This window comes from Pelobates fuscus, chromosome 3 (assembly GCF_036172605.1).
Source record: "Pelobates fuscus isolate aPelFus1 chromosome 3, aPelFus1.pri, whole genome shotgun sequence".
Classification (NCBI taxonomy): Eukaryota; Metazoa; Chordata; class Amphibia; order Anura; family Pelobatidae; genus Pelobates; species Pelobates fuscus.
The window spans coordinates 118,207,265-118,279,353 of record NC_086319.1 but is presented as its reverse complement, the minus strand read 5'-3'; positions in this window follow the sequence as shown (position 1 = coordinate 118,279,353).

Here is a 72,089-nt window from a genome sequence, read left to right as displayed (position 1 = left end):
TGACCGCTCATGAAGACGGACGTGTGAGCGATCGGCTCTGGGAGAGAGTACCCTAACACAGCGATTAAAGTAGCGATTATTGAGAAACCTACCTGCCTCTTACTGTCCAGCCGCATTGGAACACCGTCTGGACGCAATGGCACAACGCTCCATTAAAAAGAATAAGGCGAAAGAAACACTTTCACTACAAGTCGCGGCTATGGCCTCGCCGCCACGCCGCGCACAAGATGGTGCTGACGGAACAGTCTTGCCGGCTTAAAGTTCCGACAGAAGTGATTTCACCTCTATATCCCATAAAGAACTTCCAGCAACGGAATCCGCAATACAGAAAATGCTGAATGGATTACAGACCTCCTTACAGGCAGATTTTGCCAAACTGGCGAGAGAAATACGAGCGGATGTCAAAGCGCTGGGTGAGAGGACGGACTACCTCGAAAATAAAACTGAGGAACTTATTAAAGCACACAACAACGTGGCTGCGGCCTACAAGGAGATAGAAACCAAACTATCATCTATTGTTACAAAACTTGCAGATCACGAAGATCGAGACCACCGGAATAATGTACGCATACGAGGCATTCCGGAGGATAGAGGCCCCATTAAACTGGGAAAGTATGTTACTACACTTTTCCATCTACTGGCACCTGATCTTCCAGAGTCAGCACTACTGCTGGATCGAACCCATAGACTACCAAGACCCAGACACCTCCCACCTTCGACACCAAGGAACACCATAACTAGAATGCATTATTATACCTCCAAGGACACTATAATGTCAGCTTCCAGGAAACGGCCTGCACTGCCTGAAGCTTATAAAAGAATCCAATTGTATACAGACCTTTCAGCAACCACGCTTAATGCACGTAGAAGCTTTCTACATATAACTAAAGCTTTGAGAGCGGCAGAGATTCCCTACAAATGGGGCTTTCCAACTTGTCTCATAATTAGAAGGAATGGAGCTGAAAAACATCTTCTCAACCCAGAGGAAGGACAAACGGTCTTGGCGGAATGGAACATCCCAATGCCAGATATGGCGAACAGTGCAAATTCACGGGAGATGGCACCCACGCCAATGAAAGTGACCTCCGACTGGGAATCGCAGGCTACAGATAAGTGACTTTCTCAAACTGGGCAGGTTGAGCCCATGGTGCATCCGTGTATGCCCTTTGCTCAATATGGGGTACCGCAGATGTGGTCAACCCCTATCCCACATGGTTTTATATGTTCTTTTTCCATACTTTTATAGTTACCTGTTATAATGTCTCTATACTATGTTAGTCCCTATTTGGTGCCGTACAAATGCTGAGAGAAGCCTGGGTACCTCCCAGTGCGCTGTAATGAGGGTAAACTTCCTGAACAGTGACGGGGTCTACCTGCTTGGTTACATGCGGATATCTGTCAGATACCATAGGCAACTCGCTATCAGATGCGGTTCATGCCACACAACCTTAATGTCCAGCAACAACAGATGTGAAGCATAGGGTCACACCACCCACCCACTGACTTTACATACCCACAACACATCATACCAACTGACGAACCGCGAACGCTAAGCGTTACTGCCGTTCCTGAACCAATATAACACCACCAATACAAAAGTACATAAAAGCAGCCACTATATTAAGGTTCTGGTAATACCCCTCACCTCCCAATCCCCTTGCCCTAGCCCATAAGTTGGAGATGAGTACACGGATCTGGTCTATGCCTCCATATTAGAGACAATGGGGTTACCCGGTCCATATCAGACTTTACAGGTTAACATAACGTGTTCTCATTTTGTTCCATCGTTTTATGGCTCAACACTAACTTCCTAAACCAAGATTACAATAGAACCCATTAGGAACCATAGATTGGGGACAGACACTTGGGGGTTATCTCTGAATGCCTCAACAAGAGGGTAATATACAAATAAAAAACAAAAACAACAACAAAAAAAACATATATATATTAAAAAAGGTGTTTTTTTTAATTATAGGTGCATATGACATTAACAAATAAGTTATCATTAATGTTACATGGGAAAGACACATGTTTACACCAGTCTACATTGAGAGTGTGTAATAAATTAAAAAAAAAAAAATTCAGTGTTAGCCCTTCAATGATAGATCTCACCCGAAGGTAAAGGGACTCTCCATCCCCCGAGAGGGCTTCCGTGCCCAATAAGCACTAAGACAATTAGGTCTCATGTTAGAGACCTTTTTTTGTATATAGTTGGTTACACTTCTTTAGTTACCCCATCCTACCCTTCCCCCTTCTTCTCACAGCGACGCAACACCACCAGATAGTGTTTTTGCACACCTTACCTACACAGGAGGTTAAAATCAAGTGCCACATCATCCAGACCCAATACCGTACATCACCATTGTATAGGACTATCCCACTAGGGATGCAAATCAATGGGCCTGATCCACCACAATACCTAGATAGGGTTAAAATACTCTTCCAACATCTAATTAGCACCCACACCTCAAGACTCAAATGACGCTGAACATCCTCTCAATCAACGCTAAGGGACTTAATTCACCCCATAAGCGTCGAATGGCCTTACAAGAAGTGAAAAAAACATAAGGCCCATATAGCCTTTTATCAGGAAACCCATTTTCAGACTGACAACCACCCAAGATTCTCCTCTAAGTCATACCCGTTGGGTTATCACTGCACATATAAAAAAAAGAAGAGAGGAGTTACGATTCTGATAAGCAACACTGTCTCTTTCCAACTAATAAAACAAGTGAGCGATAAAAAAGGACGATACCTCCTTATACAATGCATAATCAACAATGCCCAATATACATTAGTAAACGTATATGGCCCACAAAGTGGTCATCATGTATTCCTAGACCACATTCTCACCCTAACTAATGCCCACAAATTTGGAGAAATTCTCATTGGTGGCGACACTAATTTTATTTTAGACCCAACATCGGACACCACTTCTTCATCTATGATCTCACACAAGACAATAAAACAAAGGGTACGTGCTACTACCCGAATAGGAAACATCCTACAAACACATGGGTATACAGACATTTGGAGGGCCCTATACCCCCTAGACAAGGACTACACACACCAATCTCTGGTACACGACACATATTCCCGGATTGACCGATTTCTACTCCCTTCAGCCCATACAGTGAAAGTATCTTGCACAAATATAGGTATTATCACCTGGTCGGACCATGCTCCGATCACACTATCGCTGACGGCTCAACATCCGATAAGCGGGAATAATACATGGAGACTGAACGATTCCCTTTTAACAGACCACACATTAGTTCAACAAATAACTAAAGAAATAGAAACATACTTCTCGCTAAACGACACGGGAGATATTGGAATAGATACTTTATGGCAGGCCCACAAAGCGGTCCTTTGTGGACAATTTATTAAACACGCCAGCTTTAACAAAAAACAATGCATGTCAGCTTATATAGATATAAATAAGGAACTGGTCGCACTCACCCACACTAACAAACACACACCTTCACACGATACTACACAACGCATTTTCCACCTACAAACACAATTGAAAGAAATAGAAATGGCCAAAACCACATACTTACTGACCAAAATGAAACACAAATTCTTTCAAGAGGGGAATAGAGCAGGGAAAGTCTTGGCGGCACAATTAAAAGCAAAAACCGCATCTACTAAAATCGCTTCTATACACACGAAAGAGGGAGTCAAACTCACTAACCCACAAGAAATAGCAGATGAATTTGGCAATTATTACAGCGATCTATATAACCTGGCAAGAGACCCTGACTGCCATGTACCTGAGCAAAAAGACATAGATACATTCCTAACAGGTATTCCTTTACCCACTCTTACAGTGGAGGAAAGTCGAGGGTTGGTACAACCATTCACAATACAAGAAATTATAGACATCCTCAAACATCTCCCACAACACAAATCCCCAAGATCAGACGGGTTTACAAACCTATACTACTACACCTACAAAGATATACTAGCACCCTACCTGATGACATTGTTCAATCACTGCTTCAAAAAAGGAATTTTGCCCACAGGGATGCTACAGGCCCATATTACTACTCTACCGAAACCAGGGAAACCTCCAACCCATTGCCCCAACTTCCGACCGATTTCTCTATTAAATTGTGATACTAAAATTTATGCTAAACTCTTAGCGAATAGACTAAACCCTATATTAACTCGAATAATACATAACGACCAATCGGGATTTATTAAAGGCAGACAGGGCTCCGATAATACCAGAAAGATTCTCAATATATTGTCCCACATTGACACAGAAAAAACAGAAAGCCTACTACTGGCACTAGAGGCTGAAAAAGCATTCGATAGACTTAACTGGACATACATGACAACGGTCCTTGCTAAATATGGGCTCCCAAAGGAAATGATACAAGTCATAATGACATTGTGTACAAATCCTACGGCCCGAGTTTTTCAATCCGGGTTCCTTTCATCACCCTTTTATCTTACTAACGGCACTAGACAAGGGTGCCCCCTATCCCCACTTCTCTTTATACTTGCCTTAGAACCCCTGGCAATAAAAATTAGACAAGATCCACTAATCTCGGGCATACCGATAAAGCAGTCCAATTACAAATTATCGATGTTTGCGGACGATATCCTCCTAACCATATGCAATCCTGATACATCATTACCACGCCTTATGAACCTATTACAAGAGTATGGAAAAATATCATACTATAAACTCAATGCGGCTAAGACACAAGCTTTACCGCTTCACGTACCCACACAGCGAGTGGATAAATTACGCCAGACTTTTCTATTTGATTGGAGACAAAACCATATAACATACCTGCTAGTGAAACTTGCTTTACATGCAACCAAAACTGTGACTCTGAACTACGAACGTATATCACACACATGCACCACACTCTTTCAAGGTTGGGAACATGTCCGCTTATCGTGGCTCGGAATAATTCACACTATTAAAATGATAATATTACCCAAAATTATATATGTGATCCGAATGTTACCCCTACCTATCTCTCCGCGCATACTAAAAACACTACAGACGACTATATCCAGATTTATATGGCACAAGAAAAAACCTAGATTACCTATTCACTTACTCCAACAGACGCAATCCGCGGGGGGCATAGGGGTACCAAAAATTGCCGCCTATTATGAGGCAGCTATTCTCGAGTCCGCCATAAAGCTCCATGCCCCTAAACACACATTCCAATGGGTGGACATGGAAACGGACAAAGCACACCCCCATCCTATCTTACATATAATGTGGGCACCGAAAATACATCGTCCGCAAAAACTAACGTTGTATCCCTCCTCTTCAGTGACCCTCAAATACTGGGATAAACTTATTGCTACCTTAAAAGGGAAGTACTGCACACACGCTCCGCTAGAAGCACTAACAAGGATAACCCCATGGTTGTCATTACACACATGGATTACTTACGGAATTAAATATATTAAAGATATCTGCGAACAAACAGGGATTAAAGCATTCCCAAATCTACAAGCCCAGTTCAATCTTCCTAACTCCTTTGTCTTTCAATACCTACAGCTTAAAAGCATTATAAATACACATGTCTCTTTTCAAACACAAACTCCATCACAAAGCATCATACAGGCATTGAATGTTATCTCCAGATGCCACACAGCACCGGTTAAACCCAAATCTCTCTCTCTATGCTATAAAGCGACACTGAAACTAGTTCAACCCCACTCTTTTAAATATGTAGAATAATGGGAAAAAGAAGGTATCCCTAAGCTTACAGAAGAACAGTGGATCAAAGCACTGAACACACTGAAAGGCCTTAGTCCTGTTTCTCACACATCAAGGCACATAAAAAAATCATATATAGATGGTACCTTACTCCGCATAGGCTACACCAAATTTACCCCTCCACAACTCCAACTTGGTGGAGATGCGAGTTAGCAGAAGGCAACATGACCCACATATGGTGGGATTGCAATCTGATAAAACCACCGTGGAAACAGGTTCAACAAATACTGCTCCAAGCTCTGAATTACACATCTCCTATCACACCAACGTTGGCACTGCTAATGATTTTTCCAGATCGCTGGGACAAAAAATATAAGAAAATAGCCTCCCTAGTTATCCTGGCAGCGCGAAATTTAGTGGCCCAATACTGGAAGAGCACAAAATGTCCCTCTCGCAAGGAACTCATAACCAAAATTTTGCAGTACTATAAATATGAGATACACTCCGCAGAATCCCACATACAAAGGAGAGAGATAGAACAAATATGGAAACCATGGCTCACTCTGGTAGATAATAAATCTAGACCTGTTAGCCAGGAATCTGGACATTCTAGCTAAAACCCCCACCCCCACCCCGACACACCCCACTATTAAGACTTCATAATATCCCCACTTGGGAGACCTTACTTGGTGACACGGAGAACTGGGGGACTAGAACATGACCCAAACTAGGATAAGGTATGGGTTAAAAACTGAGTTGGTCTACATGCCTATAGCTAGCATACGGCGTACATCTACAATGGGGAACTACTGACCTACTGACCTTTGACATTGGGATGTACAGTGTGATGTATTTTGATATCTTGATGTATTGTGTCATTTTATCCTCCACCACTGTTAGAAATATTGTTAGAAATATTGTTAGACTTCTTGCTTGACTCAATTTGTCATATGTAATCAGATGTATCGTATTTATCTCCTTCTGTGTAAGGAAAAACACGACTTGTCGCCCCCTGTACCCCCCCCCTTTCTTTATTCTGTATCCCTCCATGTTTTACCTATTCTTGTCTTCTACTTTACTGAAAATAAAAATCTTAAATCTTAAAAAAAATATTATATTCATGGAAGCTTATCATTTTAAATTCAGCCAATATTTAATATAATTCCCCCCCACCTTCTTATTTCACTGACAAGATGTATTGAGGAGGAGTTTTAGGTTTGATTTTCACTCTATTTGTTCCTTACATAGTGCAGACAATTTACTCATTATCTTAGTCAGGTTACAATAAAAGTGTTTTTGTATATTTGTGTATACATTTGATTCAGGGGTCAAGTCCTGGGTAAAAAAGTGTGGGAACTCTCCCCCACCAAAAAAAACCCCACTCGTATGCATATATAAACACGTGCACACACATACACTCACATACACACACATGCACTCAGACACTCACAGACGCACATACATACTCAGGCACTCACACAGTGGTGTATTTTAATTTTGTGCTGCCCTAGGCATGACTATACCTGAGCACCCCCTAATCTAAATTTACCACCCCTTCCTGTCAAGGGCGCACCGCTTCCTGATTAAGAACCCACCCCTTCCTCTTTAGACTCCACCTTTTCCTGCTCCTTTTAAAGAAATACTATAGTGCCAGGAAAACAAAGCTGTTTTCCTGGCACTATAATTCCCTGTAGTGCTATGGGTATTTAGCAGATGCTGGATGTCCTCATGCACAGGGGTGAGGACGTCCAGCATCAGTTAGGCGACTTTTGGTCACCTAACCACCCGAAAGTCCCTCTAGTGTCTGATAGACAGCCACTAGAGGTGGAGTTACCCCTCAAGGTAATTATTGCAGTTTCTGAGAAACCGCAATAATTACACTTGCAGGTTTAAGGGGACTGGGACACTGCACCCAGACCACTTCAATGAGCTGAAATTGTCTGGGTGCCTATAGTGTCCCTCTAAGCACACTCTCTGACAGACACCCACACTGGCAGATACACACTGACAGTAACACACACACTATGTGACAAACACACAGACGTCACTGATTTGACACACACACACATTCACTGACACACACTCATTCATTGACAGAGAGACACACACAAACACACTGACAGACACACACTAATAGTCACACACACACTAAATGACAAACAGACTCTCACTGATTTGACAGACACTTACAAACATACACTAACAGAAGCACATACACGCAAACATGTGCATACACTAACAGAAGCACATACACTCATACGCACACACACATGCATACACTAACAGAAGCACATACACGCAAACATGCATACACTAACAGAAGCACATACACTCATACGCACACACGTAAATATGCTAACAGACGTAAATACACTCATACACACACACACACTGACACAAACACACACATACACCAACAGACATGAACTAACATACACACACATACATAGACTAACAGACATACACACACACACTAACAGACATACACACACACACTAACAGACATACACACACACACTAACAGACATACACACACATAAACAGACATACACACACATAAACAGACATAAACACACATAAACAGACATACACACACGCACACATACACACACACACTAACAGACATACACATACACTAACAGACATACACACACACATACACATACACTAACAGGCATACATACACATACACTAACAGACATACACACATACATACACTAACAGACATACACTAACAGACATACACACAGACATACACACAGACATACATACACACACATACACTAACAGACATATACACACAGACATACATATACACTAACAGACATACACACACACATATACATACACATACACTAACAGACATACACACAGACATACATACACTAACAGACATACATATATACAAATTATTCAAATAAACATTGCCCACCCACCCACCCAGCCTCCCTACCTTTTAGGAAAGCTGGCATGGATGGGTCCCTGGGGTCCACAGTGGGGCAGCAGTGAGGCTGGCATGGGGGGCCACCTGATTGCCTGCCGCCTGCCCCCCCCCCCCCCTCGGCGGGCGGCTCTCTCCCTGTCACACGCGGCGAGGGAGCTGTGTCCTCTCTGCTCCCTCTCGCCGCGCGCCGTTTTCTGATGCAGGGAGCCGGAATATGACGTCATATTCCGGCTCCCTGCATCAGCAGACAACCCACGCGGCGAGAGGGAGCAGAGAGGACACAGCTCCCTCGCCGCGTGTGACAGGGAGAGAGACGCCCGCCGGGGGGGGCAGGCAATCAGGTGGCCCCCCCATAACAGGGGGAACAGAGGGCATTTGGGGGCGGCATTTTTTGCCGCCCCCTGAGTGCCTGCAGGGGGAACGGCGTTCCTGCTGTGAAAAAAGTGCAGGAACGCCGTTCCCACGCGTTCCTGCAGGACTCGAGCCCTGATTTGATTATACAATTTTCTGATACGGCATTTTTAACAACCTTGTTGTCTCATTGTCAGGAAAAAAAATAGCATTTTGATTTAAAAATGAAAAATCTTAATGTGACATTATGTATGTGATAATAAAATATCCATATTTCTGTTATAATATGCCTGACAGTACCTATTAAATGACTAGCAAAACGATAATTAGTGTATAGCTGCTTTGTGAAAAGAGGAACAGACTAATGCTGCAGAAAGTTGCAAAACCTTTTTTTTTGTTTTGTTTTTTTATATAAATATCGTTAAAATCTATTAAGTGCACTTAAATTATGTGAGAACCCCAGTCATACTGTGGGTACTCGCATAATTTAAGTGCATTTGATAGATTTTTTAATTTTGTCCTGTTAACATTTTGTATCATCCTACCCATGTGTTATTGTGTAAGACACTACTGCCCGCTGCAGAGCCATGATTGAAATGTACTTGGCAAGAGGAGTCTTTTGGATGGGAACAAACAAAATCAATGCAATGTTATTCTAATAATATTCAGGAACAACTAATCTTGTGATTGTGCTTAAAGGGACAATCCAGGCACCCAGACCACTTCTGCCCATTGGAGTCGTCTGGGTGCCAACTCCCACTACCCTTAACCCTGCAGCTGTAATTATTGCAGTTTTTATAAACTGCAATAATTCATTGCAGGGTTAAGTCCTCCCCTAGTGGCTGTCTACTAGACAGCCACTAGAGGGCACTTCCTGCTTCATAGCATGCTGTGTGAGGACCTCCAGCGTCACTCAATTCCCCATAGGAAAGCAGTGAAAATAATTTTCAATGCTTTCCTATGGAGAGCTCTAAAGCGCATGCACGGCATTGTCTCCTCAGCGGGCGGGCGGGATCAGTCTCCTCCGCCGGCTGGCGTAATGAAGGCATGGAGCGGCGGCGACCTGAAACCACCGCCATGGGACATGGGCGGGGTCTCAGGTAAGTGACTGAAGGGGTGGGATGGGGGATGGGAGGTGGGAGGGAAAGGGGACCTGCAGTGCCAGGAAAACGGATTGTTTTCCTGGCACTGGAGAGTCCCTTTAAGGAATTGTTTCTAAAGTGGTTGTTAAATGCCAGGCAGAAGTCATTGTTATCAATAATAGCCAGTAGACATTTTAGGCCCAAAAATTCAGTGAAGTTACCAATCGCCAGGCCCATGTTTGCTGCCTTTTGCTACAAACCCCAAATATATATGCAGTCTACATCTTAGTAGAAGGCACTTTAATTCATGCTTTTTTCATTGCAACCATAGCTAGCACAACCATACAAAGCATACCCTCTTCAGGAACACCTCACCTGCAATCATCTAAGCAAACTTGTAGTGGATTGCTACAGACTTTAGAATATTAGAGAGTCATAGTGCACACTTCAAAGAGAAGAGAATGTAATGAATGGAATAGAAAAAGCTAACATTAACACCAATATGAAATATGTGATTTGTGGAAGGCATTGGAGGACTTCACCAGTGTGCCCCGTAGGATATCCTTTAAATTGCCCCTTTTACCTTCCCTGTTCCATTATTTATAGAGCTATTACATTGCCAAGACCATTGGTGACATCTGTGGCTGAGTTGATTGTTTCTGCACCAGCAGCCCACAGGACCACCAGGGATCCTTTTAGATCACCAGCAAATCCACCTAGTAGCTCACTTTACCACTAGGTGATACGCTAATGCCCCCTTACTGCTCAGGAGGTAAACAGGACAGGGGCAAATGCTATACATATTAGTTGGTGTGGGTAGAATGTGTTTGACACAGTCCCCCCACATACAATGTCTCCCCCTCTTGTCACACTGACCCACACCAGGCTCTCACACTCATATCCCTAACACTGTACCACTCACCACCCCTCACCCTGGCACACACCTTGTCCCACTCACCCACTTCACTATATAACACTGTCACCAACCCCATAATTCCATCACACTCACCCCCAAACTCTGCCACACTCACCCACCATTACCCTGTTACTCTTGCTCTTCACTCTGTCACAGTAGCCTCCATAATAACCCTATCACACTGACCACCTGAAGATAGTCACCTCCCACACATGAAACACAACCTGACCAAAAACACAACACACCCATAAGCAGCCACCCTTATACACAACACTATTGCTTTAGAAGCTGTGGTGCCAGCTGGAAAAGTCGGTGGGTGTATGCTTGGATGTCACTGATCAAAGTGTGCACTGGCTGAAAGGAAAAATAAGGGCCACTCAACTGAGTCTCTGCCCCGGTGAAAAAATGTCTAGATTTGCTACTGGCAACCACATCTACCTTTCTCCAATCTTCCAGTACAATTTCTGAAATAAAAAATCCTGAAAGAATAAAAACATTTTTAATGTTACCATTTTTATTTCACACATCAATTTATAAAAATATATATTTATTATAAATTATTATAATAGTGTAACAAGCATGACAATAATCAGTGAATATTCACAATAAAATAGGTAATAAAATATGGTAATATTATGGCAACAATAACAACAAAGATAACTTCTAGATCCCTTTGTTTTAGAGTGATGGGTTTGTAGTCCACCCAGAAAGTATCTACCAGTAGGGATGAGCATACTTAGCAAGTAACAGATTTTAGTACCATAAATAATCAGCTTGCTATTAGTATATCAGAATCCTGCAACATAAAGTTGAATTATATTGTTTTTAACTTTGATCAACAAAGACAAGTACAGGTATTACCAAATGCTAAGGGAATCAGCAGTATGCAACACATAGAAATACACAGGTACTGTCAGTTCAGATAAGATAAACACAGGCGATTTAACAAGCTCACTACTGGCTTTAATTCTCACTGAGTAAATACTTCATCGTTGCAAACAAAATACAATGTTGTGTTATGTTTTACATAATTAGTTGAAGTTCTTCTTTACCATCCAGTAATCACAAGAAAATCTTAAAGTTTTAACTACAGTATTTAAATAACTGATTTTACAATAACTTTCAATTTCTCAGTAGTCAGTAACAATCCTAAAACTTATCCTTTCCTGTTCCTCTCAGGTAATTATTAAGGATGTGTCTAATATTTATGGATTTAAAACTTGGTAAAACTTGATTTAAAACTTGGCAAATTACCAGTTAATTAATATAATTTATTAATTTGAGCTACAATCTGAAATCCTAAATTATATTATTGCCTTTAGCTAGATATGATTCCACAAATTTGAAATCACCAATGGAACCAGATGGGTGTGCACTATTATAATGAGTGTTGACCTCACCATAATGGTCAGTTTGACCAATAGATTGCGCAATTGTTTCATGATTATTTTCATCATCAAATCCAATAACTACCTTCTCTTAGGGAGTTAATTGATTGTGATAACGAAAATTACATGTCAAACAAGTACGTTTATGGCCTTTCACTCATGGAAACCTGCCAAAGGTCTGAAGCTTTTAGTAGACTTTGAGACGGTTTGGATGTAAATTCCCAATTCTGACATCTTTGCCCTTTGATTTAACTTAAGCCTTACAATAGGACCTTGTATAATTATCCATTAAGCATAGATTCTCTACTGGTTTAATTAATAATATACTCCCCATATTATTCATTTGTCATTAGTTTATCTGTGTCTGGATTTTAGTTTCTCAGACTATCTATTGTTTTAGAATATAGATGTATGTGCATTAGTAATAAATATATTTAATGGAAAAAAAAAAGTAATATCTTTAATGAAAAAAAAAAACACCACCTAAACAAGAAAGTGAAAGTGCAGCACTTAAAATATCTTACATAACCCTCAAATGTATATGTGATGTTAACATGCAAGAGTAAAAAACAGATATATAAAAATAGTGCAATATTGCATGAGGTATTTTTGTGCCCAAAAGGTGAGTATTAAACAAACTCACATTTTTTAGAGCCTTTTATCGATACAGGCTCTCAACACTGTGGACTGCAGGGCCTTTATTAGGTGGCTCTTGCGACTTTAATTACCATATACTTTAGATCAATTAGATCATTGCATGCGTGTAAGGTGTAGTTTGTTTTATTTTGACTCTCAAGGACCCTAATTTCCTCCAGCACGAGTTTAGTTTTGGCCCCTCAAATATTTTTGTGCGTAGATGCTATTTTGACCCCTTAACGTCGTTACTGCATGCTATGCCGTCCCACATTTAATGGGCTTTAAAGCATAGAACACCGTAGCTGCTTTCGCCCTGGCACCTTAGGAATACTTACCTTCTCGGTGCTCCACTTCAGGAGGACTACCTAATAGCTCAGGCAGTCCTCCCACAGCAAATCAGGCCCCAGAGGGCCATGTGATCACATGGTTGCAAAAGCTTCAAATGCTGTCAGGCATTCCCCCTACCGGTGGGAAAAGTAAAAAAACACACATTAAAATATATTACACGTTACACACATTAAAATATATTGTATATAGAGATATAAATCTCTTCAGATATTTTAATACTGATAGAATTACATAAATTAATATTAAAATACACTTATAATGAAGTTACATGTATATAAGATATGTATATATAAATATCTATATATATATATGTGTATATAGATATATATATATATATATATGTATTTGTGTGTATATATATATATGTGTATTTGTGTGTGTGTGTATATATATATATATATATATATATATATTTGTGTATATATATATATATGTTTTTGTGTGTGTGTTTATATATATATATTAATATTATTTATTATTAATTAGCCCGTTAATTAATTCATATTAATTAGCCTGTTCTGGCTTAATTAATCAAAGTCTAAATTTTTATTATAGATTATTTTATTCATTTCTCTTTAATCACTTTTTCATTTACACTATTGGGTTATTGTGTCTCATTCTCGCTTTAGATTTACAGTTGTTTCCATGGTGATGTGTACAAACGTTGCTGCGGCAACAACGTGTTTGTTACATCATCACGCATGGACCGCGGGTCAGCGTGAGGGCACTCAGTAGGGCGCGCATGCGCGGTGATCAGCAGTGAACGCCGGAGATTACACACTTCACCTGGGGTAAGTCACTTAATTATAATGTATTTTGCTATATATTGGAGGTAATTTGATGTTATTGTTGTATCACTTTATCCTGAGGAAGGTCCCTGTGCGGACCGAAACGTCGATTTTTTTCTACTTGTTTGATGGAATAAATACCATTTGAATTCAAAAGTCCATGAGTGCAGCCTGCATTTTTCTCTCTCTATATATATATATATATATGTATATGTATATATATATATACACACTGAACAAAATTATAAACGCAACACTTTAATTTTTCATGAGCTAAACTCAAAGATCTAAGACTTTTTCTATGTACACAAGAGGTCTATTTCTCTTAAATATTCACAAATCTTTCTAAATCTGTGTTAGTGAGCACTTCTCCTTTGCCGAGATAATCCATCCACCTTACAGGTGTGGCATATCAAGATGCTGATTAAACAGCATGATTATTGCAAAGGTGTGCCTTAGGCTGGCCACAATAAAAGGCCACTCTAAAATGTGTAGTTTTATCACAGCACAATGCCACAGATGTCGCAAGTTTTGAGGGAACATGCAATTGGCATGCTGACTGCAGGAATGTCCACCAGAGTTGTTGCCGTCAACTGAATGCTAATTTCTCTACCATAAGCTGTCTCCAAAGGTGTTTCAGAGAATTTGGCAGTACATCCAACCGGCCTCACAACCGCAGACCACGTGTAACCACACCAACCCAGGACCTCCACATTCAGCATCTTCACCTCCAAGATCGTCTGAGACCAGCCACCCGGACAGCTGTTGCAACAATCGGGTTTCATAACCAAATAATTTCTGCACAAACTGTCAGAAACCAGGGATGCTCTTCTGCATGCTCATCGCCCTCATCGGGGTCTCGACATCACTGCAATTCATCGTCGTAACCAACTTGAGTGGACAAATGCTCACATTTGATGGCATCTGGCACTTTGGAGAGATGTTCTCTTCATGGATGAATCCCAGTTTTCACTGTACAGGACAGATGGAAGACAGCGTGCATGGCGTCATGTCAGTGAGTGGTTTGCTGATCAACGTTGGTCAACGTTGTGGATCGATTAGCCCATGGTGGTGGTGGGGTTATGGTATGGGCAGGCATATGTTATGGACAACAAACACAGGTGCATTTTATTGATGGCATTTTGAATGCACAGAGATACTGTGACGAGATCCTGAGGCCCATTGTTGTGCCATTCATCCATGACCATCACCTCATGTTTCTTGTGCCTAATAATTAAATTCATTCACCAATTTCAAAAAGCAATACTCAATTACCCTAAGATTTTAAAAGATATTGGTGGGCACCAAAACCCTACTCGGGAAGAGTGAATTGAGTATTTGAGAAAGGGAAAGATACTGACATCAAGTACTTGTAAATAATCATTACAAACTTTATTGACTAACAAAATAATTAATAAGTAATTATCTAGCTTAAAGAAACAGTTTAATATTCAGCTAAAAGCTTTCTGCACTCGACTGAGAGAACCTCTGGCAGTAAGGCTTGAAGGGGACCCTCTCTTACTGGGAAATCAGCAGAACCAGCAATACGGGTCCATATTACAGGTGGGTAGTACTCCAAACGAGTGCCAAGTTTTTTCGAATTTTATAAGAAACTTAATCAATAAGGTGAATAGTCTGTACTTTTCCACCAAAATCTTCCTATCAGTTCAGCCCAGCAAAGACCTTTCCAACAATGCCATGCCAGATCTGTGCGGTTAATCTAAAAGCTAGCTACGTTCTCATAACGATCTCGGGAAGCTTTGCATGAGTCATTCTGGTGCTGTGTTTTGTGGTTATTAACATTTTCAGTACAGTGTACCGGCGCCATCCTGACTATCTATAATAGTTTGATTTGCTCAATAGTGATCAATCATTCTTTATTAACATGGAATATTATTATAACAATGTTGCAGCATGATAATGCACGACCCCATGTTGCAAGGATCTGTACACAATTCCTGAAAGCTGAAAATATCCCAGTTCTTGCATGGCCAGCATATTCACCGGACATGTCACCCATTGAGAATGTTTGGGATGCTATGGATCGACGTATACGATAGCGTGTTCCAGGTCCTGCCAATATCCAGCAACTTCGCACAGCCATTGAAGAGGAGTGGACCAACATTCCACAGGCCACAATCAACAACCTGATCAACTCTATGCAAAGGAGATGTGTTGACTGCGTGAGGCAAATGGTGGTCACCAGATACTGACTGATTTTGTTGTGTTTATAAATTTTGTTCAGTGTATTTATTTTATATATCTATATACATATAATTGCAATAATAAATAAATAAAATAATAAAATAAAAGAATTTTATAAAAATTAAATAAATTATACATACATATGCAATTTCATTTTAACAGTATTTTGATATTATATAAAAAAATATTGGTAACAAAATACACTTAGAAAGACAGTCTATATCTATTTATCTATATATAAATAAATACAAATAATTGCAAATATATATCTATATATATATGTTAATTCACCAGCTATATGGCAGAAAACAAAAATTACAATGCCCTAAGCAGTCCTTTTTCCAAGATCTTCAACAAGTCACATCCGAAACCAAAGCAATGGAAATAGAAATTGATTACTTCTACAGAAAGCAACAACAGAGTCTCATTAGGAAAAAGAATAAGAAACTGGCAGGCCTCACGCAGCACAAAGAAAACTCAATTGAAAGACTAACTGATTGCACCATTGAAAACCAACTAAGTCCCACCAGAGCCTGCTAACTATAATGAACACCGCATGGACAATACTGGGATTGTTAACCTCTCCAATAATCAGCTGTCAATAGCTGAGAAATCAGTCTTATCCAAGGGGCTAACATTCTGTCCAAGCACAAAATGGATCACATCCAGTTATATTCAGATTTGGAAGAACTTTTCAGATGAATTAGACTCAAGGAATTCTTTTATGACAAAAAAAAACCCACCACTTTCAACTAGGATAATAATGGTAGGAAAAAGAAAAAACATTTTGCACCGACAGCAGGACGTAACATCAAATTGGAAGGCTACATTGAAAGTTTTCACTTATTACCTTCCTTATTACCACACAAGAGAAACAAATCACATACAACCTCTCACCTATGGAAAGAAGTGCCTTGGATAACTTGATGAATAATAAAAACATCATCATAATTAAGCCGGCTTATGAGGCTGGATCAGTAGTTATCATGAACACCCAGGACTACATTACATTGGACAACTGTATGTTCCCTTCTGGAAAAAAACGATAAAAAACTGGACAAGAAACCCACCGAGGAATATACAGCTAAACTGGCAAAACTTATCAAATGATTTCCAAAACACCTAGAGCGAGAATAAGAAAATCGGATGCCTTCCATTCCTTAGATGGGAACCTTCTACATGCTGCCCCAAATCCACAAGCCAGGAAACTCAGGACGGCCCATTATTACAGGTATGGGAACACTCACTGAACAAATATATGGCCTAATAGAAAACATTCTTAAGGTTCTAGTTATTAAAACTGAGAGCTTTATACAGGACACTACAGAATTGCTCAATAAACTTAACCAGATAAATGAACTACCTGAAAACACTAAACTAGTAACAATGGATGTGGAATACAGTAACATCCCACATAAGGATGGTATTGAGGCCTGCATTAAAGTTTTCTCATCCCACAAAGCAACACACAAATATGATAGTGCAGTATTTTCCCAGCCTATAGAATTCATACCCACACATACCTATTTCAGTTTTAATAACAACTATCTACAAATGACAGGGACAGCGATGAGCACAAAAATGTCACCCTAATATGCTAATCTTTTCATGGCTGACCTAGAAAACAGATTTTTATGTACAAAGCCCCACAAACCATATACATATTATCGTTACATCGATGATATTCTCATAATATGGACAGAAGGAGAAGAAAGCCTTATAGACTTCCATAAATTATTCAATTAATTCCAACCATCAATAAACCTTAAAATTAATTTTTCAAATTATAGTGTGCGTTTCTTGGGCTGCACAATAACTGTCACCAATGACTTTCTTCATTTGTCTGTATTTAGAAAACCCAAAGACAGGTACAGCTACCTCCACAATTCCAGCTACCATCCCAATCACACCAAACAAGGTATCACCTACAGCCAGGAAATAAGATATCACTGCATTTTTTCTGACACAAAAGACAGAGATCAGCACCTGAGTACACTGGTCAGAGTCATTTAGGCAAAAGGGCTAGAAGGAGAGGACAATATCTAAAAAAAAATAAACTCTATCCTAACAACATCTTGGGATACTACAATGCAAAGAAGAGGAAAACAAAACAAGAATCCCTCTAGTAGTTACTTACAAACAAATCTAGAAGGAGTACGTAAATTATTAAAGAGCTGCAACCATTAATTTCAGAGGACCCCACACTCAAAAAAATATTTCCTCAGCCCCCCATACTAGCATTCAAGCAACCGCCTAACCTGAGACAGATTGGTCCATAGCAAATTGACCACAGAACAGGAGCTCATACATAATGGCACTGTATGGAGCAACAAATCCCTCTGTGTGGCGAAACCAACTTCGCCACTGTGAACTGGAGAAGCCTGGTTGCTCGTCTGCTGCCTTTAGATTATGGACCGGCAGCTAAAGGGTTAATTTTGCTGTGCAGAAGGATTTATTTCTCCCTTTTCTGCACAGCAGTTCGGTAGATTCCATCTACCGAACAAACAGCCGTTTACCAACCTGCCCAGAGCCGTGGGAAGCCGGCCGGCATTGTTAATGGGCCACCCAGAAGCTGGAGTGTGCCTCCTATTGACCTCCCTGAAGCCTGCGGTTAACCGTGGCTTAACAAGCGTGTGCCGGCAATTGACCACCCAGTAGCTGCGGTCAACCGCAGCCTAATTGATTGTGGCTGGGTGGTCACGGTTACATTCAGCCGCCACGCGATGGCGGTTTTCTGGAGCTCCCCGGGCAGCCAGCGCTTGACCGGCTTTCATGCACCAAACCTGGACACTTTTGCGTGCAGGCACCGCTGAACTTCCAACCCCTGGTTCTATTCGTATGGATTGGGCGAATGCATGGAAATTCGGTAGTTTGTTTTGTGTGAATGATTTAACCCAGATAGCAATGCCATGGAGCCTGTTCGTGTAATTAAAGACTTTGGCTCCATGGCAATTAAACTGTATTCGTGTGGTCTGAGTGCCATTCACCTAATGATGTGCACTCAGACCTGAGCTATCTGGGGATATGTTAAATGTGTGTATTTTCTGTTCCATTCATCCTACTGTATATTTTAAAGTAAAATACTGTATTTGTATCACCATGTGCATAATGGAGTCTTGCCTTTGTCCTGGGAGATAATTGAATTACTTCTCTAATTATCTCCAGGACAGAGAGGACGAAGCCAGGACGCATTGTGGGAAAGTATTGTGGCTGTGTGTACTAAAGTGATACATGTCTGTCTGTTGTTTCAGTCTCCCATTTGGTCCCTTAGGGGAGTGTCCACCAAGTGGGAGACCTGCATAAATACTGGGCAGGTAGCCCTCAGTAAATCAGTTCCTGCTTAACCCTCAAAGCGATGTGTCGTCTCGTTCTTTGGGGGAATTGGATTGTATGCTGACTGCCAGGAGTGTAAGCGGATTGTATGCTTTTCCTGTTCGGCTGATTCCAGGGTTCGTGTGTTTCCAGTTCGGGAGTTTGGAAGATTCGTACAGTTTGCAGTTCGGGAGATTGGTGCGTGCAGTAGCTGCTGGTCTATGAGAAAGGGGATTATCGCCTAAACAATTTTTATCCTCTTGTGAGTGAAACGGTCCGTTACAACTGGTGGCAGCGGCGGTATCGTTCCTACAACCGGAAGGACAGCTACAGATAACACCATACCCTGGATTTACAAAGTGAGGGCAACGCCAGTACCCGTACAGTGCCCCTATCTACTAGGAACCAACTTCAGCAAAGCAAGCATGGCACCCAGCTACACTCAAGAGGCGTTTGACAAAGAGGTCACCGCGGTGATGGCTTTATGCGGACCCAACCCCTCGGAGAGTATAGTGCAGCGTGTGAGGAAAGCAGTGGGAGAGTACTTGCCGTGGGAATCAGAGCGGGCAAGGGGGTTTGCCGTCCTTCCTCCCCAGCGGCAGTGTGTAACCCAGGGAGCTGATGGTGTCGTCCGTCCTCCCCAGCGGCAGTGTGTGTCCCAGGGAGCAGAAGGTGCTGTCCTTCCTCCCCAGCGGCAGTGTGTGTCCCAGGGAGCTGAAGGTGCCATCCTTCCTCCCCAGCGGCAGTGTGTAATCCAGGGAGCTGATGGCGTCGTCCGTCCTCCCCAGCGGCAGTGTGTGTCCCAGGGAGCAGAAGGTGCTGTCCTTCCTCCCCAGCGACAGTGTGTACCCCAGGGAGCTGATGGTGTCGTCCATCCTCCCTAGCGGCAGTGTGTGTCCCAGGGAGCAGAAGCTGCCGTCCTTCCTCCCCAGCAGCAGTGTATACCCCAGGGAGCTGAAGGTGTCGTCCTTCCTCCCCAGCGGCAGTGTATACCCCAGGGAGCTGAAGGTGCAGTCCTTCCTCCCCAGTGGCAGTGTGTACCCCAGGGAGCTGAAGGTGCCGTCCTTCCTCCCCAGCGGCAGTGTGTACCCCAGGGAGCTGAAGGGGTCGTCCTTCCTCCCCAGCGGCAGTGTGTACCCCAGGGAGCAGAAGGTGCCGTCCTTCCTCCCCAGCAGCAGTGTGTAATCCAGGGAGCAGAAGGTGCTGTCCTTCCTCCCCAGCGACAGTGTGTACCCCAGGGAGCTGATGGTGTCGTCCATCCTCCCTAGCGGCAGTGTGTGTCCCAGGGAGCAGAAGGTGCCGTCCTTCCTCCCCAGCGGCAGTGTATACCCCAGGGAGCTGAAGGTGTCGTCCTTCCTCCCCAGTGGCAGTGTATACCCCAGGGAGCCGAAGGTGCAGTCCTTCCTCCCCAGTGGCAGTGTGTACCCCAGGGAGCTGAAGGTGCCGTCCTTCCTCCCCAGCGGCAGTGTGTACCCCAGGGAGCTGAAGGGGTCGTCCTTCCTCCCCAGCGGCAGTGTGTACCCCAGGGAGCAGAAGGTGCCGTCCTTCCTCCCCAGCGACTGAGTGTCCTGCAGGGAACAAAGACCGTCAGTCTCGCACCCCAACAGCAGGACAAGGGAATGAAAGGGGAGACAGCTTTCCACCAGCTTTCCTCCCTTTCCACCAGCAGAGAGAGTGGCAGGGAGAGGAGCCTGCTAACCCCTCTTCCCAGTGGCAGTTTACCGTCCAGAGAGAGGAGCTTGTTACACCCTCTCTCCAGCGGCAGCCTAACCCACCAAGGGGAGATGTTAAGCCCCACAACTGTGCAGATGGGACCGTAGTCTCTGCACTTACAGCACAAGGGGTAGGGAAGGTCGGTCCTGTCCCCCAGCCACAGAGCGGTGTATCCAAAGGGGAGACAGTCAGTCTCCAGCAACCAGGCTCCAACCAGACTACTCCCGTGGTAGTGCTGGCACCAGGACAGAGTACCGCTGGTCTCTGCCCCCTCAGCAACCCACCAAGGCAGACTACCAGTCCCTCACACAGCTGTGGTGAGGCACCTGGACATGGACAAGATTCTCTCTTACCCAGGTGTAGTAATCGTTTATTGTGGGTGGGCTGTACTGCTGTGTCTGTCTTGTGGGTGGGCTGCTGGACTAACAAGGGCACTGACCGGCAGGATAGCCATGGAGCCTGTTCGTGTAATTAAAGACTTTGGCTCCATGGCAATTAAACTGTATTCGTGTGGTCTGAGTGCCATTCACCTAATAATGTGCACTCAGACCTGAGCTATCTGGGGATATGTTAAATGTGTGTATTTTCTGTGCCATTCATCCTACTGTATATTTTAAAGTAAAATACTGTATTTGTATCACTATGTGCATAATGGAGTCTTGCCTTTGTCCTGGGAGATAATTGAATTACTTCTCTAATTATCTCCAGGACAGAGAGGAGGAAGCCAGGATGCATTGAGGGAAAGTATTGTGGCTGTGTGTACTAAAGTGATACATGTCTGCCTGTTGTTTCAGTCTCCCATTTGGTCCCTTAAGGGAGTGTCCACCAAGTGGGAAAACTGCATAAATACTGGGCAGGTAGCTCTCAGTAAATCAGTTCCTGCTTAACCCTCAAAGCAATGTGTCGTCTCGTTCTTTGGGGGAATTGGATTGTATGCTGACTGCCAGGAGTGTAAGCGGATTGTATGCTTTTCCTGTTCGGCTGATTCCAGGGTCCGTGTGTTTGCAGTTCGGGAGTTGGTGAATTCGTACAGTTTGGAGTTCGGGAGATTGGTGATTGCAGTAGCTGCCGGTCTATGGAAAAGGGGATTATCGCCTAAACAGTTTTTATCCCCTTCTGAGCGAAACGGTCCGCAACACTCTGCAAATGGTGTCAACATATATGTGGCAATAACACAGTCAGACACAATAACAAATCATACAACATTAAGGGATCATATAAGTGCACATCTGCGAATGTGGTGTACATGATACATGTACAGTGTGTGACAAAGGTTGCTACATTGGGGAAACTGGCCTTAAGCTGCATCTCAGAATGAATCTACACCGACACTCAATCAAGAACCACAAGGAAAATGGATATTGTACCAGTGTTGGTCATCACTTCACCCAGACTGGTCACTCCATCCAAAACCTCAGGATTAAAGTTCTTAAAGGGAATTTCAAAGACTCTAATGAATGAAAGACATTTGAGATTAAAATGATCGCACATTTCAACACCAGAAATGAAGGACTTAATGTAGACTCTGACTTTCTCACACACTTCCAAAACTTTTTATAAACACACATCTTAAAGGATCACTATAGGGTCAGCAACACAAACATGTATTCCTAACCCTATAGTGTTAAAACCACCATCTAGCCCCCTGGGCCCCTCGTGCCTCCATAAATATAGCAACATCTTACTGTATTAAAGCCTGAAGCTGTAGATCTGCATGTTGTTTGCCTCAGAAAAACAAGCAGTCTGCTGACATCATCAGAAGTGGTAGCCTGCTCCAATCACAGTGCTTCCCCATAGGATTGGCTGAGACTGACAAAGAAGCAGATTGGGGCAGAGCCAGCATGATTCAAACACAGCCCTGGCCAATCAGTATCTCCTCATAGAGATGAATTGAATCAATGAATCTCTATGAAGAAAGTTCAGTTTCTGCATGCAGAGGGAGGAGACACTGAATGTTTGGATGCATTTTAGGCAGCCATGACCCAGGAAGGACCTCTAGCAGCCATCTAAGGACTTGCCAGTGAAGTTATCACTAGCCTGTAATGTAAACACTGCTTTTTCTCTGAACCTGTGCCCGGTTCTCCTCATTCTGGTCTCCAGCTGGCGTCTGCTTAGTCTGTGCAGGCTGTCTCAACATGTCCCCTTTATCTCTGCCGTCAGCCACTGTATTAGGTTTTTGGGAGCGTCGCCCCATTTCCTTCCGGTGTTCCGGACGTGGTGGAGAGGTTAGTGGCTCTGATCCCAGCAGTGGGAGTATGGTGCTGCCGCAGAGGAGGGCCTCCAGTCCCAGGCTTAGGGGTGTGCTGTAGGCCGTGGTTTTTCACCGCGGTTTGGAGTGCCTCGGATTGTGAAAAAAAGGCATCTATCGATGCGGTTCGGTTCTGGGGACCTAGCTAAAATGGTATGAGGGTCGGATGGGCTATAGTTGCAGAGATATTTGGTTAGATTGAGTCAAGAGTGTGGGAGCTCTTAGAGATGGCATCCGCTCGTTAGGCTTGCAGGCTCCGCCCCCTAACATCAGTTGTTTTAAGTGTTAAACTCTATCAGATTGATCAGTATTGCTTCAGACCTGAGGAAGAGAGGAACACTCTTGAAAGCTTGTCTTTGAAATATTATGTTAGTCTAAAATACTCTTGTATTTTGGCATTATATATATATATATATATATATAATGCCATATATAAATTATTATATAAGTATATAATATAATGCCATATATAAATTATTATATAAGTATACACATAAAATTATATATATAATAAAATATGTATACGTACACAAATCTTTTTGAAGTTATACTCACAATTGACTTCAAAGACAAAAAAACTAAGAAATACAATAGTTCAATATGGCATGTCCAGTGAGTGAATACTGAGATATTCTTATGTTAGGTAACTCACATTTGATAGAGCTAACTTAGAGCTCAGCTGTAATGGGCATGGACGGAACAATCCCCATCCTATGTGTGGATGCAGACATCTCTGGTATCTCAAATAAGATGTAATGTGGAGGTCATATGTAGAAACATAGAGAAATAATCCAATGGTGAAGTAAGTACTATTTAGTGTTAACAAAGAGAATGAAGTAATGTACTCACATTTACTAGAGCAGAACTTGCTCTAGTGTATACAACATAGGTGGTATAATCCCCACCTGGGAATATGATGGTGCCAGGAAGTAAATAAAATGAAGGTAAAAAAAGAAATATATAAATATAAAATTTACCATTTATTATACAAAAACATTAAAAACAATATTGGATATCTTCAAAGGGTCCCACTTTACGCGTTTCACCTGTTAAAGGCTTGTTCAGAAGTGTGGTAAAAGTCCTCATAGGTTCTATTTATATAGGTAGTCTGTTAGTAACAATTACTTCCTGGTGTGCTTCATTATCAATTTCCTGTAACCATTCTGAAACGCATGCGTCATACCGGATGTGACGCAGCGTTTGTCAGGCAGTAGCTGACCGGAACGCAGCAGTGCAGTTTTGGCTCCGTATGCATTCGAAGCTGGAATGCATAGAATACCATACTGACAAACGCTGCGTCAGCTCCCTCGGTGCTGGTGACCTCTCCTCCCCTGACGACGTCCGCTCAGAATGCGCATGTGCGGCAAGAGCCACTCAATGCTTTCCTATAGACGTCAGCGTGTCCTCAATGCGATTTTCACACTGAGAATCACGAAAGCGGCCTCTAGTGGCTCTCAAGGAGACAGCCACTAGTGGCTGGATTAACTCTCAATGTATCCGTAGCAGTTTCAGTGAAACTGCTATATTTACAGCTGCAGAGTTAGAACTAGAGGGACCTGGCACACAGACCACTTCATTGAGCTTAAGTGGTCTGCGTGCCTATAGTGGTTCTTTAATACGAAAAAGGTGAATTTCGGTTGAACAGACATAAAGCGCAAATTCCAGTTTTTGTTTACATTTTGTTTTGATCAGAACTTGTACAATTGCCTCTGTTCTTAAAGGGTTACACTACTATTATTACTCATTTGTGTGTCTTCCATGTGGTGGCTGGAGACATAGAGATAGCAGTGTTGTCTGAAAAGTATTGTGCTACAGGTAGTTGAATTTGAGACACTATGTCAGGATCATTTAGAAGTAGGTAAATGAGTTTGTAGTTGGGAAGGAAGCGGCAGGGGAGCATGACGGGACCAAGTTATCGGTCCACATGAGCATGACCAGATAAGTCTGAGAAATGTTTGGGGCAGAAAGAACATGTCAGTTTTCGTGTAGGACCACATAGATGAGGAGTAAAAAATGAGTGGTTGGGTGGAGAACACTCCAACCATAAAAAAACAGCTGTACTTTGTCTTGCAATGAATGTAACCTCTTAAGTGTTAAGACTTGGTAGGAGTGATTGTAGTACCATCCATTAGTTCCAGCTCAATTACCACTGTTTATGTAGTTATTACAGAGGTTGCAGAGTTTAGTATTATCCCCAGCTGTGACACTAATGCATTGAAGGTGGTTTCTGGAAGTTATTGATGAGACCGGCATCTGAGGCAAATTTATGAGGGAGGCAAAGCGGAGTGGGGAAATTCTGCCCCCCAGCAGAGTTTGTTCCCGAGCTTTGTCCAGATTGTTGGGCTGAGACATCAGTGCAACTTTTCTTGGTCAATTATGCCATTATTGAAGTTGTTAGGGTGAATACAAGTCCACAATTGTCACATCTGGGAGGTACAGTGCCTGTAGGAATGAATTTACATCTTTCAAGGACTAGATAGTCAGATTACATCCTTTATTGTTGGTCAATGAGTGCGAAGTAGAAGCCCCAGTAGTACAGTAGGTTACTGTTTCATACATAATCCTTGATAGGTTTCAGTGCCCGTCTGTCTTGGAGACTAAGCCATTGTAAGTCAGGGATAATCTGGATCAGGTGTCCATGGTATAGCAAAGGGGATGAAGAGGTACGCACTGTGTGGAGAATTTCCTCTCTAGAAGTGTGATAGTGTAACCTGAAACTCACATCTTGTGGGGAGTCAGTTGTATTGCCTCATGTGTATTGATGATGAGCTCTGTGCAGTATCACCAATGTATCAGTAAATTTCCCCAAAATGAGGTTAAACAGCTCTGAGAGAGTGTCAGACAGGTTTTCCCTGCTTGTCTCAGGTAGACCTCTGATGCGGAGGTTGTTTCTGTCCCCATGAATATCTTGGTCATTGAGTGAATGATGGAGTACTGTAAGGTATGTTGTATATGCTTCTAAAGTGGCTGTGGGTTATGTAACCTGTGTGTGGAGTAGGTCCCTGTCATCCTCCAACTCTGTTGCCAATATGGCACATATCAGTTATCAGGCTTTCCATTTTTGTTGAAATGAATCTTCCCCAGCACGTTAGCTAGATATTCTTTGGATGGGAGACTTCTAAGCATTTCCAGGATATCAGCAATAGATGGGAGAAATATGAGCACTCCGACACTGCTGGGCTTGTGGGCAGAGAGTCCTCTTGTAGCAAGGCTGGCACCATGCCATGGTCCTCGTGGCATGGGCCACGACTGGCCGTATCTTTAACATATTTATTGAGAGTTTGTCCACCCCATTTGCATCTTTCTGGCCTTGGTGTGGGTGCCCTGTGAGCGTTTAGGGATCCCCATAGTGGTTGTGAGGCCTCTAATATTGCGGACTGTCCATGCACTAGTCACACCCCCTTATTTTATTTTTTTATTACATATTTATAATAATCTAACATAGGCAACCCAAAATTGGCATTGCAAAAAGTCTGATATGTCATAGCAATTAGGCCAGGCAATATTGTAGCTGTTTATAGATGTCAGCACAGCCATATGCACTGTTTTTGCTGTTGTTTTGGCTGCCCAAGTTACATCCCTGAATTTTATTTATACCAGAATTCAGCCGAGCTGAACAGTGACATGAACTAAATTCTGCTAACCTGAAAAAAAGGTAATTCAGAGAGCACTTTGGCATGGCCCTGAAGGCTAGGAACCAGCCAGGAATATTATCACTGGGTGAGCCCTCCCCTTTATTGGATGGGCACACCCCTTTTTCAGACCCCCTATTGTGGGAGTTGCTAGTAATGCAGCTTGCATCACTGGAGACACCCATTCAGGGCTACAACCATCCTGTCCCAAGTGCCTGAGGCTGGGAGGTATGTATTTGTCAAACATGTTTTTGTAGACTGTGGCAATAATTCAGTTATCATTTAACCTATATTTTATTTACTATGCATAAATAAAAATATTTCTCATCAGGCAACTGTGTAAGTAAAAAAAATCTGAATCTTTTTTATTTGGACAAAGATGTATATATATATATATATATATATATATATATATATATATATATATATATATATCTTTGTCCAAAGAAAAAAAAATTATATTTGTCATAAAGTTTCCAGATTTTTTTTGACTTACACAGCTGCCTGATGGTTTTGTCAGTATCTCCATTGGAATAAAACAGGGAAATAAATAAATCCTGGACTGTTGGTAAACCAAGAGGACTGGGTTGGAGAACACTGCACTAGGCCATTGTTTGAAAAGGCACAGCCAGGAGTGTTCTTCTTGGTTTCTTCACTTCTGATGGGGTTATTTTTTACATCTCCTGCCAATACAAGATTTCTATTAAATTGTCAGTATCTTGTTTCTCAGTTCATACCGGTCTGTATGATGTGCTTTGCTTGCAGGAGTGTAGCTGTGGATGACTTTCCTTCGCCAGTCTAGTTTCTTTCAACAATTTTTGTCCTTCCAGTCTCATGTTGACTTGTTGGGTTAAGAGAACATTGCAGGGGGTTGAGATTTATGTCTCTATCTTTAGTGCCTATTTGGCCAGAGGTTGCTTGCAAGATATAGGTGGACAGCTTGAGGATTTAAAGGGACACTCTAGGCACCCAGACCACTTCTGCTCATTGGAGTGGTCTGGGTGCCAACTCCCACTACTCTTAACCTTGCAAGTGTAATTATTGCAGTTTTTATTATAAACTGCAATAATTACATTGCAGGGTTAACTCCACCTCTAGTGGCTGTCTATTAGACAGCCACTAGAGGTCACTTCCTGGGTTCTAGCACAGGAAACCTGTGCTAGAGCGTCGCTGGACGTCCTCACGCTGTGTGAGGACCTCCAGCGTCGCTCAAAACCCCATAGGAAAGCATTGAAATTATTTTTCAATGCTTTCCTATGGGGAGACGTAATGCGCGGCCGGTGGGCGAGATCAGTCTCGCCCACCGGCCGACGCAATGAAGAGGAGGAGTGTCGCGGAGGCGGAGACAGCGACGAGGGACATCGCCGCTGCCTCAGGTAAGTCACTGAAGGGGTTTTCACCCCTTCAGTAACCGGGGATTGGGGTGTGGGGGGGGGAGAGGGACCCTCCAGTGCCAGGAAAGCGGATCGTTTTCCTGGCACTGGAGTTTCCCTTTAATGCAGTCTATGGATTGGTCTTACAAGTCCATCTTCAGGGAGTTTTACGTTAAGTCCGTCCTTTACATATTTTTTCTTGGTGGTCACACAGATTTAAACTTGCACAATATGAGTCTCCATGTCTTGAAATAAAATTGTAGGATTTTACTAATTCATGCAGAAAAGTGGGGTAATGGAAGTGAGACAGAGGGGTCACAACAAACAAAACCCAGTGGAGCGCTAATTCAATTGTCTAAACTCACCCTTTAAAAAAGGGGTATGCCAAACGAGAAAATCTAGAGGGAAAAATATAAAATGGGAACAATGGTGCAGTATATCTGGACTGGATGTTCTTTAAACAGAGCTGTATATATAAAACTCACATGGTTCAGAGCCAGGCAAAGATAGGCTCAGGTCATAAGCGCAGGGGTATTTTAAAGCAAATACCAGGCTTCTTCAATAGCTTAATGGTAGTCCTCAGAGAAAAGGAGAGAAAGGGAACAATGGACCAGAGTCCTAGTGTATTATCTTCACCCAATATGTCAGAAAATCAAATACAAGTACTTGCTCACCTTTAAGAGAGCCGATGTAAACTGGGCTCTCAGTGTGATGGGTATTGTGCCTTTAAGAGGGCACTGCTCTTCTTTGTTAAGCAGGAAAATAGATGCAGGATGTAGGCTCATGTAGACAATATAAAATTTATTGTAATAAAACACTTACATAAAGTAAAAAATAAAATGTCCCATAAAATAATGGTGAGTCCTCGTCCGAGATGCGTTTCGCCTTATAGAAAGGCTTTTTCAATCGGTATCTTGTATTTGATTGTATTTTATTTAAAGCAAATACCAGGCTTCTTCAATAGCTTAATGGTAGTCCTCAGAGAAAAGGAGAGAAAGGGAACAATGTTGTATTTGTACTTGTATTTGTACTTGTATTTGTATGTTGTACTTGTACTTGTATTTGTACTTGTATTTGATTTTCTGACATATTGGGTGAAGATAATACACTAGGACTCTGGTCCATTGTTCCCTTTCTCTCCTTTTCTCTGAGGACTACCATTAAGCTATTGAAGAAGCCTGGTATTTGCTTTAAAATACCCCTGCGCTTATGACCTGAGCCTATCTTTGCCTGGCTCTGAACCATGTGAGTTTTATATATACAGCTCTGTTTAAAGAACATCCAGTCCAGATATACTGCACCATTGTTCCCATTTTATATTTTTCCCTCTAGATTTTCTCGTTTGGCATACCCCTTTTTTAAAGGGTGAGTTTAGACAATTGAATTAGCGCTCCACTGGGTTTTGTTTGTTGTGACCCCTCTGTCTCACTTCCATTACCCCACTTTTCTGCATGCTATTGTGTTAAGGTTTGGAGGTACCTACACGTGTGTGAGCTGCTTAGCGGAATCAGGTTCTTCACCACATTATATTCGAAGCGCCTAAAAGCACGGTTTATTTGTTATTACTTTTACTAATTCATGATGTAAAGTCATGATTTTATCAAAGACACATTGATGAATATTGCTCAACTTGTTTGGGGTTCTTCACTTCTTCTCTCCCTCCTCTTATCTCTTTTCATTACAGGATTGTCTCTCTGGTGGTAAGTTTCCCTTGCTTGTCTGATTTGCATCGTTATCCATGTTGATTTTGTATTTTTAATCTATTGGGGCTGATGTTTTGTATTCTGATTGCCTATTGTTTGATTGTGTTTGTTGTTTTATTTAAAGCCCTTTATCTGGTTTTAATGGTGGTACATTAACTATTTCCCTTTTCTTTCTTAGCCTGAACCAGTCTTCAAGCCCCTCTTTTGTTGATCCTGCCTACATTTATTCCATTGCATTCTTCAGTCAGGATTGCGGCACATTGTTTGCCTTCTTCCGCACTTTGTTTGTATTATTCTAGTTTCATTGTTTCGGTGTGTTTGCATTAATGCAAAGAAATAGGAAATCATTGGGGTGTCATATATTGGAAGGAACAGCTGTGTTGGGATATGTGAGGTTTAGTGTTCTGAATATCTTTTTTTCTATTGGTTGTTCATTCCTGCTATTGGGAGTAAAGAAAGAGTTAATGCACAAGATTTGCCAACATGTCTTCATAAAATCATAACTTTGTCATATAACATCACAATTGTGTTATATATTATGAAAATGATCCTAAATGTCATGTATAGATAAAAATAAATGTTCAGTGATATCATTTTTAAGAGGTTTTGATGATTAAAATGCTGGAATAAAAAATATGAAATAAAGTAAAATGTGCCATTTAAGAAATAGTGGTGAATTATTTTATTATCAAAACATAATTTTGTGTTCCTTTATTGTAAACATTGAGCACATATGATTGGGAAAAGCCTTACATGAGTGTTTATCCACAAATATTACATATTAACAATTATATAATTATTTTTTTATAAGTGGGCAGGTACTACATAAACCCTACAAAGGGACACTCCTTATGTATAAAGTTTGCCCTCTTTTATTCACTATACAAAAAGTTGTACAGATTTCATGTGGGGCAGAGCTAGCAGTCAAGCCACATGGACGTGAACTAACTGAGCTCCTCTGCTAGGGAAAAATAATTCACAGCCATCAAGCACTAAAATTTAAAATGGGACACCCCAAACGTTCTACAAATGGGCACCAAGCATCAGGCAAAACCCCTGCAGGAAAATCGGGGTCCCTAACTAAATATTTCCGCGATACAACCGAACTTCAAAAACACCAAGTAGGCCCCATCATGGCGCCGGCCTCACCTCAAGCAAACTCTTCTCCACTGAGCCCCTCAGGGTCTGAAGACACAGTACAATCCTTGGAGGGAGACATAAAAGCTATACTCAGAGCCTTACCCTCCAAACAGGATTTGGCCCACATGCTACAAAAACTGGAGACGTCTTTTCAGGAGAAATTAGACACCATTGGTGTTGATTTTCAACACACCAAGCAAAAGGTCTCCTCCATGGAAGATGGCATGGACGTGATGCAGGCACAAATAACTCTACTACAAGAATCTATTGAAGACCATTACTCGGCAATGCAGCGCTCCGTGGATGACCTGGACAACTGGGAAAGCGTAATAACTTACGAATAAAGGGCCTCCCGGAGGCTGATCGGGAAGACCTGACAGCCGTTTTGCAGGAACTCTTCAACTTGATCTTGAACAGGCCCACAGACACTCTGATAGCCTTTGACAGGGCTCACATGGCTCTACGCCTGTGAGGGACACAAGTGGATCTTCCACGTGATGTAATCTGCCGACTGCACTACTATGAATGTAAAAGCAGAATACTAGACACTCTGAGATGATCGCAACAGCCTCTGTTGTTCCATGATGCCACGGTGGCAATTTACCCAGATCTCTCATGGCAGATGCTGGAAGCTCGCAGGGCCCTGATCAGCTCCGGGTGAGAAGTATCCGCTACCGATGGGGATTCCCCTTCTCACTCACTGTGTCCTTCAGGGGATCCTCCTACACCATCTCCTCGGTCAAAGACGTCCAAGTGTTCACACGGGACTTGGAGCTCACCGAAGTCCAGGTCCAAGATTGGTACGGCCTGATTTCCCGTCACCTAACATGCCAAGATAACAGCAAAGACCCCACTGCCAACCGTCACCAAAGAGGAGAAGAACTAACCATGCAGACTGGCCCCCAGAGGATAATCATACCTCTAATCGTCATTAGACAACAGGACAACCCCTACCACAGACCAAAGACACCTTTCAACCTATGCTGTGCTTCAAATGTCCTCAACAACACCCCTACAAGCCAAAGACCCCCCCCAGAAGCACAGCGCAGACCCGACTCCCCCCTTCTCCTCCCCCACCTTACACCCCCTTTTTTGTCCTACCATTACTGTCCCACACCGTAATAATGCCCTACATACCTAACCCAATATAAACATACATGGATTCATCTCCTAACCGGAGTCTGAGTAAAACAGAAATACATACCATTCAGAGAAGCCGCGACCAGACGCAGTCACCCCGTACCAACCAGATGACATACCTTGCTCCAACATTAGGTCCATAGGACCTGCCCCAGGTGCACACCTCTTACCCACCGGGCCAAATTACGCCCGGGGTAGGTCACCAAGGGAACCCCCTAATCGTCTACAATCCTACTGTTGAGTTTTCTGTATATAGTTAAAGTTTGTTACCCCCCCAAATTCCCAAAGTTCACCCATACCCCCCAACTCAATCGAGCCTGCAATAGCGATGGCCAACACCAACATTTAACCACCAATAGACCCCAAGATGACAAACATACATATTGTCTCCTTAAACGTTAGAGGCTTGAATTGAATACCCCCGAGAAACAGAAAATGACACTCCTAGAACTCCACTGTCTGTGGGCGGATGTGGCCTTCATTCAGGAAATCCATGGCCCCCACACTCCGAAACTGAAAATTCCCAACAGGCTACTTCAGCAACTTTGAGGCCACGAAATCGCGTGGAGTGGCTATATTATTCGCAGCACACATACCATTCACAAACGCAGTGCACAAGACGGACGACACTGGGAGAATCCTCATGGTTAAGGGTCAAATTGGTCAATCCATGGTAACATAGGTTGAAATCACCCCCCAGTATTAGGATACCCTCTTTGAATAATTCAATGGCTTTGAGTTGTTTCTTGAGGGTAGTGCATTGACGTCGGGTTGGGAGGTATGTATTGACTAATCTACAGATTCCCAGAAGGACACAACATCCCACACAACCCAATACCAGATGTCTGCCCGGAAACAAATGACGGCAATGCTAGACCACGCACAACTCTTTGATTGCTGGCGCACAGCGCACCCGACAGCCAAATACTTTTCCTTTTACTCAACTGCAACGCACACATACTCTAGACTGGACATGTTCTTTGTCCCACATAGATTACTCCATCTAGTACAATCCAGTAACAATGTCCAAATTACTTGGTCAGACCATGCACCCCTGACTATGGCCTACATTGCCTCAGAAAACATTCCATTGGAAACTAAATGACCTTCTCCTAAATGACCCTGCAGTGCTATCCCACGTCAATAACGCATTGCAACGATACTTCCACCTCAACACGTCCCCCAACGTGCCACCGCCGACCACATGGGAAACTCACAAATGTGTTATTAGGGGAGAACTTATAGGACTCGCTTCCAGACTCAAGAAACTAAGAGAAGCCAAAATCCAAAATCTCACACGACATAAGACTCCTCGAACAACAATACAAACATGACGCCCGATTTAATATATATATACTGCCCTAACAGCCAAAAGGATGGCCCTATGCGATCTACTAAACGCTAAGGTTAAACGCACTCTCATCCTCACAAAACACAACTACTTTGCGAAGGGGGGCAAATGTGGCCGCCTACTGGCACAGAGACAATCAGCATTCATAGCCAAAATTAAGACCCCTAATGGGACAATGACACAAAAACTCCAGGATATTCTACAAGCTTTCCACGCATACTATACTGACCTCTACAATATTAGAAACACGCCGCCCTCCAACTCTGACAACAAACGCTTTCTTTCCTCACAAATTCAAAAGACAATCCCGACACACATTCTCCCATCCCTAGATGCCCCTATCACACATGACGAAGTACACTCCACCATACGTCACCTCACGCTGGGTAAAAGTCCAGGGCCTGATGGATTTACGGCCAAATATTATAAAGTATTCACGGACCACCTGTCAGATCCGTTTGTACAGGCCTTTAACTCCCTCACACAATCCCAGACTCTTCCCTCCCAGTCCCTAGAAGCTTTCATAACCCTTTTACCCAAACCAGGCAAAGACCCAACCAACTGTGGAAGCTACAGGCCGATATCCCTTATAAACCTAGATCTAAAGATTTTCATGAAAATTCTAGCTACCCGACTAAGACCTCTACTTCAGTCATAATACACGACCACCAGGCAGGTTTTGTCCCTAACAGAGAAGTGAAACACAACACCACCAAAATCCTAAATCTCCTCTACATGGCACAACACCTCCCGACTGACAGCCTCATGTTATCGATTGACGTGGAGAAGGCGTTCGACAGGGTAGACTGGACCCTGTTGATAGCCACACTCCTGGCTGCGGATTAACAGACTACTCTCAGACCCGGTACACATCAGAAACAGCACGAGGCAGGGGTGTCCCTTATCCCCCCTCCTGTTCATCCTTATAATGGAACCCTTTCTCAACGGTATTAAGGGTAACTCAGATATACAAAGAATGCGAGTAAAACAAATGGAATATAAAATATCAGCATTTTGTGACGATCTCCTCTTTACCATTTAATCCCCAGAGAAATCACTACCCCCATTACTAGAAGAGATATCCCTCTACCACACGCTATCCAACTTCAAAGTCAGTTTCGCCAAGAGCGAAATACTCCCAATCAAGCTGTCACCACAGACCCGCTCCTCCCTCACGGCACAGTTCCCGTTTACCTGGGTGGAATCAGCCATAACATATCTGGGCCGTCCACCTTCGACATTAACTACGAACCTCTCTTCCAATCTATCTCAAAGGACCTTCAATCTTGGCATAAACCACAATACCCATGGATCTGCAGAATTAACATCCTATAAAAGAATACCCTCGCAAAGATCCTATACCTATACCAAACTCTGCCCATAACCATACCCAAGCCTTTTTTCTCTAAACTCAAGACACTATTCACAACTTTCATTTGGACCCATAAACAGCCAAGAATCAAATACGGAATTCTCACCAGACATAAATCCCAAGGCAGATTAGGTTTGCCACACCTAGAAGGTTACTACCAAGACACAGTATTATCGAGGATATATGAATGGTAGATCCACCCACCAACACAACAGTGTATACAACTAGAAAATTCTGTATTTAATGTCCCCATACACACAATCCCATGGCAAAAAAACGTCCCTTGGACACTTCTTCTTAACCACACTAAACACCCTGCGATTCAGCCCACCCTCCAGGCCTGGTCATGTATACGCAAGTCAACTGACCTGTCCCCTCACCCATCACCCTTATACCCCATCACCCACAACCCTTTATTCCTACCAGGTATGAAAGCCAAACCATACCATGCCCTCCAAATCACACCCAAAGAGACATACCTCTGGCTGGGCCCCCTACTTGAGGGACGCCGCGTCTGCCCCCGTCCAACCTAATTAAACGGGACACACACACACACTAATGGAGACCCTTCTCTATGCCCAGGTAGTCAACTTCATATGGGACAACCCTATCCTAAATGGAAGCGCAACCACTCTTTCAGACTTCGAGCTACATTGTAAATCAAACAATATCAAAACAAAACTGCTCTCGACGTTCTATAAACTTGTCGGCTCTAAACACACTAACAAACTACCACCCTTCTCAGACTCTTGGTCCAAGGACCTAGATATCCAAATCACAGCTCCCCAATGGAAAACTATTTTCGGTCAAACATACACCACCTCAGTATGCAAAACTATACAGGAAGGAAACTTTAAGAGGATCGCTAGATGGCACTACGCACCGGCCAAAATAGATAGCCTTTTCCCCAACGCAGGGAATGTGTGCTTGAAATCCTCCCAGTCAGGGACCTCACTGTTACAAGACAGAGAGGTAAATGGAGATACCATCTTCCTCTCCTCATCCCTTCTTTTCTCTCCTCTAAAATGTAATCTCCCGAACCAATAACACACCCACACAGCACACGGCCCTCGTTAACACTCTACCCTCCAACACTAAGCATAGTAGTAAGAGTAAGCATACACACGGATACGCTTGATGCTTACCACGCAAAGACCTAACAAGAGGGCCCACAACCGAACACTTAGGGCCATTGTTGGCTATCAACCCCAAACTTGCTGTTAAGCTCGACTAAGTTCTGTTTTATTATTAGTTCTGTTTTATTATTACTTACCTCTGTCTTAATATTGCTTAATTAGGACTTCATCCTCATTAAGCAGATGGATAGGAAGGTACAAATACACCGATACTGTCATGCCACAGCAAATAAATCGAAATGTGATTTCTATGTATTATAACGATCTCGATCCGACATACCATTGTATTGTTCTCCTGAACTTGAATTGAGCCTGATGATGCTGATGTGGTGATACAGGCACTGTTGGACTGACAAGCACAAAGCAAGTAAAGATTTAAAAAGAAAAAAAGTGCAGATTTCATTAGATATTGAAACTTTTATAAGTTAACCTTGTAAGACACCCACTGCTGTCAATCAGACTTCAATTCAGTTGCAGTAAAAAGCCTGTGATTAGACAGCCACGGAATGTCTGGCCTGGGGAACAAGAGGAGGGTGCTGCATAAACCCTACAAAGGGACACTCCAAAGTCCTTTCTACAGTTAAAAAATATGTGAACTTTTTGGAGTGATATGGATTTCTGCACAAATTGGTCATAAAATGTAATCTGATCATCATCTAAGTCACAACAATAGACAATCACAGTCTAATAACACACAAAGAATGAAATGTTGCCATGTTTTTAATGAACACATCATGTAAACATTCACAGTGCAGGTGGAAAAAGTATGTGAACCCCTAGACTAATTACATCTCCAAGAGCTAATTGAAGTGAGATGTCAGCCAACTGGAGTCCAATCAATGAGATGAGATTGGAGGTGTTGGTTACAGCTGCCCTGCCCTTTAAAAAACACACACCAGTTCTGGGTTTGCTTTTCACAAGAAGCATTGCCTGATGATATATATATGTATTGGTTTTATATGCAATTTTTTTCTATCTTTATACAGTTGCAAGAAAAACTATGTGAATACTTTGGAATGATATGGATTTCTGCACAAATTGGTCATAAAATGTGATCTGATCATCACCTAAGTCACAACAATAGACAATCACAGTCTGCTTAAACTAATAACACACAAATAATGAAATGTCGCCGTGTTTTTATAGAACACACCATGTAAACATTCACAGTGCAGGTGGAAAAAGTATGTGAACCCCTAGACTAATGACATCTCCAAGAGCTAATTGGAGTAAGATGGCAGCCAACTGGAGTCCAATCAATGAGATGAGATTGGAGGTGTTGGTTACAGCTGCCCTGCCCTATAAAAAACACACACCAGTTCTGGGTTTGCTTTTCACAAGAAGCATTGCCTGATGTGAATGATGCCTCACACAAAAGAGCTCTCAGAAGACCTACGATTAAGAATTGTTGACTTGCATAAAGCTGGAAAGGGTTATAAAAGTATATCCAAAAGCCTTGCTGTTCATCAGTCCACGGTAAGACAAATTGTCTATAAATGGAGAAAGTTCAGCACTGCTGCTATTCTCCCTAGGAGTGGCCGTCCCGTAAAGATGACTGCAAGAGCACAGCACAGACTGCTCAATGAGGTGAAGAAGAATCCTAGAGTGACAGCTAAAGACTTACAAAAGTCACTGGCAGATGCTAAAATCCCTGTTAGCGAATCTACAATACGTAAAACACTAAACAAGAATGGATTTCATGGGAGGATACCACAGTGGAAGCCACTGCTGTCCAAACAAAACATTGCTGCACGTTTACAGATTGCACAAGAGCACCTGGATGTTCCACAGCAGTACTGGCAAAATATTCTGTGGACAGATGAAACCAAAGTTGAGTTGTTTGGAAGAAACACACAACACTATGTGTGACGAAAAAGAGGCACATCACACCAACATCAAAACCTCATCCCAACTGTGAAGTATGGTGGTGGGGGCATCATGGTTTGGGGCTGCTTTGCTGCATCAGGGCCTGGACGGATTGCTATCATCGAAGGAAAAATGAATGCCCAAGTATATCAAGACATTTTGCAGGAGAACTTACGGCCATCTGTCTACCAGCTGAAGCTCAACAGAAGATGGGTGTTGCAACAGGACAATGACCCAAAGCATAGAAGTAAATCAACAACAGAATGGCTTAAACAGAAGAAAATACACCTTCTGAAGTGGCCCAGTCAGAGTCCTGACCTCAATCTGATTGAGATGCTGGGACATGACCTCAAGAAAGCGATTCACATCAGACGTCCCAAGAATATTGCTGAACTGAAACAGTTCTGTAAAGAGGAATGGTCAAGAATTACTCCTGACCGTTGTGCACGTCTGATCTGCAACTACAGGAAATGTTTGGTTGAAGTTATTGCTGCCAAAGGAGGTTCAACCAGTTATTAAATCCAAGGGTTCACATACTTTTTCCACCTGCACTGTGAATATTTACATGGTGTGTTCAATAAAAACATGGCAACATTTCATGCTTTGTGTGTTATTAGTTTAAGCAGACTGTGATTGTCTATTGTTGTGACTTAGATGATGATCAGATCACATTTTATGACCAATTTGTGCAGAAATCCATATCATTCCAAATGGTTCACATACTTTTTCTTGCAACTGTATGTATAGAGTTTGTCCCCCCTTTTTTTATTATACAAAAAGTGCAGATTTCATTACATCATTGCATCATACAACTTTAGATACAGTACCAAATAACTTAGACTTACTAAGTTTGCCGTAAAACAAACATACTTAGCATGACATTGTAACTGAAACACTTTTAACATATAAGATAGTATGCTCCTTAGAGCTTAATATAGTAACGTGATACAATGATGTTAATTGGAGGTTGTTTAAATACGTATTTTAAAACAGAGTAAATTTTGAATCAGATATTAAATAACAGTCACATGTATATATTAAAATAGTTTTACATTTGTCTTATTTTTATATTGATAAACCACCTTCTAATTTTGAGTTGTAGCAAAGTCATTACTTAACAGCTTATCTTATTTTAAGCTCCATGATATGCTCGTCCTTGCATTCATTGGGACTTAAGCCATTTATCATGGCTTGTGTTAGTCCCTTGACAGCTGAGTGTGTGTCTATACAATCTTTTATTTTCATACTTGCTTCTGGCATTCAAATGTGTTTTTAGTGAGTTTTTGTTATACAAGCAATTTTAACAGCTGGAATTTTGAAATAAATGTTTTATTGGTGATCATTTTTTATTTTTGTGATTAAGTTGGAATTTACAAACCTATAAAATGCTTTCATAAACAACATTTGCCAAGCAAGCAGATGGAGTTCATAACAGAACCACCTTGACCTTATGGTTGCACATACTGTCAGTCACATTGGTTAGTTTATTTTTGATGAGAACAAGTATCTCACAATATTTATTCATACGACTGCATATCTCATAAGACACTTACTGAATATTAAATAAAATGCATACCTAGTTTCCATGTCAGCAAAAAACAAAAACAAAAAAGATACGTGTTTACTAAATAGATCATCACTATATGATGACAAGGTCAGATTCTACTTTATACAATTTTGTTTTTAATTAGAATACCTTTGTAGTAGTTCTGTTCCCTCTCTAAGTAATGCAGTGAAACTAAACAAATATATGATGTTGGCACTCTACAAGGTGAATAGATGCAGGTACTGAGGTCACCCTCTAGTCAAGTCTTCAAAATTATAATCAAATAATAAAAGGAATACCACACTCAAATTAATGCAAAAACTGATATTTGAAATATGTTCAAAAGGAAGTCAAAACATATATTTCCATTACATGTACACTCATAAAACCCATAAATCACCAAATCTATAACCTGTAGTTCATAATTCATAAGAACAGCTGAATAGAAATTCATCTGAAAGAACATTAAGAAGTAAATAATCAATAGATTTTCATTCAGAAAAGATAATAATCACAGGTAATGACTCTGGTGGATACACCCACTACCTAATTAGAGTAGGAGTATATGCACACTATGGCTAATAAAAGTAAAAAAAGTTTTACAAATTAAAAATAATGAATAAAAAATGAAAAATAGAAAAAAAAATGTATGAGTAACAAGTCCACTTGCTAGAATGGATACAGGTGATCCATGTAGATACTAGTAGAAAAACTGTGTAAAAATACAAAAATGATAATTCCAAAAAAGGAGGAAATGAAAAAAATTCCTGAAAAGGTTGTATCTCATCTCTCAGTTTTGATAATCAGTCCTGATCAAATGGATAAGTCCATGGGGGATAAACACTGGAGATAGTCACTGGATAATCACTGGCGTCCGGCAATAGTCCTGGGCTCCAACGGAGGTTCAGGTGACTGGTGGGCTGTGGGCTGTGGGCTGTGGGCTGTGGGCTGCACGCTTGGGACCTCGTTGTCAGGGCCTTTGAAGGGACAACGTGGACTTGTTACTCGTAAATTTTTAGCTTATATTTTTCTTTTGCCTATTTTTCTATTTTTCATTATTTATTCATTATTTACCTATTTTTCTTATGTATTTATTATTTTTCTGTTTTTTTTTTTTTTTAAATGTTTTTACTTTTATTAGCCATAGTGTGAATATACTCCTACTCTAATTAGTTAGTGGGTGGATCCACCAGAGTCATTACCTGTGATTATTATCTTTATGTATGAATTATCTATTGATTATTTACTGATTAATGTTCTTTCTGATGAATTTCTATTCAGCTGTTCTTATGTATTATGAACTACAGGTATATATTTCATGATTTATGGGCTTTATGAGTAATGGAAACATATGTTTTTACTACCTTTTAAACAGGTTTCAAATATACATTTTTGAATTAAATTTAGTGTAGTATTCTTTTTATCTAATGCAGTGAAACTAGAATGTTTGTTTATATTTTTCTAGATATCTAGAACTACTAAATGTCGGTTTAATTACCTCTCTTGCTGAACTAAAAAAAGTTTGTAAATATGAACAAGAAAAAGTATTTTAACATTTTATAATATGTTTTATTTAGTAAACAGTTCATAACCAGAGCTATATTTATAGGCAACAATAGTTCCTTAAAAATAATTACAATTCAACGGAAGTAAAAACCCAATCAGATATTTCAGCAACATCTTCTAAAGAAGAAAGTAGGCCAAAGCTGTTTCAACTAATTTACTACTGACAAGTTAACACATATCATGAAAGAAAAAAAAAACATTCTATTTCTCTCAATTGGCTTCAGTTTTGCACTTGAAAATGACAGATCACAAATTAATCCCTGTACAGCCTACAGTTTTGATAGAACTTTTGTCAAAGCCAGTGATCTACTTTTATTACATCAACTGGGAAATATATTTTTTCTTTGCTAAGCATAATGATGCACTAAATATAAGGGGCTGATATAAAAAGAGAGCAAATTGAAATAGATTACCAGGATTAGTGATGAAAGTAAGAATTGTCAGGAATTCAAATTCATTTTAAAATTAAAGGCCAAAGTAGTCAAATTCGAAGCATACATCATTTTTCCAGTTGGGCTATTATGGTCCTAAATTTGAAATTAAATTTGAATTAATTTTGAATTCCCTTCAATTCTCACTTTAACACTGTAAAATGTAAAATGTTGACTTCAATATTAAATTGATTAGTAGCATTTGAAATGACGGTTAGTTATAGCATATTTATAACGACAGGCATTTTTACAACACCGGGTACAGTGCTGTGTACATGTAGGTGGATTAGGTGTAGCCAGCACTAGTGTTAAGATTTAAGGGGGTTGGCACAAAGTGTTAGAGGGTACCTGTGCTCAGGTTTCTGTGAATGATAACTCCTGTCCCAGTAACCCACTATTGCATTTCAGATCTCATAATCTTCCAAAGATAGATGCAGAAGAGGATAACTCTTTTGGGATTCTGGATGTGGTTGTGGGATTAAAAATTATATTGAGTTAAAATGAGGCCTAACATAGATGATGTTAGGAGCTGCACTCAATCCCAACAGCCACCCAGTCCTCTGGAGCAGGACCAGTAATCCCACAACGACAAGGCAACAAAGAAATTCCTCAGGCCCTCATGGTGTTAAAGCCGCAGGCAGTTTTAATGAAACAAAAAGGACAGCAACGTTTTCGACCTCTTATCAAAATGGTACCTTGATACCAATGGTAATGGTTACCATTTTGATAAAGCCTCTTAAGGTGAAACGCGTTAATGGTTTTAAATTGTGTATTTTAAAGCAATAAATATTTTTGGTCACTACATTTTTATACCAATTCTCTTTTTTATTGAATTTGCACTTTTTTACTCTCCTGGCATTTTTTCTATTTTATCCTGTATCCTGTTCTAAAGAAATCCGAGGTGGGGAGTTAATAGATCAGTACCTTCTGCTCTATACTTGTAAGTACATTTTACATATTTTATTATCATTCCATTATATACTGAGAGCACTATTGCTGTTTTTTATATATATCCTGGAGCACTACCAAACCAGTCTGGATTGACGGACGTACCTCTCCACTATATCCGTTAGCGGGGATCATACCGATACATGCCCTTCACCCCAGAGCTGGCTAGAGCTCTTTTAAATGTGAGTGTATTACCTTCATTTTATTAACCTTTTACTGGATCCTGATAATATTACACCATCGGCTATTTTGTCGTTTTCCCTTTCTCTCCTCATATACGGATATTTTAACCATCCGGACGGATCAACTCCTGAGGATTGGCAACTCCCTCCCATATCCTGGTATATAGAGAGACTTTTTATGTGACTTTTATTTATCACTTTATACTCCTGAGGACTACCCCTTTTATCTAATTTTATTGTTCAATTGGGACTTTTTACTCCTCTGTGTTCTATTTTTAATATATGTTTATTTGTTGTATCTTCATTTAGACCATTTGGTCTGGTTAAAAGATAGGTATTGGATAGGTATCATATCTACAGTGAGCACTATATTTGGTTGTTTTTCTTCCCCTTTTTTTATACCGAGGAATTATCTTCACCTTATCCCGCCAGTGGGGGGCAGACGCCACTGAATGCTTATTATACTTGAGCTAGTTTATGCTCAATAATAGGTGAGTAATATACCTCCCCTATATTCATCCTGCTCTTATTGGTCCTCAGTTTGCACTATTGGAGTTTCTTTGCTTTGTCTTTCCATGTATACCACGGAGTCAAGACACCCCATGAATTAGAAGATCCATTCTCTTCATTGGAAATTCCTACATATCAAGCCTTCCACTTATTTATTGGAATATACAAGCAGACTATTAAGTATTGGGACTATTCATTATAACTGTTCCATTCCTTACTGTTAGAGTGTGTGCAAGTGGATTTATATTAATATTAATACTTTTATTCCTATTCTTTTTGTCTTTCTGATCTTGTTCTATTTTATCTTTTTATTTATTTATTTTACATTGTTATTACACATCTATTTGTATTTAGCGCGACCTATTATTGTGTTTTTGCCATTTGGTCTGGTTGTTTGCTATTCTAGATTACTATTATTAGCCTCGGGCGCAGCCCTTACCCCCTTTGCATCTTTCTACATTAGGGTTGTGTCAGGCATATGCAATGTATGATCATATACTGTAATTAGACCCCAATTATTTTTGCCTAGTTTAGATGTCTTTAAAAACAAACAAACAATTATATCCCTGTATCCTATAGGAGTCAATTCAAAGTGCTAACCCATACATTTAAAGCACTGAACAATTCCAGCCCCTCTTATATCTCTTCACTGATCCATAGGTATGCCCCTCCTCGTACCCTCCGCTCTGCCCGTGACCACCTCCTGACCGCTGCTCGCACCTGAACGGCCAACTCGCGCTTGCAGGACCTCTCGTGGACGGCTCCTCTCCTATGGAATAGCTTGCCTACTGCCATCAGACTCTCCCCGAGTCTTCAATCATTTAAGAAGGGCCTTAAAACCCATCTCTTCAGGAAAGCTTATGGCCTCCCAGAGTAATCTCTACCTTACATACCTGTCTCTAACTCTCTCCTATGGGACAGTGCTTTGCTCTCTCCTCCAGCTCTGCTTCACTCCTACTTGATATTTCCTGTCCTAATGTTTCTAATACCCCACCTCCTACAGTCTGTAAGCTTGTTTGAGCAGAGTCCTCTTCCATCTATTGTTCCTGTAAGTTTTCATGTAATTGTCCTATTTATTGTTACATCCCCCCCTCTCAAAATATTGTAAAGCAGAATCTGTTGGCACTATATAAATGGCAATAATAATAATAATAATAATTACATTTTGTGAGCTTTAAAATTGCTGTTTAGTGAATGATTAAGTGCACTGGATCTTGTATGTTGTATGAATTCACCCCATCAGCTACCTTATAACTTATGCATATTCAAGGTAGTGCAGCCCTCTTGGTTTCATATATATATTTGGGAGTCCAGGCCAACCGCTCAGTTTTGCACTCCTACCTGTCACAGGTGCCTCATTCAAGGGTCCTATTTAATCCCTTAAGGACTGAGCCAAATGTACAAGTTGTGAACAGAACAAAACGTAAACAAAACCTGGCATTCGCGCTATATGTCTGTCTAACCGTAATTCACCTCTTTCATATTAAATGCATCCCCCCTTATTATATATAATTTTATTCAGGGGAAACAGGGCTTTCATTTAATATCAAATATTTAGCTATGAAACATAATTTAATATGAAAGAAATTGGAGAAAATAAGAAATTTTGTTATTTTTTTTAGTTCTACGTGACATTTTAACTGTCAATGTCATAATACTGTTTGCTTTTACTGCAATAAAATACACATGTTTGTATTCAGAAAAGTCTCACATGTAAAACAGTACCCCCTATGTACAGGTTTTATGGTGTTTTGGGAAGTTACAGGGTCAAATATAGCACGTTACATTTGAAATTAAAATTCGCCAGATTTATTACGTTGCCTTTGAGACTGTATAGTAGCCCAGGAATTACATTTACACCCATAATGGCATATTATTTGCAATGGTAGACAACCCAAGGTATTGCAAATGGGGGTATGTCCAGTCTTTTTTTAGCAGCCATTTGGTCACAAACAATAGTAAAACAATAGTAAAAAAAGGTTGCACCACAAAATACAAATTTAAGTAATGGAAAAGTAGTAGTTAAAAAGTCTTTTAATAAAAGATAGCAAAGTCCAAGTAAAAGCAGTCCAAATGGTTAATCCTTACATATGATCTTGAGATCTTCAAGTGTGATAACGTATCAACTTATATGAAAAATAAAAGACAGGGACAAATAATAGTGCAGTATGTATGGCTCAAAAATGGGCATAGAAAGTAATAATGGTGGAGAACTCACATTTCCAAGAGCTTATAATCCAGCTCTGGGGTAAAGCGCGTACAGTGGTATAATCCCCGCTTGTGGGATATGTCGTGGGTATCTCTCCATTTCTGATGTCCAATTCTCAAATAAAGAAAGAAAGCAGCCAATAGTGCTCACCGTATGTCTTTAATTTAAAATTAATATTTAAATTCAGTACATTTCATAGTTTAATGAATAAACCTGTTTAGTGTAGAGCAATGGTCCCCAACCCAGTCCAACAGTCCAGGATTTATGTATATCCCTTTTTTATTCAAATGGAAACATTGACAAAACCTGGACTGTTGGTGGTCCATGAGGACTGGGTTCGGGGACCACTGGTGTAGAGAACTGAAAATGTAACTACAAGTTAAGGGCAAAATAGTGGATTTGGATCTGCTAAAGTCCCATTATGGCTATTTATGGCTTGAATTTTGCAATCAGTTTTTGATGTTGCTTTGTGTGAATGCATTCAGGCATTTAAGTATGCGGGGGACAGGGGAATATTAATATCACTCTCCAGACAAATAAAGAAATTCAGCTTGCCAAAGTGCTTTATATGTCTGGAGTTTGTCGTTTTTAAAAAACGTTGTAAAAGTGAAAATTTCAACAGAAACCGCCACTTTAACGAATTGATGCCAAAACACTTCCTGGCTGTCCCTTATACAGCTGGGAAGTTTTCTTTCACTTCTGTTAGCTCAACAGAGCACACATGCCTTCCCATATTCTCATTGAGCATTAGTGTGATGCAATATAGTTAACAGATATGTTTCCTATAGGATATGTAGGGATTTAACTTTCTTCAACCAGGCCAGAGGTTGGTATTTTTAACTATATATATAAGTATAAATTTAATATACCTACACACAAAGGTGCGTAGCTGCCAAATGATGTGTTCTAAAATCGAGAAGTTTTATAACATTTTATATAGGTGGTTTGTAATTGTTTACACATTTTTATTCCTCCAGCTATTCTTTAGCGCTTTTTATAGTATTATTTTTTAATAGGTATACTTTTTTTTGGGTTAGCATCAGCTAGTAATGAGTAGAGGCAGGGTGAAAAAAACAGAAGTTAACCAGTCACTAAGTATAATTGTAATGTCTGATAAATTTATTAGACGAGGAACAAGTGGCTGCTCTGCAAATAAGCTCTGGAGAAACTTTTTCTGTTGCTGCCCAAGAGGAGATCCAAATGCTTTAGAAGCCAAAGTACCGCTCTTTATCCCATTAGGGAGGAAGAAAAGTCTCTGAGAGGAATACTAGGGTGCATTATAGAATATTGGTAGATATTAGTTGCTACTTAGTAACATTTTTTTGGGTTTTTTTTGTATCGCTAACTGGTAAGTCCCTGTCACCTGTCAGCTGCTAAAAAGTAATAAAGTTGGAAACAAAATAACTCTTCTTCAGAAGATTAGGAATCATGTAACATGTTTCCTAGTTGAAATACATTTTTCTTTTTGGATTACCTGAGGGCAGTTTCCCTCAGCCTCATGGGAGTTCAACCTCTCTTCCTTGGCAAGTCTTCAGTACACAAACCTCCACAAAGGTTACCCCCTGAAGAAGAGAGGAAACAGAGAGAAAATACACCAGTCCAGGGGCAATATAGATTACCCGTGGATAGGTGTAATATGCCCAAATAACTCTCCATAATGGGGAATAACCCACAAAATTGAAAATTGAACGAAGAACTGGGGGACCAGAGTCCCTAATAGGAGAGTAGTGCAAAGGAAGGGGTCCCTACCTTTAATAATCCTAAGGACAAAAGTTAACAAGGCAGGAAAGGTCTGACCAGGGATATAGAATCAGGCTAAAGCATTATAACCTTGTTTCAATATACGAGAAGGTTAATAGGTAATAAGGGGAGGGGGGGGGGGGAAGAAAAAAATGGAAGGGGAACAAAATCTCCTGAATGGAGGATTGAAGTTACCCAATGAATTGCCCAAATTCCCCAAACTCCCCACCTCAAGAGAGCACTGAACCGTTCCCTATATACCTCGGCACTATAGTATAAGTGCCTACCTATAACCTTTTTGCCCTGCCTGCCTAAATAGCCAAAATTATAAATTTAAATAAGAAGTAAATCCATAGTGCTACCTAAAGTGAACAAAATAAAAAAGTGAATTCTAACTCGACGCGCGTTTCAGCGTTCTAACACGCCATCGTCAGGAGTAATGAACTTATCTTGCAACACAGTATCCGTTTATATACCGTGTAGCAATCACCCTGTAAATTGTAAGCCGGTGTGAACGTATCACGTGGTTAAGCCGAGTTGCCTGATTGGTCAGTACATCCCCTTGTTCTAATTGGTTGAGGGGCGGCCGATACCGACGTGGGTAACCAAGAGGGCTCAGCCGCATTCAGGGGGAGTGGCTTAATGACGTGAATGTTATTTACATCTAAGCTTAACCCAACCCATACAGTGAAAGGAAGAAAATCACATTACCGTGATTAGGTAGCTTAAGTAACTATTGGCTTATTACTGTCCCTTAGATATGCTGAGTGGATGCTTTCTAAGAGCATCTCAGTTGCCAGGTCGTACAGTCTAGATTCTAATTGGACATGATCATGTCTATAATCATAGGACATGGCGGCCACTTGAATAAGACCCTCATAGTAAGAATTTACCGTATTCGAGGGGGATGAACCCGGTACTTTATGACAGTGTAAATATTTACATATTAACAATTAATTACAGCAGAAAGGGAACAGTGATGTCACTGGATTTAAAGGGGAAGTAAAAGTCCTGGTATAATTTGATAATAAAATACACCTACTATATTTAAGGATAGTGGTTTAAGACCCATATAATAGAGCATGGGCAAAATAATAATTTGCCCTAAATTAAGAAGGGGAACCATTACCTTTGACTTAGGTGGTGAAATTTATTGTCTTATACCATTTTTTCAAATAATCAAAATAAAATGTGTTCATACTAACTTATGTATATACGGATTTGATGGGGATTCCCTTCTTATATATAACATCTGAAGTAGAGAGTGATCATAAAAATGCAGTAAATGAAAATCCCTCATTAAGCCCTGCGGGCGAGAGGGTTTTTAATCTGTAAATCCAATAGGACTCACGTTGTCTCAGTTTCGTGTCCCAGTCACCTCTTCTCTGAGTCTGTGGAATATGTTCGATTCCCATAAATTTTAACTTTTTAGAAGAGTTCAGGTGATGTATTTTCAAATGTCGGGATATTGGAGTTTCTAAGGGTCTCCTAACTGAGTTGACGTGTTCCCTAATGCGTTTTTTTATATGGTCTGAATGTTTTTCCTACGTATTTCATACCGCAGGAACAGGTAAGTAAATAAATTACACCTTCAGTTCTGCAGATGAAAAATGATCGAACTGGAAAAGTATCGGTATTATTGCTGTCAGTGAATACCTTGGAATTTTTATCCATGAATCCACATGCGCTACAGTGACCGCATTTGTAGGAGCCCTTCAGTAAATAGTTATTTAGGCCTTTTTCACGAAGTGCCAATTGGCTTTGTACCAGGGTGTCCCGAAGATTATGACCCCTTCTTGCTGTCACTGAGGGTGAAGAGGTAATCACTTGTTTCAGGTGTGGATCGGACTTAAGTATCGGCCAGTATCGTTTGAGCGTTGCCATCATATAGTCCCAGCCGGCATCGTATGTGGCGATGCATCTAATCAGCTTTTTATCTTCTGATTGTACAGGCTTGTCAGTAAGAAGTATGTCCCGATTAGTCTTAATAGCTCTAGTATATGCCCTACGCAGGACCCTATTTGGGTATCCCTTATCTTTGAAGGCTTTCCTAAGGTCCCAGGCTTTGATCTTGAAATCCTCCGTGGACGAACAGTTACATCTTAACCTTAGGTATTGGCCTATTGGGATGCCAGCCTTTAAAGGTTTTGGATGGTAACTGGTCCAGTTCAGGAGGCTATTTGTAGCTGTTGGTTTCTTAAATAGGGTAGTCTGTGTAACACCTCCCTCTTCAATTTAGATCGTGATATCTAGGAAATTAATCTGTTTCCCACCAACTTCGCTGGTAAATCTTAAATTGAGATTATTCATATTAAAAATTTCAGCAAAGTCTTCAAACTCTTTGGTGGAACCAGTCCAAACAATTAGCACATCGTCGATGTACCTTTTCCAGAAACTCACCTAGTCCCAGAATTTATTGAGCCGGCAGAGGGGGATCATCTCATCTCAAGAATATGCAAAGCTTTTAAACTGAGAGAGACTCAGATGGAAGAACCTTCTGCCTCCAGTCATTTCTTAACAGACTTCAGGAAAAAGAGGGCTTCTTTCCCTGTGCATGACACCATCAAAGATTTGATTAAGGACGAATGCTCCTCATCAGAAAAGAAACTCTGTCAGAGGAACATTTTCTAGGCTCTATCCTATAAGCTATAAGGATGCAGAGACATGGGACTCAGCCCCTAAGGTAGATGTGGCAGTTATCAGACTGGCCAAACGCACTACCCTTCCAGTAGACAACGCAGGTTCCTTCAAATATCCTATTGATAGAAAGATAGACTGCAATATTTCAAGGACATATGTGGAAGCAAGCACTGGACTACACTCAGCAGTATCTCTCACCTCAGTTTCCAGAGCTTTAAAAGTGTGGATAGAGAACCTGGAGGAGGATATCAGAGAGATCAGGAGCAGATCTTCCCTGATTGAGAGCCTTAAAGACATAAAGTTAGCTTTGCAGTAGATATAGTGAGAGCATTAGCCAGAAATATGATTCTTTCGGTGGCTGCAAGACGATTGCTTTGGCTCATGTCCTGGTCCCAGAACAGTTTGTGTATGCTTCCTTTTAATGGGAATATGTTGTTTGGCAAGAACCTAGATGACTGTATTAAAGGGACACTATAGTCACCTGAACAACTTTAGCTTAATGAAGCAGTTTTGGTGTATAGAACATGCCCCTGCAGCCATACTGCTCAATCCTCTGCCATTTAGGAGTTAAATCCCTTTGTTTATGAACCCTAGTCACACCTTACTGCATGTGACTTGCACAGCCTTCCATAAACACTTCCTGTAAAGAGAGCCCTATTTAGGCTTTCTTTATTGCAAGTTCTGTTTAATTAATATTTTCTTATCCCCTGCTATGTTAATAGCTTGCTAGACCCTTCAAGAGCCTCCTGTATGTGATTAAAGTTCAATTTAGAGATTGGGATACAATTATTTAAGGTAAATTACATCTGTTTGAAAGTGAAACCAGTTTTTTTTTTCATGCAGGCTCTGTCAATCATAGCCAGGGGAGGTGTGGCTAGGGCTGCATAAACAGAAACAAAGTGATTTAACTCCTAAATGACAGTGAACTGAGCAGTGAAATTGCAGGGGAATGATCTATACACTAAAACTGCTTTATTTAGCTAAAGTAATTTAGGTGACTATAGTGTTCCTTTAAAAGAGCAGCGGAAGGTAAAGAGCATTCCAAGATCAGAATTCCAAGCCTCCTTTTCATCCTAAAAGATCCTCAGAAAATTATCATTTCGAGACAATAGAGCATACAGACCAGAAATAGAATATTGAAGATCCCAAATCTGGAGGAGCAGCCAATCCGATTTCAGAGGAGGTAGGTCCAGAGGAAATATGTCATCCAAGAAACCAAATACTTATGACTCCCAATCCGGAGGAGCACATCTGCTCCTGTTCAGAAAGGCATGGTAAGTCTCTACACAAGACAAGTGGATTTTAGACGTCATCCAGAGAGGATACTTTCTAGAGTTCTTCCAAAAAACTCAGCTGTTTTCATTCCAAATCACAAGATAGCCAGGAGACAAAGAAAAGAAAGTGGCCTTACAGGAACTGATTTGCTCCCTCCAAAGACAAGGAGTGATAGTTCAAGTTCCAGATCCAGGAAAGACTCATGGTTTCTACTCACATCTCTTTCTAACAAAGAAAGTTTCAGGGGGATGGAGACCCATACTAGATCTACACAGACTGAATCTCCACCTAAAGATCAGGAAATTCAAGATGGAATCCCTTCAGTCTCTGATAAAGGCAGTGTTCCCAGGCCAATGGTAAATGTCAAAAGACTTATTGGATGGTTATTTTCACATTCCCATTGAACCTCAACATCAAAAATTAGTAAAATTCTTTACTGTGTTAACCTCTACCACTTCAGCTGGAAGGCTATTTCATGCATCCACTACCATCTCAGATAGAAACATAGTGACGGCAGATAAGAACCATTCGGCCCACAAGATAGGCCCAGTGAAGAATGAGGATATTTCAGTCCAATTTCCTTCACCAATTTACGTCAGGAAATCTTCATCAAGTCATCAAAGTGTTGTCAGAGGTTCGTCAATCTCTGATCTAGTGGTTAAGGAAAGACACCCTCTCCAAAGAATTTCCACTGGGAGAAGTATGATAGAAAGAGGGAATCCCAAACAAAGTAGGAATTTATATCTGGTAGAAAATAAATAGGAAAAAATAAATAAAATGCTAACTAATGTATCTACAACTACTTGATAGGATATAAAACAATTAGTTCCTCCAATTAGGGTGACTCATAACAAAGTATCTAAATTGTAAATAATTATTTTTATTGCAATAACGAGATAAAAAGATACAATCGAACCAAGAAAGTTCAGCTAAGAAACAAAGGCAGTAAACTCTAAATATGTGGGTAAAAAAACACTGAGAAAAAAACCTTAGCAGTGCATTGCATATGAATTCTAGTAAGATAGTGCAACAAAATACAGAGTTGCTACTACATAGAAAAGTGATACCATTACTCAAGGGGATAATTCACTAAGTAGTGAACTATATATCATCCACTAGGAGGGATACTGCACACTAATAGGGTGGAGATAAAGCAGGATATATGAAAAAGCAAGTTCTCCAAGTACAGAAGTCAAGGTAGTCAATATTACTATATAAATCAATTCTTGTAAATCCACCTGCTGTATAGTTATATCCTACCAAGTTTGGGATTCCCTCTTTCTATCATATTATATTATTTGCAGGGTTCTGGTACCACCGACACTGACCAATCTCTTCTCAGCCCAAGTGCTGCTGTAACATTGTTTGTTCTCTCTTTGGCTTATTACACTGGGAGGAGTAACTTGGTCAGTAATAACCAGCCAGTGGGACTGGTGAGCCCTTTTCCTAGAAAATGATGCTCTACATTCCATTTAAAGTCTACACTCAAGACAGCCAACATTCTCTCCAATCTCCTGGAACTTCAGGCGGTACTAGAGACCCTGAAGTATTTCTACTCCCAAATTCTTCACGAGTGGGTCAAGATAAGTTTGGGCAATTTTACAGTGGTGGCCTATATCAATTATCAGGGTGGGATGACGGTCATCAGGTGATGATGATGACGATGAAGCAACTTATGACATGGGCGAAGACACACCTGGCAGGTCTGAGGGCAGTCCACTTACTTGGAGTGGAGAGCTAAGTAGCAGATTACCTAAGCAGATTTCAGATGGATCCAGGAGTATGGAACTTATCAAGCAGCGTGTTCCAGTTAATTGTGAGTAAGAGATGGGATCATCCTCAAAATGGCCACAAGAAAAAACAGGCAAGTCCAGAGATTTTTTACAAAATTCAAAAACCTTCAAGCTCTAGGAAGGGACACTCTGTCTTGCAGCTGGAGATTCGGAGTGGGTTATGAGTTCTCTCCCTTCCCTCTCCTCCCTCTTATCTTTCCAGTTTTGAGGAGGCTGACACAAGGAAAAAAGTAAATCATCCTAGTGGCTCAGTTTTTGCCTCGCAGACCGTATTTCCCTCTTCTCATGAGCCTTTGCCAGGAACCTCCATTACAGCTTCCAAAAGTCCCAGATCTTCTACATCAAGGTCCTGTTTTCCTTCCGGACCTGGCATCCCTTATCCTGATGGCATGGAATTTGAAAAGGAGGGGTTAAAGGACAAAGGCTTCTCTCAAGCAGTCATCAACACTCTGACGCAAGTAAACATGAATCCGGAATAAAGGTTATTTTAATACCAAAAAAAACAAGTATATACAATATTAAATGTTATTCTATATTACACCCTATACAATTATTAATGTTTTCATAATCCTATTCAGTGAAATGATAAATCTACATAATCCTTTCAATTATGTAGATTTATCATTTAAAATATTGACATAGACAAAATTCAGCAGTAAGCGTCAATGATATACATAAAGTAAGATTCTGGGAAATTTAAAACTTATCTTCTTTTGTTCCCCTCATTACCTAATGCGACCTTGAAAAGTCCATGTATCATCCTTATGAGCCCTCATGAACCACAAGTGGGCATTTGATGTGGATGTGGCCAGATTCCTTGCAGCAGTTTTAAAAACCCATCCGCCGACCAAGCCTTTATTTCCTCCATGGGATCTGCCATTAGTTTTAAAGGCACTTAAATCCCATCCTTTCGACCCTCTAGAATCTATATCTCCCCATTTGCTGACTATTAAAACAGTTTTTCTAGTGGAATTAACATCAGGAAGAAGGGTATCGAAGCTGCATGCCTTGTCAGCTAAAGAGCCATTTACAATTTTCCACAGGGATAGAGTTATCCTGCATACATTTACAGTGATCCCGTCTAACGTAACCTCTTCTTTCAATATTAATGAGGAGATTGTTCTTCCTGTTCTCCATTCAGATGAGATCTCAGACCTATCTACAATTGACCTGGTAAGGTGTCTCAGAATTTATGTAAATAGGACTGCACCCTAGCATTCCTCTCAGAGACTTTTCGTCCTCCCTAATTAGATAAAGAGCGGTACCTTGGCTTCTAAAGCTACCATAGCGTTTGGATCATGTCGGCTATTCTAAAATCATATCAGGTTTCAGGAGTTCCAGTGCCAGTGCCTGTGGGACATTACACTAGGTCTCTCTCCTCCTCTTGGGCAGCAGCAGCTAAAGTTTCTCCAGTGCTGATTTGCAGAGCAGCCACTTGTTCCTCGTCCAATAAATTTATCAGACATTACCAATTGGATGTCAAAGCAGGACAATTGGATCAGTTTGGGAAAAGTGTCCTTTCTGCTGCTAAAAGTTGAATTTCTTTAATGTCATATACATTTCACATGTTTGTTTTTGTGACAATACACTTGCATTGGTTTGCATATAGTGTCTGTCTTTTCTTTCCCTCTCTTGGTTATTGCTTGGGTATTACCCATTGATGTGCTACCATGGATATGGCAAGGAAAAAGGAAACATTTTTCATACTTACCATAATTTTCTTTTCCTGGTCATAGGCCATGGCAGCACAAGGATCCCACCCGGATCTATTGCTAGAAACAAGACTGAGGGAGGAAGGGTGGGAGCGGGCTTATAAAACCTTCCTTTAATTATGAGTTCCTGTCTAATTAGGGATAGGATGAGTTACCCATTGTTGTGCTGCCATGGCCTATGACCAGCAATAGAAAATTACGGTAATTATGATTTTTTTTTTTTTTTTTTATATACATACATACATATTTATTTTTTTCTCTTGGCAAATAATGCTTCATTTTAAATGAAAAAGTGCATGTAAGTTACTTTATATAGTTTGATTATTAATAAAAAAAACATTTCTATAGGTCTACATTCCATTTAAAGTTATCAGTCAGCGTCTGATTTAGGAAGTTGGTAAATGCCAATTAGCATGATGTATATGATTCTCATAGAAAAATATTATTATGGTGGTGTGGACTAGACTGTCCCTGTACTTTATTACATTTCAGCCCCCTCCCCATCTCTCATAAGTTTTAGGTCATTATGTAGGCTCACATTTCCCTGCCTGCTCAGATCTAATAAACCTCTTAATAGCAGTTACACAGCTTGCTTAATCGTGTACACAGAAGGGTAATAGGTAATTCATATTCTCATCACCTTCAATGCATATTTCAGTAGGCATTTGGAGCACTGTTTAGAAGTGTGTAGCAGAGATTGCACAATGATAAAATAAATGTGAAATTGGAGGAATATTGTATTATTTGAGGAGGGAAGTTCCTGTTAAAGCAATTATTGTACAAATTTTAAACAGGAAAAATGACAGCATGGGGGTTTGAAGATAGGGACACATTGAGGCAGGAACATATATATTCACTGCCACAGGTTTTTACAAAAGTTAGAATTCAAAGTGAATATAAAGTGAATGTCAAATTTAAGGTCAAAATAGCCAAACTGGAAAAAAATCTGTTACCTATGTTTTCAATTGATCTACTCTGGCCTAAAAGTTTTAATTAATTTAGAATTGTCACTTTAGTGAATATCCCTGTTTGTGCCTGCCTCATTATATTTACTTATACTACTGAATAAAGGAATTATTTTGGACAAATAGACCTGGTTTGTGCCAATTTCCTTTACATTTTATTTACCATTTTAAAATATATTTGATAATATATTTCCTTTGCTACTTGGATTTTTACTACTAATCAAAAGAAATCTGAGGTAGGGATTATACCACCAGAGCTGATACCATCGAGCAGCCTGCCTTACGCTGTTACTCCAAGTAAATCCGAGATGGGGATCATACCACCAACGCTATATCAATAGAGCAGTGTTTCTGCTCTACACTTGTAAGTATTACTCTTATTACTCTTTTATACTCTATTTTATCACAATTGAGAGCACTATTGTTGCCTTTTATCTTCCCTTTGGAGCTTTGAATTATCAGATGGTGCTGATGGATACATCTTCCCGCAACCCATTAACGGGGATTATACCACTGTATGCTCTTCACACCAGAGCTGGCCATAGCTCTTTTAAATGTGAGTTCTTTACCTCTTGTTACTTACTGCACTTTTGGACTCTAGACGTACTGTACTATTGGTTGCTTTCTGAAGAGAATACGTCTTATCAAGTTTCCCTGATTATCTACTGCTACTCTAGGGAGACCTCCTACCCTCTCTAAGACTATTTTATTCGTATTGGCACAGCCCTACAACATAGAGGAATACAGCTAGACAAGACACGGTTAAGTGAGGACATACAGGTTACCCTAGTTATACCCCTCACCATCCACTTTTGACCTATATTTACATGCTAAGAAGGAGGATACACTTCTCCGACTCAAACCGAGAAAAGCTCCATAGCCAAGTCGAACCCCTCCAACAACCCACTCAGCCACTCTTGCCCTCCGAAGCCCAAGAACATGAGCGATCCAACAACTCAGGGTCACCTCAAAGATGAGACAATGTAGACTGCTAAGCGGACTAGACGGGAACGATATTCCCTGTGCTGGGTCTACAGGCAATCGCCCACCCTCCCAGAACCAACACAGGGGAGGGTCAACGAGTACAGTTCACCAAGCACCAGGGCTCCCCATGCTTTACAAGAAATAATAAACAAAATGCCGTTGTAGATGTGTGACCACAGGAGTCACGCTACCCTACAACAATGAGAGGGGATAGGCCACCCACGAGGCGCTTGGCTGGCTCCTGGAGATGGAGAGTTAGAGAATGAGAGCACCATTACCCATTCTCCCCTATACCTTAACCCCCTCCCTTTTGTTTTCTGTACCCTCTCCTCACCCAACGAGCCAACAACATACGAAAGATGAATCATATGCACATGTTGAATTGTTGAACAGACTGTAATATGGCACTAATGGCTTTCTTCCCCCTCCCCTTTTTCTTTTTTGTACCCCAAAATGAATACAAATTGTCAAATTGAAAAAAGTAACAGCGGTGTGCACTCTAGGTTGGCTAGAAGCAAAGGAAACATTAGGTAAGAAATAGATACAAATTGAGTACACAGGTTTTACTTAAATCTTTATATCCTTGCATCCGAAGGACATGCACAGGATAATTTATAAGCATGTCACTAGTAATTACAATAAGCTCCAATAAGATTATTTCCTTTTAGATGAAAGAACATCAATATGCCTATAATTCTGTGTTTTTTGTTTGTTTGTTGTTTGTATTTAATCTTCTGTTTTAGAACATGATATATGACTGCTTTAAAAGCAATTAATTACATCTTAATTACTTTACATGTCTTACTTTAAGTAAGGAAGATCTAGAGCTATTTTTTTATCTCCATGAATCCAGAATAAAGGTTATTTTAATACCAATAAATCAAGTATATACAATATTAAATGTTATTCTATATTACACCCTATACAATTATTAATATGTTTTTTTTCATAATCCTATTCAGTGAAATGATAAAACTACAAAATCCTTTCATAGAATATAAAATATTGACATAGACAAAATTCTGCAGTAAGCGTCAATGATATACATGAAGTAAGATTCTGGGAAATTTAAAACTCATCTTCTTTTGTTCCCCTCATTACCTAATGCAGATTCTTTACATTACCATCAAGCTTTTTTAAGCAATCAATGCAAGAGAAAATTGCTTATGCTAGTAAAGACAATTCATATTTAAAATGAATTATGTTCTTTTCTCTGCACAGAAAATGAATTATAAATCATGTTTCTCTTGGAGAAATAAAAAAAAAATACAAAATCAGGATCCTTACTCCTCTATATTTTAACTCATTGTATTATACTTTTGCTCAACATTAATATATATATATATATATATATATATATATGTATATATGTATATATATATATATATATATATATATATATATATATATATATATATATATATATATATATATGTATATATATATATATATATATATATATATATATATATATTTATTTCCTGGCCATATCCATGGCAGCACCACAACAATGGGTAGTTCCTCCCTATTTCTAATTAGACAGAACCTAATTAAAACAGAAGGTATAAGTAGCACCTCCTACCCCTCCCACCCTCAGTGCTACTTTCCTTATTATGAAGGTTTCAATATTGTACAAAAGGGCTTAAATATAAGGGTTTTTCAACTGCAGTAATTAATATCCTTTTGAAGGCCATAGAAAACATATATATTTCCGGTTACCTTTACAGAGATGGGATGCCTTTTTTCCTGGTTTATTTCTAATTAGGTGATTATTCTATCAAGGAGATTCTAAGTTCTTAAATCCAGGACTCAACTAGGAATTAGCCACATCACCTCAGAGGTACATGTCTCAGCACTCTCTGATCTCTCTTTTCGTGAAAGGGCTTTGACATGGAGGTATCTAAATATCTGTCGGCTGTATTTATATGAGCCCTTGGTTAACTATTGCTTCCTGTGGAATTCTTCCCTGTTTTTTTTCAAGGGCTCTGAAATCTTCACCATTTTTAACCATATGACTCTGCATCTCTCCACAACTGCTTAATATTAAGTTAGCTCTATCAGTGACATTAGCATCGGGCTGAAGGATATCAGATCTTCAAGCACTATTTTGCATAGAACCCTTTACTGCCTTCCACAATATATCTAAAGCCTATTGAATAGAAAGTAGAATCAGTAGTAAAACTTCCTCCTCCTGTCCTAGATAGATGTCTTAAGATCTATTTCTATAGATCAGCTATCTGACTTTCCTCTGATAGTCTGCTTATCTTTACTAATGGACCAGAAAAGGTCTTCAAACAGGCATGGACTGGCCATCGGCATACCAGGCAACTGTCTGGTGGGCCCGATGGCCATGAGCCAAGGCCGACAGGGGAGATCTCCTGAGGGCCGGCCCTGCTGTATTCCATGGCAACAAAGATCTCCCTCACTGACCCTCAGGCAGTGAAAGGCGGTCGCCAGTTGAGGAGGGAGGGGGGGAGACAGGAGAGGACCTTGGTAGCTTGCAGCTCTGCTGGGTTCCTCTCGCAAGGTCGGAGCATTGCTGCTATTGCCATGGCAACGCTCGGATCTCGCAAGAGGGATCCCTAGCCCTGCAGGCTAGAGTTCACTCACCACTAGGACCACCAGGGATGGCTCCCAGACAAAAGGTAAGAAGGGAGAGGGGATACAATGATTGTTTTTTTTTTATTAAAATAAAACAATATATATATATATATATATATATATATATATATATATATATACAAGTGTAGTGGCACTCACCCTTTCAATGAATAAGTAAAAAACTGTTGGATATCTAAAGCAAGAAGGAAAGAGATGCACTCTCAGGTCTTTATAGAAAAAAATCGATATTATTTAATAACAGGTAACATACATCTGATCTGATCAATGTATGTTACCTGTTATTAAATAATATAATTTTTTTTCTATTAAGACCTGAGAGTGCATCTAATTCCTTCTTGCTTTATATATATATATATATATATATATATATTTACATTAATCTATCTTCCCCCACACACACAATACCTCCATACATTTTTACACACACAGCACACACACACACACACACACACACACACAAACAAACAAACACAGCACCCTCACACAGACACACACATACACACACTCACTCCAAACACATGCACAATACTTCCTGGCCATTTTGTCTCCTTTTATCCCACTTATGGAGACAGCAGAGACAATTTACAAGCAATAGAAAAACAGGGCCTTTTTCTCATGCTACAGCTCTTCAGCATAGCTATGCGCATGGTCTGCTCTGGAAGAGCATTGAACCAACATGCTCACTTTGAGAGGGGGCGTTCTTGCCATTGGTGATGACAAAACACACCCCCTCTGGCCCCTCCCCCTTCTCAGTGGGCCGCTGTGATTAAAAAATGTCTGGGCTGAATTTTTTTTCCCAGTCCGGCCCTGTCTTCAAGCCTCTATATAAACCATCAGCAGATGGATAGTCTTGGATATTTTCAGTCTACTAAGCTCTAAGGGACAGTACCTGTGGGTCTATTTGCTCTCCACTAGAGCCATTTCTCACTCTTGAGCATCAGTGGCCAAGTTTCCCTGGAACTTATAGGTAAATGGTTGCTTGGTCCTCAACCAATAATTTCCAGAATTTTTTGGGGGTACATTTAAATTGGTCAATTTCTAAAAGATCCCTGTCCAACTACCACCCTATCTTGCTACTGCCTTTTGCGTCCAAGATCCTTGAAAGACTTGTGTTTATGAGATTGACAGACTTCCTCGAGTCCAATTCCCTGCTCGACCCACTTCATTCTGGTTTCCGCGCTCATCACTATGTGGAGACGGCTCTGACCAAAGTATAAAACGATCTACTCACTGCAAAATCTCATGGTTAGTACTTTATCCTTATTCTCCTTGACCTTTCCACTGCTTTTGACACTGTTGATCATCAACAGCTTCTTCGCATCCTCCGTAATCTTGGTCTACAAGATTTTGCTCTCTCCTGGTGCTCCTCCTACCTCACCCAGCGCTCGTTTAGCATTTCTTTCTCTGGCTCTGCCTCTTGCCTTACAACCTCTCTCTGTTGGTGTCCCCCAAGGCTCAGTCCTTGGTCCCCGGCTGTTCTCGATCTATACTGCCTCCCTTGATAAACTCATCAAGTTCTTTGGCTTCCAATATTACTTTTATGCAGACGGTACACAAATCTATCAGTCCCCCCCTGATCTCTCCCCGCCCCTCTTGACTAATGTCTCTGACTGCCTCTCTGTTATTTCTAACTGAATTACTGCCCACTTCCTTAAGCTCAACTTGTCCAAAACAGAACTTCTTGTCTTTCCTCCCTCAAGTGTTGCTACTCCCGTTTCTGTCTCCCTCAACATTAATGGTGCTACCATCAGTTCCACCACACAGGCTCATTGCCTAGGTGTTCTCTTTGACTCCCACATCTCCATCAACCCTCATGTCCAGTCTATCGCCAGATTCTGCCGCTTCCATCTCAAAAATATTGCTTCCTGTAAGATATAATATAAAAGGCTTAACATAAAATTCTGGTTCTTGCTTTCAAATCTCTACATAATTATACTCCCACCTATCTATTCTCCCTAATACACAAGTATGTCCCATCTAGTCCCCTACGCTCTGCCGATGCCCTGCATCTATCCTCATTTGTACTCTCACCTCTGATGCTCATATCCAAGACTTCTCTAGGGCTGCACCGTTCCTGTGCAACTCCCTTCCCTTTTCCGTTAGACGTTCACCCAGTCTCCACTCCTTCAAAAAATCATTAAAAACTCACTTTTTACCAAAAGCATATCAATTAAACTTTTAATTTGCATTCATATTTTGCAAATCTTGTGTACTTCTTTCCCTCCCTTGGTTATTGTTTGGGTATTACCCATTGTTGTAACAATACAAAAAATGACCCATTGTTGTGCTGATATGGATATGGCCAGGCAAAAAGAAAATGTATTCCTACTTTCCGTAATTTTATTTTCCAGGTCACAGGCCATGGCAGCACAAAGATCCCACCCTGGTATATTACTGATAACAAGACTGAGGTTGGGAGAGGTAAGAGGGGTTACTTATACCTTCTGTTTTAATTAGGTTCCTGGTTCCTAATTAGGGATAGGGAGGAGCTACCCAAGTAGGAATACATTTTCATATATATATATATATATATATATATATATATATATGTATATGTATATGCATATGTATATATATATATATATATATATATATATATATATATATAAGAAAAAATGCTCTTGCACTCACGCTTTAAATGTCCCTTGTGTGCCGGGTGCTAAGCCAAGGCTTTAAATATCCAAGAAATCCAAAGAGGTAGCAGCACTCACGGTCCAGATAAAAAAATCCAAATTTTATTAAAGAATATTTAAAATGATCGACGTTTCAGTCCACTACATGGGACTTTCCTCAAGATCAACAGTTCAGAACTGTTAATCTTGAGGAAAGTCCCGTGTAGTGGACTGAAACGTCGATCATTTTAAATATGCTTTAATAAAATTTGGATTTTTTATCTGGATCGTGAGTGCTGCTACCTCTTTGGATTTCTTATATATATATATATATATATATATATATATATACACACACAAGTCAGGAGGGCTGCACTCACCTAAACATGCATACATTACAGGGTGCTACTGGGACCAAAATACAAAATACACAAACCAGTGCACTCGCTTATTAACTAAACAGTGATTTCAAATCCTACATAGTACTATTTATAAACACCTCACATAGGTAAAAAATAATGGGGGTTTGGTTACATTATATGATCATACATTGCATAAGCCTGCCAACTGCATTAAATGCAATGTATGATCATATAATTATGCAATGTATGATCATATAATGTAACCAAACCCCCATTATTTTTTTACCTAGGTGAGGTGTTTATAAATAGTACTATGTAGGATTTGAAATCACTGTTTAGTTAATAAGTGAGTGCACTGGTTTGTGTATTTTGTATTTTGGTCCCAGTAGCACCCTGTAATGTATGCATGTTTAGGTAAGTGCAGCCCTCCTGACTTTGTTTATAATTGTTGGGGTCTAGGCCAACCCCCGGGTTTTGCAACCCTCCCTGTCACAGGTGTCTCATTCCAGGATCCTATTTAGCCTTAACTTGCAGAGAGTCCCAGTAAGCAAGCATTTCCCAAGTAAGTGGATTATTCTCATAAGAGCAAGCATTAGGCTGTATTGTAGGACCTGCCAAGAATGGGGTACTTTGATGCAGTTGGCAGGCTTATGCAATGTATGATCATATAATGTAACTAAACCCCCATTATTTTTTACCTAGGTGAGGTGTTTTTAAATAGTACTATGTAGTATTTGAAATCACTGTTTAGTTAATAAGCGAGTGCACTGGTTTGTGTATTTTATATATATATATATATATATATATATATATATATATTATTATTTTATTTATTTCATAAACCAAATGGATCAAAGCTTTCTTATTGCAAGTGTACCTTTGTTCTATCACATTTTCTCTCTATGCTGTGCCCTTGCAGTGACTAGAAGGAAAAATTATTAGATAAATCTTCACCTGTGCACAACTTAACCTGTCTTTTGGTTCTTATCCCCTCTTTTAAATGTCCTACCCCTTATAGTGCATCTTATCCCCTATCTTTTCTCATTGTGTGTCTTACACTTCCCTTGTGTATGTATTACAACCCCCCTTTGTGTGTCTAACTCTCCCCAGCCCCTCTGTGTCTTTTTCACCCCCATCCCCTTTGTATTACCATCCCTGGTCCATCTTTGTGACTCTTTCATCCCCAGCCCCTCTGTGTGTCTTTCTCCCCACTCAGGCCCCCCACTGTGCCACTCTCCCTTCCATGTCCCTTAGTTTTCCACTCTCCTCCCCTCCATGTCCCTAAGTGGTCCTCTCCCCTTCTGGTCCCTTAGTGTTCCTCTCCCTCCCTGTCCCTTAGTGTTCCTCTCCCTCCCCGTCCCTTAGTGTTCCTCTCCCCTCCCTCCCCTTTCTCTTAGTGTTCCTCTCCCCTCCTTCCAATTGCCCTTAGTGTTCCTCTCCACCTTACCTGTCTCTTAGTGCCCCCCTTAGTGTTCTTCTCCGCTCCCCTTCCCTCTCTTTCAATGGTCCCCCCTCTCAATCAGTGTTCATTTTCCCTTCAATACCCACCCCCCTTACCTGTCTCTTAGTGCCCCATTCCTCTTAGTGTTCCTCTCCCCTACATTCTCTCTCTTTTAGTGCCCTCCCAGTGTTTCTTTTCCCTTCCCTGCAATGTTCCTTAGTGTTCCTTTTCCCTTCCTCACTCTTTCCCTTAGTGTGTTCAATGTCCCTTAGTGTTCTGGTCTCTCTTCCCCCCCTTAGTGGCCTGTTCCCCTCCCTCCCTGGTGTGCCTCCTACCTCTTTTGTAGCGTGGCAGGCGGAGCGAACCATTGTACAGGACCTGTACCCGGTTGGACTGACAGGATGTGCTCTCTCAGTGAGCACTTCCTGTCAGTCCGGCCAGGTACAGGAAACTAAAGCTCCCCTACCGCAGTTCGCTCCGTTTGGCCATGCTACACTGAGTGACTGAGAGGTAGTTAGGGGCCTGTTTAGAGAAATAAGGTTTTAGAGGTAAGAAAAACAATGGGACAGACATAGTTATACGTTTTGTTTCTATGCCACTCTATAACATTTTATTAGATATGACAAGATTGATAGATGATCAAGTTGTTTTACATTGTATAACTATTTCAGATTTTAGATGGGACATTTGGTACTTTTGTACATATTTGGCAATCTAATTTTCAACCCTTTTAAATTTGTTGATTAAATTCTCATATGTGTTCCAACACCACCCACCATATCTTTGTTTATTCTATATCAATAAAAAAGGAAAGAAAAACTCTGTCCTGCACCGCATTTTAATGTTTTTTTTTCTTTATGTAGAATGCATGATATCTCATTGCATAATAATCTGCTCATTAACTCAATGATTTCTCAAGTATTCTACCTTAAGCAGCATACTCTTTTATGTCCCTAAATTATCTAGTTGGCAATGGTGAACTATTATCTGTAACTACTGAGTTTCAATATTCATCATTCAATCAAATTGTAAGTCCATGGACATTTTATTAAGCATATTATATGACAGTGCTGTATTTCTATTTCTATTTCTTTTTCTATGCTCTATTTTATAGCTTGTTTCTTCTTACCTGTTAGTAACCACTAACCTATTTTTAAACATTATAGATAGGTTTATGCTTTTTTAAAGTGTTACAAGTTATATACAATATATAAGAAAATGTTGTGATGCCAAATTTGATAATCTACATACACAATTGAAACATATCTAAAAAAAAAATATTGGATTCATTATTGTTAATATGATCTTTTAACTTGCCTTCAATTTCCCTCTCAGAAAACAATTAAGGGAGAGCTTAGCAGAGACTTTGTCAGTGCTATCAGAGCCACTCTTTATCAAAGAGAAAGAGCAGAGTACCCAAGTAGTGTCCCCAATGGTAAAAAAAACCTGGTGGTTATGATATCATTCTTTCCCACCACTCCAGACATTTAATTAAGTATATCCCAGGAAACAAATAGACTATGAAGGAAGAATTAGAAGAGAAGAGTCTGGAGAGCAAATGCTGCAGTCCACTATTTTCTGCAGTTACTGTGCAATCACCATTTTTATAAGTACATCTCCATCTGCAGTAGAATCATCTCTTTTATTGGTAATAGCTGGAGCGTTATTTCTCCTACCAGTGCCAGACAGAAAGCAAACCGACCTTTGTTGGCACTTCTGAGTCAGTTTGGTCACAGTCCTGGGACTCTGAATCTGGAAACAACTTTAGACAACTATGCCAGCATTTCAAACACTAGATATTGTAGACATTATTACCAAGACCACTTACATCTTGGGGGTGTAGCTATCAAGTAAATGCCTAGGCCTATATATACCTATAAATACTAAACAGATGGTTGATTTCAGACTCCAGGGCTGCCCATTCTGACCATTTATTTTTATTTTTTGATGCACCATATTAAAGCAGATAACAAAATCTGGTGACTGCCTATGCAAATGGGGGACAATACTTCTATTATTTGCTGATGATTTTTTATCCTGACTGTTAGCCGCATCTCATTCTATAACAAAGGCACAGGTAAGATGCAGGTGCTCCCACTAAGCATGCCACAATCTACTTTGGTTATAGAATTGAAAATAGATATAAGACTTTCACTGAAGAAAGGATTTTATAATGTATATAGGGGTCTAACTTGGGAAAAACACATTTTCTATTTCTTATAGTTAACCATTTGCAACTGTGATGTATATTGGAACAAAATGTGACACAATGTGTTATGGGTGGGGTGTATCAACATAAATGTTGAAAATGTCAACTGTTACTATAGGCACACATCTGGAAGTGTATACCCCCTTGCCACTCCCATTATACACTTTGGCTACCTGTCAAGCTTGGGGGGCTGGGTGTCCCTTATGCACGGACATATTACAGAGCTTCCATTCAATTACAGATGCTGTATATATTCTCTCAATCCCATGCACCCCTATGGTTATTTTTAGAAGATGCCTACATATTTCCTATCTCAGCTAAACAGCTCACTTTTGTTCCCCGTGTCTAATCCATGATCATTCTAATATCAATATTGTTAAAAATATACCTTAGTCACCATTTCATTGATGTTCTGAAATATCTATGGACACTGCACCCTTCTTTTATGATGAAAAATATATCTGTGTGATATCCAACACATGTCCTATTGCATCATTCATATGAAGTCATCCGCACCCAGTGGCATTTCAGGAATGACACAACCAATCATTGCTGACCTAGGCAAAGACTCTCCTTTGTCTTGACCCTTGCACTGTCGTGGATTAATATATCCACATCAGAGATTTAATGATCAAGAGGGATCTATCTTGCACATTTTCTGGTTGTGTAAATAGCTGACATGGTTTTGGCAATACGTTCACTGTTTTATAGAAAGTGCAGCTAAATTGCACTTTAATTTATGAATTACTGATTCACTCCAGAATGCACCTTACTGGACAAGTTTCCACAGCAGTGCCAGAAAGTAAATAAGCACATAGTGTTATAAACTTTTTTAGCTGTATAAATTATTATTGCCACAAAGTGGATGTCTTTAATACCCATCCAATCTTGAAAGTTATAATTAGGATAGGCAATGCATATGAATACGAAGAAATACAGTTTAGGTAAGGATAAACCAAAGAAAGGAATAAAAAACTAAAGGAGTCCTTAAAGCCAATGAAGCTTCTAATCTGGTTTTATACAAAGTCTACAATGGACAAGTGGAAAAATGTAACTAGTTCTGGAAATAAACTTGGAGTAAATTGATAAAATGTACTACAAATAGCAATAGTATCTATTCCCAAAGTGTGCCAATAGAAAATCAAATCATTAATACTTTATTGGTAAATTAAATAAACAGGCACTATACAATTGGAATAATTACTAAATAGCAGGTGGTATATTTATAATCTGAAGGTACTGAAAGACTATAAGACAAAGCCATGGATCAACAATTCAATTGGAAAGTATAAAACTATTTCCAAAAATTAGTAAGACAGCAATCAATCAGTCAACCAGGGTCAGCAAAATTGACAGGTAAGGGCTTCTGTTAATAGGCAACTCTCATAATCCTCAACTATTAATATCTTATGTAATACCTAGCAAAAAAGACTTAAATAATAAATTAAACAAAAGATAGGAGAGGCACTAAACTAGTAAACCCATATAATTCCTAAAAAAATCCTTCAAGGGTGTTCTATGCTGTCCCTATGAGCTAGAGGTTAAAGTCCATCAGATTGCCCCCTGCTAAAAAAGTAAAAAAGAAAAAGAAAACTCCAAGTTATAAATAAAGTGAATAGAAGGTGTTAGATACCTAGTGCTCCCATAGTGAGTGAAATAGTGACAAACAGAAACCCGACGCGCGTTTCTGTGCCTATAGTAGCACCTTCGTCAGGGAATGAGGAAAAAAAAAGGAAAAACCAATACCAATATTCAGGGTGCCACTTGTGTGTACCAGCTTGTCTTCAATGGACTCATTAGTGCGAGACAAATATAGCTAGAAGACAATATCTGTATGATGAAAAAAATAATTTATTCAGATAACATAAAACACACTTGTCATAAAATACAAGTACCATACAATAAAATAGCCTACATAGGCTCCAAGACCCTTCTGGTTAGCAGTTGAAAACAATATAAAGTGCACTATGCAAACGACATATAAGTAAAGGGAAGTGCTGAGAAATGACTGCTTACAGCCACTAACATTGACTATCCCTTCACAATGGGAGTAGTAGAAAAAGAGACAATCGCTAAGTGACAGTAAAAGGTCACTAATTGGCAACCCTCCCAATGGTCAGAAAAAAGTGCAAATATTAAAGTGCATACAAGCAAAATCAAACTGCTGATACCAAACTGCAGGGTTGAATACAGCTGGGCTCTACGCGTTTCATCGGTCGTCTGACTTCCTCAGAAGCTCCTATATGAAGAAATGTCTTATAGAACAATAGGAAATGTAAGTCCTGGACGGTATGGGTGAACTGGAAGTCTGCACACCAATTATCCCTTAGAACCTAACTCTAATTCGTTACTGATCTTCTAATCAGAAGATCGGGTGGGGATACCTTGGGGGATTCCATTTTATTGTCACCTCCTCGTGCTCTGAAATACTGCCCTTGTTTGGTTTGGTCCATCGGAGACCTACTTTGATTAATTTTAAGTTTTTTTCTTTGTTATTCTGATATGCACTACAAAAACTGGATGCTATCTAGCTTAATTTCAATACTTCTTAGGCTATGTCTAGCAAAATATAATACCTTTTACTGTTCACATTTACTGTGATGCATGCAACTGTGTACTGTTAATTGCTCCACCTTTTGTATAGTGAACAAACCTCAATAATCAATCATATACATAGAAAAATGGAATACAGTTAAGACACAGTTCCATAATATGAGCTGCGAGTTGATGATGAATTACAAGCTAAAATGGACTCTTGCAGTCATAAAAGCTCTAACGACCCCAAATCTCATCCTCCACACCCTTCATTAATGCTCTGCATTTCTGCCTTAATGCCCCCTCTTTCATTCCCCATACTAAATAAAGACAAACTTATTTATTTATGTATGACATGAGCAATACAGTACACTTTTGTAGATAATATATATGTTCATAAGAAATTCACTGAACATTTTCTATTTCAAAAGCTAAATATTTGTAAGGCAGTCACTGGAATTTTTTTTCCCAAGACTGTCATATTATCTGTGTAAACATGTCAGATTAATTCTGTAACTAGCAATTTGAAGAATTAATGTTGAAGTTAACATCCAAAGAATGCTTGCATTATAAAATAGTATTTTATTTACTTTTATGCATTTTTTATTCTTAAACATATTGTTCTATTTTGAAATTTTAACTTCTTTCTATTTGTTAAACATGTTAATTATAAAATTGATATCACAAAACTTGCATAACAGTATGCTCTATCAGTTGAAAAATTTGTAAATGTTACAGGTGTGTGTGTGTGTGTTGTTTAAATTTAAATTTACACACAGCTGAGAAGATTGTTGTTCCAGATCTTTCAGTTATGAAATAAAAAAAGAAGCAAAGAAGATAAGGAAAAAAAAGCAAGGATTAAAAGGAAAAAAAGGAAGAAAAGGAAGAAGAACAGCAAAGGAAGGAAAATAAAAAAAGGAAAGAGAGAGAAGCAGGGGCATAAATAAGAAGGCTGAGAAACAAGACCGGATTCTGAAGTGAAAGTAGTATAAGAGTTAAAAGAAGACAAATAAACTTCTTTGGTAACTGCACCAATATGGTGAAGAGAGAGTGCATATTTCTTTTCATAAAAGTTGCCCTGAACAAAGGGAAGATTAAACCTAAAGGAGATTGTGAAGGTGAAAGGAAAAAAGAGAGAAAAGAACGGGAAAGGGAGGGGGAGGTCAACTAAGCGGTGCATTAAATTAAATGGCTTCTAAGAAAACTAATAACACCACCTTTAAGAGAGAAAAAAATAAAAAAAAAGAGTTTCAGATTATTTTTTTTTCACCACAAACCAATAAAGTTCCAAAAGACTTAGATTGTAAAGAAATGGATGACTCGATAAATATTGAAGTGAACCAAGAAATTAATACTACATTACAAGCAGTCATGGAAAAATGCTTTTAAAAAGCTCTACAATAATAAAAACTGGAAATTATCAACAATACGCCAAAGATTAAAAAAGAAATTGGGGCTTTATCAGAAAAAAATTAAAAATTTGAAGAGCATTTACAAGAAAATCTACACACATTTACTGATACAAGAAAAATATGACTCCCTGTTCCTCAGAATAAATAGGCAAGACCTGAAATTTACGCATTAGAAATATCTCAGAAGAAATCAGTCCTGAACAATTAAGAGTGTGTTTTTATCTCAATATTTCAAGGAAGTAGGCATAGCAGATCAAGACCTCACTTCAACTATTGAATGAATACACCGCTTACAGACCCCGAGTTCAATGAAAAATAACCCACCGAGAGATGTTATTGCTAATTTCCAGTCTTACCTATTCAAAGAAAACATTTTAAAGTCAATAAAAGGAAAAAAAAAATGAAGAATGAACGTGTTGATCTTCCCTGATCTTTCATACCAGACAAGAATACACCAAAAAACTTTACAGACGTACTTCAGATATTAAGACAAAAGAATATCAGATATAATTGGGGTTTTCCAACATCTATTAATCTGTTTTGGGAAGGCAAAAAAATAACATTTCAAACCCCTGAAGTCTTAAAGTCTTGGTCTGAAGAATCTCTACTCAACTATAGTACATAGCAATGCGTTTTTTTTTTTTTTGTTTGTTTTTTCGGGGGTGTTGTTTTTCTCTTTAAGTGATAAGATATAAATACCTAACAATAGGTTTCACTTTTCTCTACATCTTAATATAACATAGTTATTATATAAACATTAAAATATCATAAAGATAAGATAATAATACAAGTATATAATAGATGGTATAGCATTGATATTCATATTTATAATAGAAGACAGATATTAATGGTAGTTATAATAATACTTTGTAATTTTATTAATTTATTTCTCTTTTTTTTTTAAAGCATTTTTTTACCACACTAACATGGCACAGTCAGAAACTATGAGACAACTTTAACACAGAAATAGTAAGAAAGTTGAATTATGGTAACATAACAAGAGTGTTTTTATTCAGAAAGAGAGGGAAAAAACTGTTAAAAATACACAGTAATTTCATGATTGTCTTCACAATTGTAAGCACTTATACTTATGATTATATGGGAATAAGATATTGTTATAGGTTTTTTTTTTTACTCTCCATTGCTGCCAGGATCCCGCGGGCAGCTGCGAGGAGAGGCTGCAGTCCGCTTGCGGCACTCACCCTCCAGCCGTTTGCGGTCCCCTTCTCCTCGTGCGCTCGGCGAGCGGCATCCTCCCAGCCTCGGATGCCGCCCGCGTCTTCCTCTTCGTCCCTCAGCGGCAGCATGCATAACGCTGCATGCTGGGAGACCGCCCATTTTTGTAAACGCCGGGGTCAGCCACCTGACCCGTCATTAAAGGCACAGTGCCTCAATCACAGTGGGAGGTATAGATATCTCCCACGTGTGATTTTTAACTCTGATTGGAAATTATCCAATCAGAGTTAAGCAATGGGTTTAAATACTTACCTTTCCTGTCTCTCTCTGCCCTGTTGTGGTCTTTGCTTTCTAGTATTGCTGTTCTACTTGTGTTTCACTCTGGTTACGTACTCTCTGGCTTGTTTATCCGACCTTGTGACTTTCTCCTACCCTTTGACCTCAGCTTGTCTCTCGTTATTCTGTCTTCTGGTTCCCCTTACTCGGCTTGTCTCCTGACTATTCTTTGTGTGCTTAGCCCGGCCACTCTAAGGTCTGGTACTGCACCTTTTCTGTGTGTGTGTTAGCGTGTTTTGGTTCCCAGAATCATGACAATTGCATATTAGAGTTATACAAATAATAACAATTCTTGCCCCAAATGGCAGCTTATCTCTGCCGTAGGTTTTTCGAACTTAGTAGCTTGCCCTTAGACTTTGCTTAGTCGAGGGAGGTATAGATTGTGGGATGTCTATCTTGAGGCTCAGGAAGACATTCACATATGTGGTCTTTGTTTATATGTGTAGCGGTACTTACCTTATCCGGGGGCCGGACGCAGTCCTCTCTTCAAGCCGCGCGCGGTCCTGCGGCTGCACGAGCCGCGCGCGGCTCGTCCGACTGT